This window comes from Erinaceus europaeus, chromosome 12 (genome assembly GCF_950295315.1).
Source record: "Erinaceus europaeus chromosome 12, mEriEur2.1, whole genome shotgun sequence".
Lineage (NCBI taxonomy): Eukaryota > Metazoa > Chordata > Mammalia > Eulipotyphla > Erinaceidae > Erinaceus > Erinaceus europaeus.
The window spans coordinates 88,801,319-88,872,509 of record NC_080173.1 but is presented as its reverse complement, the minus strand read 5'-3'; the positions used below and the strand labels follow the sequence as shown (position 1 = coordinate 88,872,509).

Below are 71,191 nucleotides of genomic sequence, written 5' to 3'. Positions count from 1 at the left end.
AAGAGAGGGACCTGCAGCTATGAAGATTTCCCCTTGTAGGTGGGGATGAATGACTTTGTGGATATATTCCACATTTTTTTCAGCCATTCATTTGTTGTTGGACACTTGGATTGCTTCCAAATGTTGGCTATTACAAATAGTACTACCAAAAAGTAGGTTGTAGGTAGATCTTTTCAGGTAGGTATTTTTGTTTTATCCAGAGCGCCTTTCAGCTCTTGCTTTTGATGGTATGGGGATTGAATTTGGAACATGCACAATTCTTGTGCATGGTCATGTGTGTGCTCAACCAGGTGCTCCACTGCCTGGTCCCAACTGATTTTCAAACTTGTTATCATATTGTTCTGCAAGTGACTTGAACAACCACATTTGTGTTCTCTTTGTTTCTCAGATTATAATATGCTGGAGACAGGACTGGTGATTTTTTTTTTTTAAATATTTATTTCCTTTTTGTTGCCCTTGTTGTTTCCATTGTTGTTATTGTTGTTGATGTTGTTCGTTGCTGGATAGGACAGAGAGAAATGGAGAGAGGAGGGGAGGACAGAGAGGGGGAGAGAAAAACAGACAACTGCAGGCCTACTTCACCACCTGTGAAGCAACTCCCCCTGCAGGTGGGGAGCCAGGGGCTCAAACTGGGACCCGTACACTGGTCCTTGTGCTTTGTGCCATATGTGCTTCACCTGCTGCGGCTACTGCCCGACTCCTAGGACTGGTGATTACTAATCCCTTAGAATCCTCTTGCCTTAATCAGTCCAGAATTCACTCTTGACATACTTTCATTCCTGAGCTGTTTCTAGACCTAAATGTGGCAGATTATCACAAGGAGTAAGTGATGGAAAGTGGAAAATCTCTGATTCTTTTGAGCAGAGATCAAAATACTAGTGAAATCAAGAAAATCAGCCAAAGTGAATTTGTAACTTTGACTTGTTTGTGGAATGAGAAGACAGATTGTCTTGATATATCCCTTAGGCTCTAGTTCAGGAACATTTACCAGTAATAAATCATTGAGTCAAATAGCAGAGGGAGCAATTAGTCACATCTCTCCATCAATGGGGATGAGACCACATTTTCTTCTTTACAATTAATGTGTTAGTGTCTATTTGTAAAGTTGGTGAGTTCATAAAAAGGTGTTTATAAAGTAAGAAAGCATAATATATAATCATCACTTAACTTAAAAGTGAAGGATATGAGCTAAGAGATGGCACAATGCAAAAATCCCTTCATGCCCGAGGCACCAAAGGACCCAGATTCAATCTTCAGTGCCACTGGAAACCAGAGTTAAGCAGTGTCGAGGTAAAAATAAAAGACATTTAATTATAAAACAACATGAAATGGAAAGTGTTTAATAAAGCACTAAAATTCCCATGAGCAGCAGAAAAAAGGAACGGGATACTTCCATCAAAACATTGGTGTGTGTGGGGGCCAGGCGGTAGCCCAGTGGGTTAAGTGCACATGGCGTGAAGAACAAGGACCAGGGTCACATCCCCGGCTCCCCACCTGGGGGGTGGTCGCTTCACAGGTGGTGAAGCAGGTCTTCAGGTGTCTATCTTTCTCTCTCCCTCTGTCGTCTCCTCCTTTCTTGATTTCTCTCTGTCTGGTCCAACAACAACAGCAATGGCAACAATAACAATAAGGGCAACAAAATGGGAAAAATGGCCTCCAGGAGCAGTGGATTCGCAGTACAGGCAATAACCCTGGAGGCAAACAGACAAACAAACAAACAAAAATATCAGTTTGATCATGTACTGCTCTCCTATGTACACAACCAGATCCAAATCTTGCCCCCACCCACTAAAGGATGCTTCCGTGCTATGGTTTCTTTCCTTCCTTCTCTCTTGCTCTTTCTATCTGAACAAGAAAAAAGAAAGGAGAGGCATGTGTGCGCATGTGTGTGTGTGTGTGTGTGTGTGTGTGTGTGTGTGTGTGTATGAGAGAGACAGTGAGAGAGAGAGAGAGAGAGAGAGAGGCACTATTAGTTTCTGTACTAAATAAGGCTGCTTCCTCAAGATTTAAACGAGAATCACAACTCACCTCAAAGTAGAGCTGTCCAACCAGTGTGACTTGGCACCAAAATAGCTACAGATGTGCCATGAAATTCCTTCCGTCTTGGGGTGCTGGATGGATGGGCAGGGAAGGCAAAAGTCTTTAGAGGTATTCTCTAGTGTGAGAAAGCTATTCAGGAGGCCAGGTGTTGGCACACCTGGTTGAGTGCACATGTTACAATGCACAAGGACCTGGGTTCAAGCCCCCAGTTGCCCCTGCAGAGAGAAAGCTTTGTGATTGGTGAAGCAGTATTGCAGGTGTCTCTCTGTCCCTATCCCTCTCTATCACCCCCCTTCCCTCTCCATTTCTGGTTGTCTCTATCCATATATAAGTACGGATAAGTAAATATAATTTAAAAAAAGAAAAAAAAAAGGAAGGAAGGAAGGAGAAAAGAGAGAGAGAAGGAAAGAAACCTGTTCAGGGGTCCACAGAGGGTGGCTGAGTTGACCATAATCTTTCAGGCAGGTGAGCATGGTGGTAGTATTTACAGAATAGAACTAAGAGAGTGTGATGCTATCAACTTTGAGCCAGGGTCTCCTGGAGGTATTGGGAGGGTTGCTATTCCAGGATGTCTGGAACATGCTGGAGTGTAGCAAGGAGTGCAGCCTCAGGGATGCCAGAATGCCAAGCAGGCTACCCTATTGGAAACAGCTTGGAATGATAGTTCCAAATCTTAGACTTTGAATATTCCAGGCACTTCTTTGTATTGATGACTTTAGTGTCTATCAGTCTAGCTGTAGGTAGGCTCCTTTAATACATAGACTTTTTGAAGATTATCAAATCATCACCTTTTGAAATATTTAATATGGAAAAAAAAAGAGTTCAAGGAAATTCCAAATTGATTCTCATCATCCCAGAATTTGCAACACTGTATTTCTTAGTGGGGAAAAAAAGAAAAAGGCTTTTAAAATAGAATTTCAACAGTTGTTGAAAAATGTCATGGTTTTGCTTTTTAATCTTCTTGTGAAAATTTTCCCCATGATAGTAAATGACATCTTGTCCTACAGTCTTGTTGATCATTATTAAAAAACTAAAAAAAAAAAAAAACTAAAAAAAAAGAAAAGCTTAGGGTGGAGGTATAGCATAACGTTTATGCAAAGAGACTTCTATGCCTTAGGCTCTCAAGTCCTAGGTTCAATCTACCACACCACCATAAGCCAGAGCTGGGCAGAGCTCTGGTAAAAAAAAAAAAAAAAAACCCTTTAAAAAGTTGAAGAAATAGTTTGACCACTAAAGCACTGGACTTTCATGCCTGAGGTTCCTGGTTTGATCCCAAGCACTCTGGCATCTCTTTCATCTTGTCCTACTCTCTGACTCATGTGAAACATCTCTCTGTCTCTGTCTTTCTCAGATGCAATCAATAAAATAAATATTAAAAAATAAAAATTTTGATAAGGATAAGGCATTTCATTATTTCAGGTATAAAGTCGCCTATAAAGAAGCTTTATTCATGAATCTAGTTGAACGTTTTCCCTAAATATTAAAGGAATTATTTGAAAGTTTTAGACAATTCATATTTAAATTTCATTAAATACTTAAAGCACTGATTATCTTCCTTAATAAGGTATATATTATATTTCTATTATAAAGAAATATTCTCCCCAAGTCTCTTATAGATATAACCAAATCACTTCTGTATTACAGTAGAATGGAATACATTATTTGTCTCAGTGTGTGAACATGAAAAATGGTGGGAAACATTCCCTAAAAGCACATTTTAACCCCCCCCCCCAAGAAAATAGTCCGTCTTTCTTATTGCATGCAAATGGAATGAGTAGTTTATTAGGACAGGATATGCTTTATAGAAGAATAGCATGGGAAAAGAAAAAAAAGAGAGAGAGAGAGTAAGACTATTTCTAGAACTCCAAGAAAATTAGAACAAAGAAAGGGCTGTATTTTTAAGTTATCTAAGGCACAGAGCTTAATTTTGCAGAACAGCAAAGAAAATGAAAAATACCAGTCTTCCCCCCCCAAAAAATATAGTATTTGTGCTTCCTTCCTATCATTTAACATGTTAAATATGAAAAGTGGTGCAAGGCAAGACAGAATGGCATGCCCAGCAGGACCAGGAAGAATTTATGAGCGAAGCCACATATTTTGGCTGCAGAGCACTGCCTTTATCCACCAGGCTGGATCTTCCTTTCAGATCATCTTCTCAAATTATCCATAGGAGATTTATTCACATACTCAATAGAAAAATATGTCTAATTATATCCAACAATTCTTAATATGAATGAGAATTATGCAGGGACGCAGGATTGCCAAGACTTTTTTTGCCAAACAATTCCTTTTGACTTAAGAAAGAAGAGGCAGCTGCATTGTTTCCATAACTATCCATATAAAAGAGCCCTTGGAATGAGGCTGACTCGTCCTGCTTTAAAAAGCTCCAAGGTAAGTGGGAACGGTACTAGTCTTTGAAAAGGGAGACTGGTCACACAGCCCAGTCGCTGCAGCTACTAGCTTTGGTTCTGCTCCTTCTGACAAGGCATGTTTTACATCTATGTCTTTGGCTGCCTTCTGTATACAAGAGCAAGTAGTTGCAAATGGGGTTGGTTTTATTGAGTTTTGGGGTTAACTAATCAAGTGCTTTTTTTCCCTTTCCTTTTCCAGAACTGCCTTGCTTCCAGACAACATCTTCTCACTTGCTAATAAGGTAAGAACTGGACTAACCAGTTCCTGGAGGAGAATGGGAGAGCCTCTGGAGTGGATGTGTGTCACTTAGCAACCTTAGAGAAAGTGCTTGTCTCAGGAAATACTTTAACAACTGTGCTTCTGGAAAGATGTGAGAGGGAAATTTTTTTTTTTTCCTTTAGAACAGTCCATGTAACTTCATTTGGGACTCAAGCACTGATGGTGTGATATCATAGCAAAACAACTATTTTTTAAATAGATTATAAGTTTGCTTCTGTAAGAAAAAAAAAAACCTGCACTGGTTCTGCTGCTGAATTGTTTGAATTTGATGAAAGATCATCCTATTAGAATCAGTCAATATGACAGCCAATTAAATAAGAAAGGAAGTACTTAAAAAGATGCTTCACTGAAGCTTCTTTTAAATCTTGTAAGAAGCTGCCTAACTCATGTTAAATGTTGTATAAAAATATTGAAATTTTTGCTTTGTAGATAATTAAGGTGTTATTCTGCTCTACTAATAGATAACTGAATTTCGAAAGAGAGGAATTGGCAGCTAGCTGGCTAAAATGAGTTCTGAGTAATGTGATCACGTAATAATTGCAGTGACGTTGTCAGACCTTTCATTTTACTGATAATTCTGGTGATCCACATAGAAGGGAGTCCATATTCCTCAAAAAAAAAAAAAGGAATGGCAAAGGAACCCCCTCATTTTAGAAGCATTAAGATAATATTTCATATAGTTTTAATCTTCAATTAGCATAATAACTCAAACTCATTAATTGGAATTAGTATGCAAAGAAACCATTTTAGAAAAACTTTACTAAACATATAACTAAAAAATTGAACAAAATTACAATCCTGTAAGTCATTAAATTTTATGAGCACTTTTGGCAGAACCTATAAAGGAGAAAATAAAGCTGTCTTGCACTATATGTCAAGAAGTGGAATTTTGTCCCATTATGATGAAATGACATCTTATATCTAAATTGGCAGCCTGAACTATTTAAAATTGTTCTCATGGTCATGACTTAATCCCCTCCCCACCCCCTCCCAATGTATCTTCACTATACCTCCTGGATCGGAAATGAAGAACGATGCTATTGTAACCCCTATTTTAAAGATGGAGACACTGAGGCTCAAAAAGGTCCAAGTGTCCCAAAAGGTCAAGTGCCTTACTTGTTTCGAATGCGAATCTTGAAGGATGAAAGGTACTGGGTGTGAAGTCCCAGTAACAGTGTTGGTTGTATAGTGATCCCATGTGCATTGAAGACCTTATGATTATATTTGTTTCAATAGCCATAAGCACACTGTACAGTGGAGTTTCCAACTGGGCCAATGAAGGGTCACCAATATAGAGTTGTGCTGATATGCAGAACAATCCAGAATCTCCAGTGACTGTGATATGCTTCATCTCCTTTAGGACCCCTGAACTCAGCAGCCATGAGTTCAGATCAGGAAATGGCCGTTTTTGGCGAAGCTGCTCCTTACCTCCGGAAATCTGAAAAGGAGCGTATTGAGGCCCAGAACAGGCCCTTTGACGCCAAGACGTCGGTCTTTGTGGTGGATGCTAAGGAGTCCTTCGTGAAAGGGACTATCCAGAGTCGAGAAGCCGGCAAGGTGACAGTGAAGACTGAAGCGGGAGCGGTAAGTAGAGTCTCAGGAAAGTTTTTTTCCCTTTTCTTTCCTCCCTCCCTTCCTTCCTTCCTTCTTCCCTCCCTCCCTCCCTTCCTTATTTCCTTCCTTCCTTTCTCTCTCTCTCATTCTTTCTTTTTAATTATCTTTATTTATTGGATAGAGACAGCCAAAAATTGAGAGGAGGGAGGAGATAGAGAGGGAGAGAGACAGAGAGACACTTGCAGCCCTACCTTACTGTTTGTGAAGTGACCCCCCTGGCAGGTGGGGACTGGGGAAACTGTTTTTTTTTTTTTTTTCCCTTAGGCCACTCAACTGACATGGTTATCTTCCTTGTTTATCAGACTGTAACAGTGAAAGATGATCAGATTTTCCCCATGAACCCTCCCAAATTTGACAAGATCGAAGACATGGCCATGATGACCCATCTGCATGAGCCCGGAGTGCTGTACAACCTCAAAGAGCGTTACGCAGCCTGGATGATCTACGTGAGTGTCCCTCTCCCAAGTGGTCTTTGCCATCATTAGCATTCTCACTGATGCCAGCCCACGGTCCTGAATGTAGACTGTGGGTCACAGGTAGTGATCCATTTCACTGTCACTAGATGTGTAGTTACTTCAAAGTTCCACTGTTGTTGTGAGGTCAAACACAGCAGTGGGCACTTTATCTTTTGCCTCCTCATACAAATCTGGTCAAGACCACTGTTCATGTGGTCTTGGACAGACATTGTAGAATTCACTGCTTTTGGGCTTTTGGCCAACCACATGCCTCTATTCCTCCTCCTAACTCCATTCCAGCTACAGCATAATCCAGAGAGGAATAGAAGAATTTATGTCTGAACACCTTAAAATAATGTTTATAAAGACCCAATTCCACTCTCTTGTACTCCTCCAAAATAAGAGCAAATTATATGTTTGTATGTTCTTGTCCCTTCTGTGAGGAATACCATCTCTTTAAGGAAACCTTTCCAACTTGCCCAGAATAGTTACTCATTTTCCTGCATCATTCATCCATATGTCTGTTTCCTATGGAAACCAGGAGTTCCTTAAGAAGATCACTTCATTTGTGTCTCATTCCTACAGCCTCCAGGTCTTGGAGCATAAAATAATTCTCTATCTGGATTTATTCTGTCATATTGATATGTCTTTGTGTATTGCTGATGTTCAGCTGGACAATTGTATATATATATATCTTGTGTTTAAGGTTAACACTCACTCTGACTGGCGGGTACCTGTTCTAAACACAAGAGTTTGGAAATCTTCCCTGTTTTGAATAATAAAGCATTCATATTATTTTGTTGTGTGTTTCCTGATAATTTAATATTATGTTACAAATATTTCCCCGGCATTGTTGTATATGTTATGTCACCTTTTAAAATTCCCATTTCATATTGTCTGAAGAAGATTTACCATTGTTTTTTCACCTAAGTGTTCCTATATTGCCGGGTACTTAGGTTGTATTCAAATATATGTTTTCATGATTTGAGTAATCTATTGCTGCAAAGGAAATGCATGCCTCTTTCTTAAAATACAGTAAAAGTTTTTGAATTTAGACACACACACACTCAACAAACTTTACAGCTCCTTCTATGTGGAAGTCACTGTGACAAAACACAAAGGGAAAAACAAGAGCATCTAACTCAGGGTCTCTCCCTTCATGAATTTTGTTATCTCAGTGCTGAACCCTTCAACTAGTTTTCATGCTATGTCCTGAAGAAATATAGAACACTTATTTAAAGTACTCCTTTTAACTAGCATCCATTTCAAAAGGAAATCGCATAAATAACAGGATTTGGGCATTTATTCTTTCTCATTCCCTCGCATAGACCTACTCGGGCCTCTTCTGCGTCACCGTCAACCCCTACAAGTGGCTGCCGGTGTATAACCCCGAGGTGGTGGGCGCCTACAGAGGGAAAAAGCGCCAGGAGGCCCCGCCCCACATCTTCTCCATCTCTGACAACGCCTATCAGTTCATGCTGACTGGTGAGTCAACTGGCTTATCTATATTTTTTTTCTTCCTTCCTTCTTTCCTGATTTTGTTGTTGTTGTTGTTGTTGTCATCATTGGAATTTACCAATCCAAGCCAATTCTTTCAGATAAGACAGAAACAGAAATAGAAAGACAACATAAAGCCAAATCTTACTTCAGTGCAGTGGGGGCCTGGCTTGAACCTGGGCCACATATAAGACAATGTCTGCTTCTCATCACTTTTGCACTTACAGTAAATATGTCAACAACTTAAACCATCCTTTAAACATAACTAAAGGCTCAAGTCAACATTGATACTAAGTTGGTGGAAGGACATTAAAATATATATATATATATATATATATATATATATATATATATATATATCAAAAATCTGGTACTATTTCAGCGCTGTATTAAATGCATGCATGCCTGTAGAGTTTGGGGAAGGCATGGGGAACAGGAGACAGGAGCCCCACCAAGCCATAGGATGGGTGAAAAATACTGATTTTGGTTGGAAAGAGAGTGTAGCAATACAAGACTTGCAGCAATGAGACTCCAGCAGTGTCAGATTAGAACCCTAGCATCACTCTATACCAGAGCTGGGTACAGCTGTGGTTCTCTTTTTCCTGAAAAAGAATAAATATTTTTTAAAAAGATGAATGCCAGATTCATCCTATTCTAAATTTAGTCACCACTTAAAAATATTTAAGAAATCTGTGTTTACTTTTTTTTTTTTTTTGTAGACCGAGAGAATCAGTCAATCTTGATCACGTAAGTCAATTTTATACTCTTTTTTCATGTCTGTGAGAACTGTCAGATTTGAAACCTTATCTGAGTTAGTGTCTATTAACAGTGGAGAATCTGGTGCAGGGAAGACTGTGAACACCAAGCGTGTCATCCAGTACTTTGCAACAATTGCAGTTACTGGGGAGAAGAAGAAAGAGGATGCTGCTTCTGGAAAAATGCATGTAAGTCCAATTGCAAAGTGGGCACTTTGTTTGTTTGTTTGTGGTTTTGGTTTTTTCCAAGGGGCTGCATCTCAGGTAAGAAATTCATGTGATTCCCTTGTGAGAACTGTCCTTGCCTCTACAGGGCACTCTGGAAGATCAAATCATCAGTGCCAACCCCCTACTGGAAGCCTTTGGCAACGCCAAGACCGTGAGGAATGACAACTCCTCTCGCTTTGTAAGTCTCTTGGTCACTATCATGGACACCGTTCACTGGTCAGAATTTACGGGATGTTTGTGAAAGCATTCTCTGAATCTTTTTGCTTCACATTATATTACATCATGATGCTTTTATTTTCCTCTGAGCATGTCATTACACACATCCAAGCCATATATATGAGTGCTTATATCTGAGTGCTTGCTTATCTGTTATGACCTAGAAGCACTCACATTTTTAAAGCAAATATCAGATTCTTTTACCTGCAAAACAGGAGATACAACTTTTTCTTTTCTTTTTTTAAATATTTATTTATTTCCTTTTGTTGCCCTTGTTTTATTGTTATAGTGATTGTTGTTGTTATTGATGTCGTTGTTGGAGAGGACAGAGAGAAATGGAGAGAGGCGGGGAGGACAGAGAGGGGGAGAGAAAGATAGACACTTGCAGACCTGCTTCACCGCTTGTGAAGCAACTCCCCAGCAGGTGGGCAGCTGGGGGCTTGAACCTGGATCCTTATGCCGGTTCTTGTGTTTTGCGCCACATGCACTTAACCCGCTGCACTACCGCCCGACTCCCATCACTTTTTCTATTTGGTATAAGTAGACTATGAATTTATTTTATAAAGCATCAGCATTTCAAGTGCTTTTGAGTTTCCCAGCAATTTGATATGATTTAAAAAAAAAAACAAATAAAAATGACATTAATGTTTCTTCTAAGGGCAAATTCATCAGAATCCACTTTGGTACTACAGGAAAACTGGCTTCTGCTGATATTGAAACATGTAAGTGCTCAAATACCCTTTATGTACTTTGTTTCTTATGACCTATAAGTTGACCAAAAGCAAAATTTCGTCTCACAAGATATATATATATATATGTATTCATTATTTGTTTCCATCCAGATCTGCTAGAGAAGTCTAGAGTTACTTTCCAGCTTAAAGCCGAAAGGAGCTATCACATATTTTATCAGATCACATCAAATAAAAAGCCAGAACTAATTGGTAAGAAATGCTGTAATTCCATTTCAACGTTATTGCATCTTCCAATGCATGTTCAATATATTATTTCAGGACTGAATTTTATCAAATTTACATGTCTTGCTTTTAAAGTAACTTTGTAAATTTGGTAAAAAAAAAAAAAAAAAAAAGCAAAAAAAAAAACCACACACAAAAAAAAACCTATGCCCTATTCAAGATAATTAGGTGATTTTCAATTCTGGATTTACATAATTAGTGTTGCAATTACAATGGTTATTGTTACATGCAGATAATTCTGACTACCTTTCCTCTTTCTGTGCATTTAGAAATGCTTCTGATTACCACCAACCCATATGATTACCCCTTCATCAGTCACGGAGAGATCAGCGTGGCCAGCATTGATGATCAAGAAGAACTGATGGCCACAGATGTAAGCTAAACACAAGAAAATAAGATTATATTGGGTCAGAGCAATGGTCCTAGATAATTATCGAGTTCTTAGTAAACTAAAAAAAAGAAAGAAAGAAAAAGGATTCAAAGATTATCATGGATAGTTTACTTGGAATCAATTGGAATGACTATGGTTATCTCTGTAACATTTTATGTCCCCTTAAATGTTTTTTAGAGATGTTACTACCTGAATTCACCTTAAACTATTTTTTGTAACTGACTTGCAGTAGAACCCTAGCACCTCTCAAAATAACAAGTTTCTTAGCTAACTATGCATCTTCTGTATATGAAGGTTACTTTATGAATTCTCAAAAGTATAATACACCTGTAATTCTAATGTTCTCTACTGGCCTTTGGTTGATCAAGTCCTTATATAGACCCCATGTCCTCCGTTAATATTAGCAATTTCCCCAATTTAAGTCGGGAAGGGGAACCACTAATAAAATGTCAATTCTATCTAACAGAAAACCTATTGATTATGTTTGCAGAGTGCTATTGACATTTTGGGCTTTACTAATGAAGAAAAGGTCTCTATTTACAAACTCACGGGGGGTGTGATGCACTATGGGAACATGAAATTCAAGCAAAAGCAGCGTGAGGAACAAGCAGAGCCAGATGGCACTGAAGGTATTGACTGAGTCATCCACCAAGTCATGTTGGTTTAGAAAAAAACAAAAACCAATTGCTCATTGGTGTATTGCACCAAAGTAAAGGACTCTGGGGTGGGGTGGGGTGGAGAAGAGTGCTCAGGTCCCGGAACAAGATGGTGGAGGAGGACCTAGGTGAGGGGTTAGAGTGTTATGTGGAAAACCGTGGAATGTTACACATGTACCAACTACTGTATTTTACTGCCGACCCTAAACCATTATTCTTCTCAGTAAAAAGAAATTGCTAACTTGTTACCCATACATTTCTCTGAGAAGACAAATGTATTTTTGAGAGTTGAGTTTCTTAAAAAAAAAAAAAAAGAGCTTTAAATTATATCTAGGTAGTATACTATGTGAAACATTGTGTGCTGAATAAATGTTCCCTGTAATATATGAAGTCCTTGAGGGCACCATACTTATAGCTAAGTGAAAAACAAAGCAAAAGCCAAGGACATCCAAACAGGTAATTTAAAAACATGCACAAAATGCCCATAGCTTAAAAATAATTTAGGAAGTGGATTGCTTTGGGTCATAGTAAAACCATGGTATCCTTTCTTCCTTTTAGTTGCTGACAAGGCGGCTTATCTCCAAGGTCTGAACTCTGCTGACCTGCTCAAAGCTCTCTGCTGCCCCAGGGTGAAGGTTGGCAATGAGTACGTCACCAAAGGCCAGACTGTAGAGCAGGTAGGTTCATGATTCAAATTCACTGCTAAAGGTGCAAGCACCTTTATAACAGTCTATTACAAACTCAGGAGATCTATTTATTATTATTATTATTATTATTATTATTTTGTTTTTACCAGAGCACTGCTCATCTCTGGTTGCTGGTGATGTAGGGTATTAAACCTGGGACTTTGGAGCCTCAGGCATGACAGTCTCTTTCTTTCATGAGAGTCTATCTACCCTCTGCCCTGTATCTTTGTTTTTTAAGGTGACCAATGCGGTGGGAGCTCTGGCCAAAGCCGTCTATGAGAAGATGTTCCTGTGGATGGTGGCCCGCATCAACCAGCAGCTGGACACCAATCAGTCCAGGCAGTATTTCATCGGGGTGCTGGACATCGCTGGCTTTGAGATCTTTGATGTGAGTTATGAACTGCTAGAGAATCAGTAAATGCAGACCTCTAGTCATTTGATTCATTTTGTTAAAATATTCAAACATTTTCCCCAAGAAGTACAAAATGAAACTTGTGTTAAAGAATGATCTTTGAAAGGATACAGAAAGAAATAAATGAGTACACACAGGAAAAGTTATTATTTCAAGAAGTCTGTAAGTCTCAAGGAATGATTCATGAAAAGTTAAAATAAAGTCAAACTCTATCTTTCTGATACATAATAGAAACATTTTTTTTTTCTTCACCTGAGCACTGCTCAGCTCTGCCTTACCCGAGTGCTGGGGATTGAATTTGGGATCTACAGTGCCTTGGGCGGCATGACAGTCTTTTTGCATAGTCACTGTGCTATCTCCCAGCCCCTTAGAAACATTTTTTTTTTTGCCTCCAGGGTTATTACTGGGGCTCAGTGCCTGAACTGACAATCTACTGCTCCTGGAGCCATTTTTTCCCTTTTTGTTGCCCTTGTTGTTTATCGGTGTTGTTACTATTATTATTGTTGTTGTTGTTGGGCAGGAAAGAGAGAAATCGAGAGAGGAGGGGGAGAGAAAGATAGACACCTGCAGACCTGCTTCACCACCTGTGAAGCGACTCCCCTGCAGGTGGGGAGCCGGGGGTTCGAACCGGTGTCCTTCCATCGGTCCTTGCGCTTAGCGCCTCATGTGCTTAAGCCGCTGCACTACCCACCGGCCCCCAGAAACATTTTCTTAAGTAACTTGCAAGGATATTCAAAAACTTTTAATTTAGCAGCTTTTTTTTTTTTTGTAAAATACATGATCTCATGCAGTTACATGGAAAACTAAGTTTTAAAAAGTTAAATTTCATTTGTTAAATCAGAAAGCAAATAGTAGTAGTTTCCCCTAAAGCTACAAATAATAAAAAGTAATTTCCTCTTTCTATTGTTTCCTATAGTACAACAGCCTGGAGCAGCTGTGCATCAACTTCACCAATGAGAAGCTGCAACAGTTCTTCAACCACCACATGTTTGTGCTGGAGCAGGAGGAGTACAAGAGGGAAGGCATCGAGTGGACCTTCATCGACTTCGGGATGGACCTGGCTGCCTGCATTGAGCTCATTGAGAAGGTCTGTTTTGCATTTCTAAAACCACTTTGTGATAACTAACGTTTTCATCTTGTTTTAATTCTACAGAGAAAAGAATTTTAAATAGAATTACAATTTTGTTTTGTGATCTGTTCTTCAGCCTATGGGCATCTTCTCCATCCTGGAGGAGGAGTGCATGTTCCCTAAGGCCACGGACACCTCCTTCAAGAACAAGCTCTATGAACAGCATATTGGAAAGTCTGCTAACTTCCAGAAGCCCAAGGTTGTCAAAGGCAAAGCTGAGGCCCATTTCGCTCTGATTCATTATGCTGGCACAGTGGACTACAACATTACTGGCTGGCTTGACAAGAACAAGGACCCCCTGAATGAGACCGTTGTGGGCCTGTACCAGAAGTCTTCACTGAAAACACTAGCAAACCTCTTCTCTGGGGCTCACGCTGCTGAACTAGGTAACACACACACACACACACACACACACACACGAACACTTTCTTTAGGTATTCCAAAATGCAATGCTAGATTAAGACTAGTAAACTCAAAGTCCTGACAGAAGGGTTGGTGGCCCCTAGTCACTGTTCTGTCAACTTTGGGGTAAGTAGGCTGCATCATAATTGCACATGTGTGGTTCACTCCAGCCTGAAGAGAAAACCTATTGCCAAGGTCAGGGAGGAACCATGAGGATCTCACATAGTGAAAAGCTCTGGCTTCCATAGTACTCCCGTGTTATCTTTCACATTTGTTGGACACTGGGGCTCTAGAAATATTTAAGGCAGGATCATAGCAAACTTCTGACCCTCAACACAAACTTCTCTTAGTGATTACTGAAGTTACCCTGTCTCTGCGTGTATTATAAACCAATCTCTGTGGTAAGGTGAATGCTCTTCACTTTATTATTCTCATAATAAATGACATAAAAATTATATAAAGTGGATACACACTTAGCTCACATTAATCTAGGTTCAAACAAAGGTGGCCCTAGTATGGTTTTTAAGAACTGTTTCACTTGATGACACAGGAATTTTGTAATTTTTATTTTATTTTTTTAACCAGAGGACTGGCTCAGCTCTGGCTTATGGTGGGGTGGGGGATTGAACATGGGACTTTGGAGCCTCAGGCATGAGAGCCTCTTTGCATAACCATTATGCTATTCCCCCCCCCCCAAAAAATAACACAGAAGTTTTCAAAAAGGCAGGGAACTGTCTCAACACATTCAATCACATTCGGATAATACTCTTTTAAATTTTCTTTTCTAGAGGCAAGTAGCGGTGGTGCTGCCAAGAAAGGATCTAAGAAGAAGGGATCTTCTTTTCAGACTGTGTCTGCCCTTTTCAGAGTAAGGAAAAAACTGTTTTTGACACTCTCCCAGTTACTTTGGGAATTGGATTTTAAAAGCACAGAATCTTCTTTTCACAAGATGTCTAGGAAGGGATTAACCCCTGTTTATCTAGCTTTGGAGAGAAACAACTTAATGATTCAAATATTATATTTTAGCTCATCTTTCACACCAAGCCCAACATAGAAGACCATTATAGGGAATGCTATAAACTTAATGCTCTACCATTCATAATCGGGTTGAGTCATGACAATAAGAGAAAAGTACATCCCCAGTAAGACATGAAAATCTAGCTTAAAAATTTCCCAACATAGTATTCTTGTTCTAAACCTGCTCACTTCTAAAATATGATTGGTAGGATTTTCCTCTTATATATCATCTTTATGCCCTACAATTTGATAGAACTGGAAAGGGAGAACTATGATTACAAGAAATAAAATCTTTTAAAATATTTTATTGGGGTGCTTACTGGTTTGCAGTATAGTCTTTAATACATAGCTACAACCTCTCATCTCCCATTGATTGGAGTGTAGGGGACACAACAGGATTCTAATGTTTTTTCTTTTTAATTTTTTAAAATATTTCTTCATTTATTTATTTATTTTCTCTTTTGTTGCCCTTGTTTTATTGTTGTAGCTATTATTGTTGTTCTTATTGATGTTGTTGTTGTTGGATAAGACAGAGAGAAATGGAGAGAAGAGGGGAAGACAGAGGGGGAGAGAAAGACAGACACCTGCAGACCTGCTTCACCGCCTGTGAAGCGACCCTCCCCTGCGATGGGGGGCCAGGGGCTCGAACCGGGATCCTTATGCCAGTCCTAGTGCTCTGCGCCATGTGCGCTTTACCCACGGCGCTACCGCCCAACTCCCTCTAACATTTTTCATCCTGACCCTCTTCCTCCATCCCCAGGATCCTTTGCTTTGGTGCAGGATGCAATACCCAGTCCAAGTTACTTTTTTTAAGTCCAACTATTTATAGTTTGGGTTTTTTTTTTTAGATTTTTAAAAATTAATTAACTACTTAGAGACAGAAAGAAATCAAGAGGGATGGGGGAAGATAGAGAGGAGAGACAGAAAGACACCTCCAGCACCACTTAACCATTTTTAAAGCTTTCCCCCTGCAGGTAGAGACCAGGGGGTTTGAACCTGGGACCTAGTGCACTGTAATGTGTACACTTAACCAGTGTGCCACCACCCCCACCCCTGCCCGCCCAAGTTTCACCTTCTGTTTTTCCTTACTATTCTTTGCTCTTAAGTTCTACAAGTGAGATCATTTGAGAAGAAAAACATTTTTGTGTGTATTCTAATTTAATGTGTTCTAATGGAGAACTGTGGAGATTAGCAGAAACAAGCAAAACCATATACTATGGGAATGAATCTCCCTATAAATATATGTGGTGACCAGGGACCAAGACAGAAAGAAGGGCAGCTCTGTATATACTGAACATAATAATATGTCAGATCGCTCTGTATGCATGTAACTTTTGAGATCCAAGAGGAGAGTTGCCAAGGAGGAAACTGTCTCTCAGGGGAAGCCTACGGAGGGGTTATCTTAAATGAAAATGACCTAAACGGGAATCATTCAACTCAGCCATTGATTCTACAGGCATCACTAAGTGCTCACCCCCACATCTAATGCCCTAGATAACAGAACTTTTCCTGATCTGACAGGAGAATTTGAACAAGTTGATGACCAACCTCAGGAGTACCCATCCTCATTTTGTGCGTTGTATCATCCCCAATGAAACAAAAACTCCCGGTAAGAAACTTTAGAGAGTTTGGGGCGCCCACATCCTGTACAGCAGGTGGCAGAGCATTTTTTGTTATCATACACAAGGATCCAAGTTTGAGTCCTGGGCTACCGTACCACATAGGAGTGTCTGCAGGGAAGAAACTTCAAGAGAAGTTAAGCATTTCCGCAATCTCCACTCCCCCAACCCCTGCTTATTTTTATGTCTCAAAGTTGGAGTACTCATTTATTCTTTTCTTCAAAATTTGTATTAGTGATTCAGTATTGATTTACAAAATTACATGTCAACAGGGTTTTAATTCCACATCGTTCCCACCACCAGAGTTCTGAATCCCTGATCCCTCTACTGTAAGCCACCACAAGTCTTCTAGGGTTGCAGACATGGGTTAACTGTCATCTCTACAACTCTCTGTCTGCACTGTATGTATGTGTCCCCTTTTCCTTCCAAGTTCAGTCCTCTTTTCCCCTCCAAGCCACTTATGACACTATTACCACATCCAAATGTTCCCCCCTTTTCCCTCCTCTCTCTCCGGGTCCTGATGGAGCTGGAGTTCAAAGCCCTTTTGTCCTCTTCCTACTATCACTTCTCCCCTACCGGGAATATGGATCAAAATTGTTTGTGGGGTGTAGAAGGAAGGAGTTCTGGCTTCTGTAGTTGCTTCTCTGCTGGACATGGGCATTGGCAGGTCAATCCATATGCTCGTCCTTTTTCTATCTTTCCCTAGTGGTCTCCCTCTCTCTCCGCTCTCTCTCTCTGTCTCTCTCTCTTTCTCGCTCTGTCACCTCTACCTAGAGGAAAGAAAAGAAAAAAAAATTGGCTACTACAAGCAGTGAAGTCATGTAGGCATTAAGCCTCAATGATAACCCCAGTGGCAAAATAGTTTTGGAGTGAAACTATACAGCTTAACTGCCACAGACAAACAAACAAACAAACACCCTGCAGTGAGATAAGTATGTGCTTTCTTAGGGGCCATGGAGCACGAACTGGTCCTGCACCAGCTGAGGTGTAACGGTGTGCTGGAAGGCATCCGCATCTGCAGGAAAGGCTTCCCGAGCAGAATCCTTTACGCAGACTTCAAACAGAGGTCAGACTCTCCTAACCGTCATGTGCCTTAAAATGTGGTATTAGTTGCAAGCAACACAATTATTTAAAAAACAGGAGCCTATATGCTAGTTTCAATTTGCCACAAAGTAGTAAAAAAAAAAAAAATCACAAGTCTCGAAGTATCTTTAGAATACAGAACACCGCATTTTTAGTGCTGCTCAGACTTGCTGTTGGTTTACACTGAGCTTCTGGCTTACTTCATGGGTGTTTACGTTAATGTCTACAATTCTTAGAGCTGCCATTTTGAGCACTGAGCATGTTTTCATAATCTCATAGTCTCTTCTAAAAGCTTTGTAAATGTAAATATCATCAGCGTCTTTGTCTACAAGATTTCCTCACTCTAGTACTCATTTCGGAGACTAAGAATCTTCAAGAGTGAGTGAATCTAGTTAGGATCCTATACTACATCTTCTTGGCCATCTACACCTTGATTGGAAGATTATTGATTCCTTTCTGAGGAACAAGATCTACTGAGGCAGGAATGAAAGTTATAATTGTGCAGGGAGGTAAAATGTAGTAAAAATAGATTGCCAATTACTAGATTGGTCTTCCAAGTAGACAGTGTCCCTTCTGTAAGCAAACAAACACAAGTACTATTCTTAACAATTCTGGTTTTAGTGGATTGTTTAATATTTATCGACTACGAGTGTAAACTTAAGTTAAATAAAACTATATTTACTTTAATAGGTACAAGGTATTAAATGCGAGTGCTATCCCGGAAGGTCAATACATTGATAGCAAGAAGGCTTCTGAGAAGCTCCTTGCATCGATTGACATTGACCACACCCAGTATAAGTTTGGTCACACCAAGGTAATGGTCTCTAGAGTCTGTCTATTGCTATTTCTGTCTCTCTGCAGATTAGACATTGTTTTCTGATTGACTTTGCTCTCACACAGGTCTTTTTCAAAGCTGGTCTTCTGGGGCTCCTAGAAGAGATGCGAGATGAGAAGTTGGCCCAGCTGATTACTCGAACCCAGGCCAGGTGCAGAGGGTTTTTAGCGAGAGTGGAATACCAGAAGATGGTGGAGAGGAGGTACGGGAACACAGTGCTTACTTAATTCACCTTTCTCTTCTTCAGTAACACATGTGAGCAGGGCTGGGTGGTGGAGCACCTGGTTGAGCACACATGTTACAATGTTCAAGGACCTGGGTTCAAGCCCCTGGTCCCCCAGTTACAGGGGGAAAGATTCACAAGTGGTGAAGCTGTGCTATAGGTGTCTCTGTCTCTGTCTGTCTGTCTCTCTCTCTCTGCCCCTCTCTCCCTCACTTTCCTCTCGATTTCTGGCTGTCTCTAGCCAATAAATAAATGAACAAATAAATAAATAACAAAAACACATTTTAGAAGGCCTTCAGTTAAGATTCAAATATAAAAGTCCTACACGGAACTCGGGGTATGCTTCTATCAGAACATTTAAGGCAGTGACAGTCACCAGAGAATACATGCTAGTTGAAAAAAAAGAAGTATACAATATGCAGTTCTTATCTAAGAAAAGAAAATAAATGCGTGACAACATTATTGTCTTAGCAATGAAGTTCTAATAGGAAGTTATTGGGCAGATTATTAACTAAGAGATAATGAATTTCATGGCAGATGATATTTTCTTAAGAGTGATATACAAGACGCAAAGACCCCTTCCACTTGATCATCTCCATTACCAGATCTATTGTGATTGGCAATATCAGACCCATTTTCCTGTGAATCATGTGTTTCTCTAAATTAAGACAGTGTTACCAAGGTGCCTAGTGTTCTGGTGATTTGAAAGTTGTAAGACTATTAGGCAAACAAAAACAAAGCCAAAGCATCGTTAGGCTAAGCACTTCAAATTTTAGGATATATGTAAATGAGACCAATAGTGAGGTGTGCACTTTAAATTTAATATTTACCTGTATATACATTTAAGCATGTGTGTAAATATGTAAATAATCTTTATTTCAGTCATCTACTGTTAGTCATTAACATTAATATTTAATACCAATAATAATGATGCTATTATTAATGTTTTCTATTATATTTCATTAATTTCACCTAAAATAATGTTTAGTGGTCTAGTAGGTTACCCAGTGGTGAAGAACATGTCTTTCATGTCTGAGATCCGGAATTCTGTTTCTGGCACAACATAGAATGGTGGAGCTATGCTCTGTTAGTTCTCTTGGAAGGGGTACAACTCCACACAATTCCCACCACCCAATCTCCATATTTCCCATCCCCTCCCCTGATAGCTTTCCCATTCTCTATCCCTCTGGGAGCATGGACCCAGGGTCATTGTGGGTTGCAGAAGGTGGAAGGCCTGGCTTCTGTAATTGCTTCCCCACTGAACATGGGCGTTGACTGGTCGGTCCATACTTCCAGTCTGCCTCTCTCTTTCCCTAGTAGGGTGGGTCTCTGGGGACGCGGAGCTCCAGAACACATTGGTGGGGTCTTCAGTCCAGGGAAGTCTGGCCGGCATCCTGATGGCATCTGGAACCTGGTGACTGAAAAGAGAGTTAACGTACAAAGCCAAAAAAATTATTGAGCAATCATAGACCCAAAGCTTGGAATAGTGGAGAGGAAGTGTTAGGGGGGTACTCACTGCAAACTATAGTGTACTTCTGCTTTCAGGTAAATATTTTTGCAGTAGTTTATGGATACGTGTGAACATATGCTCTCTCTCACAGAAACTAGTGTATATCTAGGTTTTGGGACTTTGTTAGAAAGTGAACCTCCTTGTATGGAATTAGAGAATACTATGAAAGGAAAGGTCTCACCCGGGTAATGAAGTTGAAGGGTAGTCATTCCACATATGAAGTCTCTGGACACAGTCTGAGGTGAAGCATGTTGAGGTGTCAATCGTTGTGTTGATTAGGTTGCGATTGGCAGATGCAATATTATTTGATATGGATTGGGAGAGGCATAAGGGAAAGTGAGTTCTTAATGAGTGCCTTTATCTCACACTTCACACACCTCAGGAATCTACATTCCCTTCAGCTGCTTTTCGTGGTGTTCAAGTAGGAAAGTTTGAGGAGTGCCTATGAAGAGCAGTGCTTCTCAAAGGGTGGCCCTTGGACCTGGCCATCAACATCTCTTGAAAAATCTGTTAACAAAATTTCAGGTCTCAACTTATATATGAATCTGAATTTCTGGAGATAAGGAAAAGAAGTCAGTCTTTGAATATTCTTAATGAATGCCAAAGTATGGGAAGCACTGATATAGAGAACTAAGTGATTAGCAATTTCTTCACCATCACCCCCAAATACGATTCATGTTTTTGGAAGAAAACAAGTGAAAATAAAAAGAGCACAGTGGAGCCAGAACCTCCACTCTCACCTCCAAAATGTTATCTCATTTCATCAACCACGATCTAATCGGCATCAATTGGATTTCAGGGAGTCTATCTTCTGTATCCAGTACAACATCCGCGCCTTCATGAATGTCAAGCACTGGCCCTGGATGAAACTCTTCTTTAAGATCAAGCCTCTGCTCAAGAGTGCAGAGACGGAGAAGGAGATGGCCATGATGAAGGAAGAATTCCAGAAAACCAAAGATGAACTGGCCAAGTCAGAGGCAAAAAGGAAGGAACTGGAGGAAAAAATGGTGTCACTGTTGAAAGAAAAAAATGACTTGCAGCTCCAAGTTCAGGCTGTAAGTAGAAATACAAACCTGGGTGCCAGTAATCAGGATCTCTGTGTGACAACTTTGGTCATCAGTGACAGGGAATTGGCTGTTCTATGTGGGAAACACTCACTGGAGGGGAAAAGTGATGCTAATAATACAGCTCATTTGTTAATTCATCAGTCACCTCTCCCCACTCCTCTCAGTTAGCCCCAGGGAAATGAAGTAGAATTTCTGATCTTCCATTATGCACAACTCCATTAAACTCTAGGCTTAGGACTCCTTTTATTTTTGATAAGAGTCCTTGAACAAGATTTGAACATGAAATTATCCTAAGTAAAATGTTAAGTGGTGGACTGGATAGCAAGGAGTTCGAGTTCGGGTTTTTTTTTTTTTTTTTTTTTTGTCCTCTGAAACTTTCTTGCATTTCCTAATGTCTGTGGTTCTGAAGTCAAAATATTTATAGCTGACAAATGGCTATGTTAAACATAGGATTTTATTGGATTTATTTCTTTATTTTTCTTGACATCAGGATTATCGCTGGGGCTTGGTGCCTGCACCACGAATCCACAGCTCCTGGCAGTCATTTTTTCTTTCTTTCTATTTTATTTTTACACAACAGAGAGAAATTATAAGAGAAGGGGTGACAGAGAGGGAGAGAAAGTAAGATAGATACCTGAAGGCCTGCCTGCCTCACTGCTGGTGAAACTTCCCCTTGCAGGTGGGGAGCATGATCTCAAACCTGGACCCTTACGCCTGGTGATATGTGTACTTAACTGGATGTTCTCACTTAATCATCCTATTTGTTTATTTATTTTTTACCAACATCAAAAAATCAGATTCTTTCCATCTTACTCCTAAGCCCGTAACCTGACACATCATACCTAGGTTGTTGAATTGGCACCTAAGTTCTCTGCCTGTCCCCAACTCCCTAGTCTTTCATCCGGTTTGTTCACTGTACATTTAGTCCTGGACCATTCATTTTAGAATCGCTTTTGTCAACTCTGAAATGTGATTTATAAGATAGTTTTTCATTTCACATGAATTGAATTGGTCTGCTTTAATTCACTCATCATAAAATGATATATCTTTCCTGGTGATTAAAACTGGCCACTTCTTGTCAAGTTTGGGGCCATGCAATAATAATATTTTTATTATTATAATGCCTTATTCGAGAATAAAGAAGGAAGAAAGTATTGATTTTTTTTATTATTATTCTATTTCCACTTTTCCAAGCTATCCTGAATTGTCTCCTACTATACCACTATATTCACTGCACAGAAGCAAAAGCATTTTATTCTTTTATGTATTTAAAGACTGATAAAGGACTCACTGTGAATATATATGCAAATTTATCTTTTACTTTCTGTCCTCCCACAACTTTCTCAAATGTAGACAAAGCATCTTTCTAGGACTTCTTGATTACTTTGTGATTCAATTTAAGTTGACAACATCACATTCAGGATCATACTAACAAAAACAACAACAACAACAACAGCAAGAAAAAATCAGCAATCACAGCTTGAATTTCTCTTGCTAGAATACCACCTCTCCCTGTTTCTTCTAAGTTAATCTCTGCAAAACTAAATCCAAGCTAGTAGCCACTACTCAATCAAAATGCCATTATAGTCATGAAACCATCTCTGGTACAACTTTTCTGAATTTGTATGTCTCTAACTGATTTCTGAATTAGTGGTGGTTTCTGGCAATAGGTCTTCACTGCAGAATATCCTCTTGTTAAGAACAGAGCAGTATCTTATATATCTTGCTTTGCACACAGCTGGTGGCTCAACAAAGTTTAAATCCAGAGAATTGACAGTAAGCCTTTCAATTATTACTGTGAAATATTTCACTCCCCCCCCCCATTTTTCTTTTGTTTCCAACTCAAGGAAGCTGAAGGCTTGGCAGATGCAGAGGAAAGATGTGACCAGTTAATCAAAACCAAAATCCAGCTGGAGGCCAAAATCAAAGAGGTGACTGAGAGAGCTGAGGATGAGGAAGAGATCAACGCTGAGCTGACAGCCAAGAAGAGGAAACTAGAGGATGAATGCTCAGAGCTCAAGAAAGACATTGATGACCTTGAGCTGACATTGGCCAAGGTGGAAAAGGAGAAGCATGCCACAGAGAACAAGGTATAAATGATCTTCTGCTGGACAAGAAAGAGGTTCTACCATCCATTAAGTTACTTCCCAGTAGAAATGATTTCTTTTGTAACTTTCAAGGTGAAAAACCTCACAGAAGAGATGGCAGGCCTGGATGAAACCATTGCCAAGCTGACCAAAGAGAAGAAAGCCCTCCAAGAGGCCCACCAGCAGACCCTGGATGACCTGCAGGCAGAGGAGGACAAAGTCAACACCCTGACCAAAGCTAAAATCAAGCTGGAGCAGCAAGTGGATGATGTAAGTCTAACACTATTTAAAATCCAATGCTTTATGTTGTAATTAAGAGAGCACAAGTTTTCTTCTAAATGTAATTAGTGATCCTTTTGAAGCAACATTCTTTATGTTTAGCTTGAAGGGTCCTTGGAGCAAGAAAAGAAATTACGCATGGACCTTGAAAGAGCTAAAAGGAAACTGGAGGGTGATCTCAAATTGGCCCAAGAGACCATAATGGACATTGAAAATGAAAAACAACAATTTGATGAAAGGCTCAAAAAGTAAGTATAAGAGAACTACTTGTGAATTTGCTTTCAGTGACAAATATGGACTCAGTTATTCTTTGCTATTATTTCTCAACAAGGAAAGAGTTTGAAATGAGCAATCTGCAAAGCAAAATTGAAGATGAACAGGCCCTTGGCATTCAACTGCAGAAGAAGATCAAAGAGTTGCAAGTAAGTATACATGTTCACCTATTAGAGACCTGCTGTTTACAAGTCTTTTGCACTTTATCGCCCCTTGCAGTGTCTGTCAGATCATGATACTACATCAGACTGTCACACACAGGCTCTTTGGAGCATCAGGCATGAGAGTCAGTCTCTCTCTCTCTCTCTCTGTCTCTCTGGTTTACCAGAGCACTGTTCAGCTCTGGTTTATGGTGGTGTCAGAGACAGAATGATCTCTTACCTGAACTGCTTCATCTCAATTCTTCTAATAATTTGATTTTTATAGTAAGCATTTTATCCCTTGAAAAGTAGCTACACTCCCTGCCTTCTCTATGACAGATAACACTGTAGTCACAAATGCTGAAAATCTACTTCCTTGGTTACATTATTGAAAGGCTGTGCTGACTCTGTTTCTTGTTTATCAATACTTCCATGACTGATATAAATACTTTTGAATAAATCTGGCAGTTCATGGGAGTTTTCTCTTACAGTTGATTGCTATCCTAACAATAAAGCCATTATGTCCAATGATTCTTTAAAAAGCTATAAGTAAGATCACATTTACGTTAGTCTTACTGAAAGAGATACTGTTATGACATAAGAAGCTAAGCCTGTGCTTCCCAACTCTCCCAGGCCCGCATTGAGGAGCTGGAGGAAGAGATTGAAGCAGAGCGGGCCTCCAGGGCCAAAGCAGAGAAGCAGCGCTCTGACCTCTCCCGGGAACTGGAGGAGATCAGTGAGAGGCTGGAAGAAGCTGGTGGGGCGACTTCGGCCCAGATTGAGATGAACAAGAAGCGGGAGGCCGAGTTCCAGAAGATGCGCAGGGACCTGGAGGAGGCCACCCTGCAGCACGAAGCCACAGCGGCAGCTCTTCGGAAGAAGCACGCGGACAGTGTGGCTGAGCTGGGGGAGCAGATTGACAACCTGCAGAGGGTCAAGCAGAAGCTGGAGAAGGAGAAGAGCGAAATGAAGATGGAGATCGATGACCTGGCCAGCAATGTAGACACCATCTCTAAAGCCAAGGTGCTACAGAGTTGGGGAAGGTTTTCTTAGCATTGTTCCTTTACTGTTACATTTGCATCAGATTCGATACAGGACACATTACATATTTTATGTCATTTGCTATGTGAGTTAATCCAGGAGGTAAGAATGAAAGATACTAAAGCTAGTACTATTTTTTCACTCAACATACAAAGAACTAAGCTAAGTACAAAGGCCCTCTCAGATTATCAAAAGTGACAGCTCTATCTTTAACCTTAGATTAAGTGTTTTTTCCAGGTATCCAGTTGATAAAATAAAATTTCATAGTTATCAAGAACCTTGTAAGGGGGGTTGGGCTGTAGTGCCACAAATTAAGCGCACATGGATCGAAGCACAAGAACCAGCATAAGCATCTCAGTTCGAGCCCCTGGCTCCCCATCTGGAGGGCAGTCGCTTCACGAGTGTTGAAGCAGGTCTACAGGTGTGTCTGTCTTTCCCTCCCCCCTCTGTCTTCCCCACCCCTCTCCATTTCTCTCTGTCCTATCCAACAACAATGACATCAATAACAACAATAACTACAACAACAATAAAACAAGGGCAAGAAAAGGGGGAAAAAGCAAATTAAAAAAAAAAGAAAGAACCTAGTAAGTAAAAGTTCCTTATACAGAAGGACAATGAAGTACTTGTTAACAATCCTTTTGAAAACATGCCATATAATCCTTACAAAGTCTTACATTTAGAACAGAATCTGGGGGAGGGCAGGCAGTGGCATACCTGGCTAAGCACACATAGGACCAATGCAAGGATCTGGTATCAAGCCGCTCACTCACCACCTGCAGGGGGGACACTTCACAGGAGGTGAAGCAGATCTGCAGGTGTCTTTCTTTCTCTCTCTTTTTCTATCTCCCCTTCTTTCTCAATTTCTCTCTGTCCTATCCAATAAAGTTGGAAAAAAAAATGGCTGCCGGCAGCAGTGGATTCATAGTAGAAGCCCCGAACCCCAACATAAACCTGGAGGCAAAAAAGGAAAAAAATAAACCAAACAGAATCTTTTAAGTTTTAGATTATACCAAACACAATCTTACCATTCATTTTTTAATATCTCAATGTATATATTTTTAACTTCAGTCAACAATCATAAAATAAAGAAAAAAATCACTTATATATCAGATTACACAAGAGAATTTGGTTTACAGTATGTCAGAATACTTTTGCTCTAAGGGAAATGGTAGCAGCATAATATTAAGAGTTCTACCCCCCACACACTTCTTTTCCTTTAGGGAAACCTAGAGAAAATGTGTCGAACTCTTGAGGACCAAGTGAGTGAACTGAAATCAAAGGAAGAAGAGCAACAGCGGCTGATCAATGACCTGACAACCCAGAGGGGACGCCTACAGACTGAATCCGGTAACTCTTTCATTCCCTGCTGCCTCAGAATAGGCCTGTGGTTAAAAACAACTGAGCTGGTGCTGTGAGAGCCTAATAAAAGCATCTGAGGGCATATGTGAATCACTGAACAGCTCAGATTCTCAACCTACTTGCAAGGTTACCTGGGGACAAAGACTTGGAGATAAAGACTTCAAAATTAAAAAAAAAATGGAGAGAAAGACTGCAAATGGACTAGAAAGGTCTTGAGGATCTGGCCATAGTAAGGGGGTGCCGAAGATTAGGGAATTACTCTGGGAACTATTTCCATTTCAAGTCAAACTTTTTTTTTTCCTGCCTAAAGTTAAGCTTTTTTTTTTTTTAATCTGGACCAGAGTGAAGAAAATGTCTGGATAAGATAATAGATAACCTAGTCTACTTTAAATTTAATGAAATTAGGAATATATAGAATCAGACATTTAGCTGCCTCCTTTGATAGTCATCAGAAGGGTTTGTTTATTTATTTACTTTTTTTTTTACCATAGTACATCACATAACCCTGAATTAGCGACTGAGAGATGAGAGAGAATATATATTATATTTAATCAGATTAATCTGCAAAATTCACTGTAAACCAAGAACTTTGACATTAAATGTGAAAATGTCGATAGAGATGAACCATATGTGCATTTGGTTTGGGATCATGTGAGTTAAAATTTAGTTCTGACAAAAGACTTGAATTTGTTTTTTCTTCACTTTAAAAGAGGAATGCCGTTTCTTTTTGCCTACTAGGTGAATTATCACGTCAGTTAGATGAAAAAGAAGCTCTGGTGTCTCAGTTATCAAGGGGCAAACAAGCATTTACTCAACAGATTGAAGAACTTAAGAGACAACTTGAGGAAGAGACAAAGGTAAGTATTATTATGACTTACTTTTCTCCCTGACTTGACCCTAAATGGTGCTTGCTAGACCAAATCTTAAGGTTCTTGAAACATAATAAGTAATCTTCAAATATTCAGTAAAATGAAGGTGTAACTATCATCACAGGCCAAGAACGCCCTGGCCCACGCCCTGCAGTCCTCCCGCCATGACTGTGACCTGCTGAGGGAACAGTATGAGGAGGAGCAGGAATCCAAGGCTGAGCTGCAGAGGGCGTTGTCCAAGGCCAACAGCGAGGTGGCCCAGTGGAGGACCAAGTACGAGACGGATGCCATCCAGCGCACAGAGGAGCTGGAGGAGGCCAAGTATGTGCACAGAGGAGGGAAAATGTGCAGACATTTTCATACATTGAATTGGAAAGATGCAACTCTTGAAGATTCAGTGAACTCACTAAATTGTCCATCAGTTAGATCCTATTTGGTGGGCACTATCAAATCCTGAAAATAAGATTTGAATAAAGTAAACATGGCCCCTACCCTGCTAGTCTACAATTTAGTTAAGGAAACAAACAAACAAGAAATTTTTTTAGAGATAATCTGGATTTATTGTTGCTTGTCAAGCATGCCAATCTCAAAGCTGCTTCAGGTTTTGTACTTTCTAGTTCCTATTGCCTAGAATATTCTCTATAATTCGCCAACCTCCTTCGAGTTCATTTTCTGAATTGTTTTAGATCTTGGTTCATATGTGTTCCTTTGGAAAGACCTTTCCTAAAATTTAGAATAATTATTCATTCTATTTTATTTTTCTTCATTGGACTTATATAGACAGTATGTTTTATATATTTTTCTCATTTGTAAGTTTCATGAAGCAAGGATTTTTTTTTTGTCTTGTTCACAGTTATATACTTATTGTATGGTTCACAAAAGAAGTTCAACAGCATATTTTGAGTGAATGAATCAATGAATGACAGGATATTTCTAGTATGAATTTATATGCTTTTCAGGGTGGAAGTCATATTTCTTTTTAAAGTTTTTTTGATTATTTTTATTTATTGGATAGAGACAGCAAGAAATTGAGAGGGTAGGGGAAGATAGAGAGGGAGAGAGACAGAGACACCTACATCCCTGCTTCATCACTTGCAAAGCTTTCTCCCTGCAGGTGGGGACTGAGGGCTCAACCCTGGGTCCTTGTGCATGTAACATGTGCGCTCAACCAACTGCACATGTTACAATGTTACAACCTGGCCTGGAAGTAATTCTTGATTCTTGTTTTGGTTCACTTCTGTCTGCACCCACATATGATCTTCAAGGAAGAAGCTGGCCCAGCGTCTGCAGGCTGCTGAGGAACACGTAGAGGCTGTGAACGCCAAATGTGCATCCCTCGAGAAGACAAAACAGAGACTGCAAAATGAGGTGGAGGACCTCATGCTGGATGTAGAGAGAACAAATGCAGCCTGCGCAGCCCTGGACAAAAAGCAAAGGAACTTCGACAAGGTGATTTCTGGAGCAACCACTGCTTCCTACCTCTTCCTTTAACCTTTATAGCAGATGACCTACGTCTTTTGTCTTCTCAGATTCTGGCAGAATGGAAACAGAAATATGAGGAAACCCATGCTGAGCTTGAGGCTTCCCAGAAGGAGTCCCGCTCTCTAGGCACAGAGTTATTCAAGATGAAGAACGCCTATGAGGAATCCTTGGATCACTTAGAAACTTTGAAGCGAGAGAACAAAAACCTGCAACGTAATTCCCTTTCACTTTTCATAATAGCCATGCAGGACATTTTTCTTATATCAGCTGACTGACCAAACTTCTACTTGTCTTTTCATACTGAACAACAGAGGAGATTTCCGACCTCACGGAGCAGATTGCAGAAGGAGGGAAACGTATCCATGAACTGGAGAAAATAAAGAAACAAGTGGAACAGGAAAAATCAGAACTTCAAGCTGCCTTAGAAGAAGCAGAGGTATAGGGCAATTTATATGATCTAAGTAGATAAATGTGGACAATCAACCTCATTCCCATAGATGACAAAATGATAAATAACACAAAATGACCAGGAGAGCTGTACAGAAAAAAAAAATTCAAATGTCTTTTCCCTATTAACTCCCACTTCTGTTCTCACTAAGGCATCTCTTGAACATGAAGAGGGGAAGATCCTACGCATCCAGCTCGAGCTGAACCAAGTCAAGTCCGAGATTGATAGGAAGATTGCCGAGAAGGACGAGGAAATAGACCAGCTGAAGAGGAATCACATTCGAGTCGTGGAGTCAATGCAGAGCACCCTGGATGCTGAGATCAGAAGCAGGAACGATGCCATCAGGATCAAGAAGAAGATGGAGGGAGACCTCAATGAGATGGAGATCCAGCTGAACCACTCCAACCGCATGGCTGCAGAGGCTCTGAGGAACTACAGGAATACCCAGGGCATCCTCAAGGTCAGGGGAGTCGGAGAGGACACAGGGAGGTTGGGGTAAGCACGGCATTGAGAACAGGATGTCTCAGTGAGAATTCATGCCCACAGGACACCCAGATCCACCTGGACGACGCTCTCCGGGGCCAGGAGGACCTGAAGGAGCAGCTGGCCATGGTGGAGCGCAGAGCCAACCTGCTGCAGGCTGAGATTGAGGAGCTGAGGGCCACCCTGGAGCAGACAGAGAGGAGCAGGAAGATCGCAGAACAGGAGCTGCTGGATGCCAGTGAGCGCGTGCAGCTGCTACATACCCAGGTGAGACTGAAAACAAAGAACACTTGCCTTTAATAAATGCTTCTGTGTCTCAGAAAATAGAAGCTTGAACTTTTTTTAAATGACAGCCAGTATATATACATATATATATAGAATCATTTTGCTGTTTTATTTTGAATAAATTCATTTCCTAAGATTATCTAAGACTGCCGTATTACTCATTTATTGACCCTCATTATTCATATTGATATTTTTATTGAGAGTGTGGAGAAATGGAATGTTGGCACATTTGTTCTCATTGTGAATGATCTTGTTAGTAATAAATAGTCAAAAATCATGGTGCCATTTGATGTTACTATGAACTGTGCATTTGCAAGTACTGGATAATCTGCAATATACATTTGACTTGCAAAATTTTATCTTTATTTTTTAAAATAGCTACCATTGAAATGATTTGCTAACATAACTAAATATTTTATAACTTAATTTTAAACAGAACACCAGTCTAATAAATACCAAAAAGAAGCTGGAAACAGACATTTCCCAAATCCAGGGAGAGATGGAGGACATTGTCCAGGAAGCCCGCAATGCAGAAGAGAAGGCCAAGAAGGCCATCACCGATGTGAGCAGAGGGTGATGCAGGGGGGTGGGGTGGGGGGGAAAGTCAACTTGAGGTGCTATTTCCACTCTCCCAACTGACTTGGTTTATTTGCTCACCAGGCAGCCATGATGGCTGAGGAGCTGAAGAAGGAGCAGGACACCAGCGCCCACCTGGAGCGGATGAAGAAGAACATGGAGCAGACGGTGAAGGACCTGCAGCTCCGACTGGACGAGGCTGAGCAGCTGGCCCTGAAGGGTGGGAAGAAGCAGATCCAGAAACTGGAGGCCAGAGTAAATATCTCAATATCTGTTTCCATTTGCTGCCCATGCCTTAGTGGATGAAAATTCTCAAGAGTCTACTTATTTTCAGGTGCGTGAACTGGAAGGAGAGGTTGAGAGTGAGCAAAAGCGTAACGTCGATGCTATCAAAGGTCTACGCAAACATGAGAGGAGAGTGAAGGAACTCACTTACCAAGTACAGCAATTATTATTATTATTATTTTATCTACAAAGCATGCTCTAGCATATCTATCTGTCTATCATCATTCTGTCTTTCTGAAACAGTCATATGCAATTTTACAACAGTAATGTGATATATATACATGTATATATATATTTTAAATAATCTTTCAGACTGAAGAAGATCGGAAAAATATCCTCAGGCTTCAGGATTTGGTAGACAAACTTCAGGCAAAAGTGAAATCTTACAAGAGACAAGCTGAGGAGGCTGTAAGTACTCTTAGAATAGATGTGTAAAGAGAATTCCTCTAAGACAATGCAATAAATAACTATTTACTTTCACTTGTGGTAAACGACTGACTCGTTTAAAGTAGACTGGACTGCTGTGTAATTATCGCTTATTATTTATAGTATTAATTGCTTTACTTTAAGATATACTTTCAGCTTTCATAGGAACCATAAAAATTTTAAAGTAGAAATGAGACTGATCATATACTTTAGTTGCTGTTTGAACAAACTGTAATGAGGAGATATTTTAAACATTTCAAATACTTAAATGTTAACAAACTTACTTTTTCTAAATGGTTTTGGTTAAATTGGAAATAAATAATGAGTCATTATTCATTAGAAGTGAAATTTCAAGAAAAATACAACCTCTACAAACCTATAGCATAATTCAAATCTGTCCTTAAAGGATAATTAATTGATTTCAATGTGCTTCTAAAATTAGAAGAAAAAAAGTGAATAAACTGACCCTTTACTGATAAAATCATAAATAACAAATATAATAAAAATAACAAGTACTTTTAAAGATAAAAGTAGACTTTGAGGAAATAAACTATTTTTTAATTTCATAATTTCAGTACTAGCTAATAATTTCTGGAGAATGAATTGTACCTATAGCTTGTTTCATAAAGGAAAAAAGAGAAAGAAAATGTAAATTTATAGCTTAGGAATGAGAAAAAAAATAAACTTTCCAAGTGGAAGGATTTTTAACGTAAAATATAAACTAATAAAATGGAAATCTTAAAAAGAATTGATAATTTTTATACTGGAATATAATTACTAAGTTGGATTAAGAAGCTATTCAGAAAACTTTAAAAAATGGACTCAGGTCCAGATAGATATCTCAAAATTTAAAGGAACATATAATCCCCAAGCTCTTTCAGCCATTTCAGCACATGAGGAATGATGGGAAGCCATTCCAAATCATGCTAAGAAGCTCGCATAATCCTCATACCAAAGCCTGTCCAAGAAAGTACAGAGGAAATAAAAAACTAAGAGAAGGTTCACTCAGGAGTATAGTTACATGAAAGATGATTTATTTAGTCTCTGAAACCATACAACATAAGGATTATTCAGTATTAGGGAATGCCAGTTGAACCACTGCATCAAAAGCAAGAGGCAAAAACTGATTGTCTTGAAATGTTAGATAATAAAATTAAACATTTATCTTACTCTTAAAAACTATTAAGAAATTTATCCTTAGTAAATATTTAATGGGGAGTCGGGCAGTAGTGCAGCAGTTTAAGCGCACATGGCACAAAGTACAAGGACCAGTGTAAGGATCCCAGTTCCAGCCCCCAGCTCCCCACCTGCAAGGGAGTTGCTTCACAGAAGGTCTGCAGGTGTCTGTCTTTCTCTACTCCCTCTATCCTCCCCTTCTCTATCTACCAACGACGACAACAATAATAACCACAACAATAAAATAAGAACAACAAAAGGGAATAAATAAATAAATATTAAACAAAATTTTATAAAAATAAATAGTTAATGGAGTGATTAATCATTAACTATGGCAAGAATTAACAAGTATGACTACAGTATTCTTGTCTTTTCTCTTTATTCTACTTGTGCATATCTTTGAATATGCTCTGGTTGCAAAAATAGGGATGATTATTTATGAGACACTAAGCCCTAAAAAGTCATAACATTGATTTTAATGATAAGCAAAACCCACGAGATAGTTAAGATAATGTTTCTAGTTGAGAATCTTAAATTCTCCATAGAGGTCAACTCCATTCTTCGTTAAGCCTACCAGACCTAGAAGGATGCATAGCATGGGTGCCTTAACAATTCTCTTTTTATTCCTAGGAGGAACAGTCCAACACAAACCTATCTAAATTCCGCAAGATCCAGCATGAGCTGGAGGAGGCCGAGGAACGGGCTGACATTGCTGAGTCCCAGGTCAACAAGCTGCGGGTGAAGAGCCGGGAGGTTCACACCAAAATCATCAGTGAAGAGTGACCTTATACTGACACCAGAAAATGACTGAAGAGAACACAAAATGTGAAGTCTTTGGTTGTTTGTGTAGTAATCACCTATTCTACCCCCCTCCCCCCACACACCGTAACGGAAATAAAGAAGATAGGGGACTTTGAAAACAATATCTAGACTGGTTTCTGCTTTTTCTCTCCTCAAGAGATGTCAGAGGTTAATGACTCACAAGGCTCTATCAAACAATTACATTTAACCTGTCGTAAAGAAGTTGCTATGTTTTGCTTTATTTTACATCCACAGTAATGCTTTAAGAATCCATAGTAGTTATTTATCAGGAAAGCCTGCTCTGATGAATAGCACTCTGGAAGACACTTTATTTCTCTCTTGCTTTTCCCTAATATTGGAGTGTAGCAGGACCTTAGAAAGCTGCTATCACACCATAATAGGAACCTAATTTCCAAGGTCTATGCAAAGAGTTTTCACAGAGGGGATTTAGGCTGGATTATAACACATTATTAATTCACTTTGCTCAGTAATTGATAGCAATAACTTAAATCCAAAGTATTATTAACTCATGATGACTTTCATCATTAATTCTAATGTACTGTACGTCCACAATATGTGCATTGGGTGATAGGTATGACATAAAAAAAATGAATTGTCACTCTTCTCTGTATGAAAGTGATATAGTGGTTATAAAGTCTGAAGACCAAGAGAATACCACTATTCTATATATTATGATGCAATAAATAAACTATTTAGTAGCATATGTTTCCAGACTTTATGGCCTTCTGCACAGTCATAGATAACAGTTTTATGACTACCTACATAATCATGCAAAGAACCAAAATAAGTGATTGAAATTGTGAATAAACTATGAATCAGACAATAGATTATTTTAATATATGTTTGACACACATCTAATAAGCATGCACTTGGTGCAGAAACTGGATATAGCAGCGATATTACTTAATATTAAGTAAGATTAATATCAGCAATACTAGGGAAGTTTTCCTATACGAAAATAAAAAAAGATCTTTCAAACTGGCGATTTCGTGGAGATGCACAGTGAAAAATATAGCTTTCCTGGATAGCATAAAGAAAAAACAAAAATGGTAACTACATGGGACTCAAGAGTATATTGACTTAAGTGGCACCCAAGAGAGACTAATTAGACAGGTAAAATCTGCTCAATGGATAATTAGGATTCACAGGGCCACACTGGTCTTAGGGCATGAAATCACTCCTCTCTCACTTTGTTTACTGCAAATCTTTATATTCCTCATAACTTAGCAGTGATGGCCAAAAACAACACCTTACCTTTTGCTTATTGAACAGTCTACTCAGAGCAGGTCATAAAGCTACCTTTTAATTTTTTAAAATTTCTTTATTTATTGGATAGAGACAGCCAAAAATCAAGAGGAGGAGGGAGTGACAGAGAGGGAGACAGAGAGACACCGGCAGCACTGCTTCACCACTCCTAAAGCTTTCACCCTGCAGGTGGGGACCGGGGGCTCGAACCCAGGTCACTGTGCATTGTAACACATGCGCTCAGCCAGGTGTGCCACTACCTGGCCCCTAAAGCTATCCTCAACATTCCCATCCAATCCTGCTAAAAGAATTATCAAAATAGTCCCCCTCCTGAAAATCACTGCATACATTTTTCAGATGCTTGATACATAAGAAAAATGGATGTGTGAGAAAGGAAAATGTGCCTGTGATGACAAAGTAGATTAAGAGTTGGCTAAGCGAGCCCCTCTCAGATGTTTGTCTCCTGCAGAGCCACTCCCATAGTTTCAATCTACTCCGGGTGGAAGTGTTAGCACCAACCATGCTCATTTGCCAATCACATGACCCGGGTCTGGAGTGCTGTGTGATTTGCCAACTCTGTCCTATTGTTTGGATCACAGTTGCTGTTTTAGTAAAATGAGGACTGTGGAATAGATGGTGTACTAGAGTAATAAGTCACCATTACAGACCGTGTTTTCAAATATTTACTTTCATAAGCTCGCCTATTTCATCAAATTGATTGTAATATAGCCATAAATAACCCAGATATGGGTGCAAGACAGGTATATATAAAGCAAATTAATTGGGCTCAGTCACAGACAGCACAAAGAGATACAAAGTGACCAAGACAATAAAACAAATAATTTTCTAAAAAAAAAAAAATTAAAAACCAGACTGGAAAGCAATGTGCAGGTATTGTTTGTATAGAAAATGTGAACTATCAACCATGAATAATTGATAAAGAAGTCAGAGATGTTGCATATTTAGACAGTAAAATGTCCTGTTGGCATCCAAAAACTTTCCTATGTTGAGCGTTATGGAGCAATTTCACAAGCAGCTTGCACTCTTTTTTTTTTTTTTTTTTTTTAAATGAAAAAGAAGCCACAATAATCAGCTAAGAAAGACAGTTCAGTTCTGGAGTAAGTTTGAAATGGGTATGGAAATATTTGACAAAAAGTGTCCGAGGCAACTGACTAGAGAACACAAAAGTCATCTATCTTTGGCTGTTCTTCATGAAGCACATTTTAAAATTAAATTTCCAAGCATTCTGAAAAAGCACAATAAGATTGAAAAAGAAAAGAAACCCATGCCTTCTCAAGAGAAAGTAACAATCTTTTTATAACTCTTCTCTGACAAACAGCAGAAAACCACCCCCCCATACACACACATTTGTATAGTATTTACAATTGTGCAGGCTGTTGAAAAGACTTCAACTGGGCAACTTGGTGAAATGCAAGAACAGCAGGCAACAAAGTCCAAGGATTCCAGAACATAGCTGACTTTGAAGCAACACCTTACATTATTCCAAAGACAGATCACTTTCAGATTGCATACAACTCAAATTATTTATAGTAGATTGGTTCATATACTTCACCCAATGTGAGAAGAAATATTTCTAATTATATCCAACCATCTTTAATATGAAGGGAATTATACTCGGAGACATTCATTGCCAAAAACCATGTTTTGCCAAATATGCTTTAAGAAAGAGGAGGAGGCTACGTGTTTTCCATATTTGACTCTATAAAAGTAACTCTGGAGTGAGTTATGACTTGTCTTTCCTCATAGAGCTTCAAGGTAAGTGTGTGTAAGGACAAGGCTGTGTCTGAAGGACAGTAAGGGATGTCTGGCTGCCCACACACATGCCACAACATCCTGGCTCCCACTGTCCCTGGCAGTCCTTCCAGGGTAGCACCAACTTACTCTGTAACAATTGTAATTAGATGTTTTATTTGTGCTTCCAGTCATTTCCTATTTCTCAGTTAAAAAACATACTGGTATTGAGGACTGTTAACATTTAATCAGAAGAAAAATTTTTTTCTCTCTCCCCTCCACAGTTCAGACCACCTCAAGGTTGCATCTTTAAGGTAAGATACTGACTTTTTTCTTATTTTTCACATGGTCCAAAAACAACAACAACAACAACAACAAATCTTCCTCAGTGGTTTGGAGGATGCTACAGGGGCTATGAAATAAAAGCATGCCAATTTCATGGCTGATGATGCTTCCCTAGAAAAATTGTGAGGGGGGATTTCAGAAACTGATGTGCATTAATTTATATCCTTTGCAACACATAAAGATGAGTACCTAGCATGCTTGAGAGCTTTATACACAGTCATTTTTCTGTTTCTAGCACTGTAGTCTGTCTTTTAAATAATTGAGTTACAACAGGCAGTAAGACATTGCAGAATACTGTTAAACATTTATAGGTAAAATGTAAATTTCTACACTAAAGCTTTTCTTCATCACTATAAATATACTTTTAAAAAAGGTTTGAGACACTGTCTAAATAGATAAATAGAACAGATGAACTCTTTGCCTTGGAAAAGTGGTTTAAGTTTGCCTGTTGTCTCACAGTCTATGAAGTAGAAATTTTAAAATGTTATAAAAAGATAGTATTTTCAATATTGAAGAGCATTTTAATTATGCTACCCAGGTCTCTATTGTTTTAATGATGAAATGTAGAACTGCTTATCCAAGAGTTTTGTGTTTTCTCAAAAATATCTGGAAAATACATTTTTATTATCACCAAATGGGTTACTATGATAGTTTTGACAGTACTAATAGATACTGAAGTAGCAATTAAAGTATTTAAAAGGGTCTGTGAAATTTTTATTAGAGCTTTAGTAATAAGGTGAGAATACACAGTTAATTATATTTTATGATAAGTTTTTGATAAACACTAAAGATAGGTGAAGGAACCAAGTTTGTCAACATTATAACATAAGAACAAGAGAAAGTGCTACATAATAGATTTTTTTAAAGAATATTTTATAACAGAATTCCCCATGCTTTCACTTTCCTTTATTCAATAATATTTGCAGTGCTCAAATCTGTACTGAGAAGGTCTTCACCACATCTAAAGAAGTTCATAAGGTATATTCATTTTACTAATTCACAAAACCAACTCTGAATCCCATCATCTTTTCTTTTTAATCTTTATTTATTAGATATAAACAGCCAGAAATCAAGAGAGAAGGGGATGAGAGAGAGAGAGGAGAGAGAGAGAGAGAGAGAGAGAGAGAGAGAGAGACAGAGAGATACCTGCAGCACTGCTTCACCACTTGTGAAGCTTTCCCCCTGCGGGTGGAGACTGGGGCTTTAACCTGGGTCCTTGTGCACTGTAACATGTACACTCAACCAGGTGCACCACCACCTAGAAAACTTCCATTATCTTTTCTAAGAGGTGTGAAGGATGTCACAGAAAGGAAAGTGTCCTCTGCTTGTGAGGTGCCTAAAATTAAATTTGAAAGTGACAATTACGAATAAATGTTCAGCTTTGTGTTACAGTGATACAGAAACCAATGATAGCCAGTGGCTCAAAAGATAATTACACATAACAAATGAAAAAGAGAGAGGGGCTACAGTCTCATACAGTAGGTGAGCCAAAAACACCAGATTCTTTCCAAATGCATGATTAAGTATCTGTCAGCACTGGCATAGAAAGCAGAGAGACTGACATTTCACCTCAGCCAACCCAGAGAGGTGGCTATCCCCAAAGCAATGCTAAGAGCTCAACTGGGGTGGGAATAAAAGCCTTTTTTTTAGAATGCACATTTTATTTCAGTGTTTGTTTTTAATTTTTAAGTGATGCAACCAAGAGAAATTGAGGCAAGGGGAAGACAGAGAGGGAGAGAGGAAGAGAGAACTGTAGCATTGCTTCATGACTCAGGAAGCACTCCACCTGCAAGTGAAAATGGGGGATTTGAATCCAGCTCTTTGTGCATGGTTAACATGTGTGCTTAACTGGGTGCTTCATAACCTAGCTCCATTTATTGTTGAGGCTTGCTGCCTGTACAAGGAGCCACCACTCCAGGTTTGACTCCTCTTCTCTCCTCTCCTCTCCTCTCCTCTCCTCTCCTCTCCTCTCCTCTCCTCTCCTCTCCTCTCCTCTCCTCTCCTCTCCTCTCCTCTCCTCTCCTCTCCTCTCCTCTCCTCTCCTCCTCTCTTCTCTTCTCTTTTCTCTTACCTTCCTTCCCCTTCCCTTCCTTTCCCTTCCCTCCCCTCCCCTTCCCTTTCCTTTTCATTTTTCTTTCCTTTTCTCTCCTCTCCTCTCCTGATCTTTCACTTGATAGGACAGAGAGTATTGAGAGAGAGAGAGAGAGAGGGAGAGATAGAAAGGTAGGCACTTGTAGCATTGTTTTACAGCTCCTGAAGCTTCCTTCCTGTAGGTGGTGACCAGGGCTTGAACCCAGATTGGTAAATTGTGTACTTGACTGAATGCATCACTTTTAAGTCTCCAGACATTTTTTTTTTAAAGCATGATGGCCCAATATAATTTGTTTTCTTCTACCAGGCAGAGACTTTGGGCTGCCATCATAATCTGCAGCCATGAGTTCTGACGCTGAGATGGCTGTGTTTGGGGAGGCTGCTCCTTACCTCCGGAAATCTGAAAAGGAGCGCATTGAGGCCCAGAACAAGCCCTTTGACGCCAAATCATCGGTCTTCGTGGCGGATGCTAAGGAGTCTTTTGTGAAAGCCACAGTGCAGAGTCGAGAAGGGGGGAAGGTGACAGCAAAGACTGAAGGTGGAGCTGTGAGTAAAACATCTAGTGGGGATCAGACTGCCACCTTTGGGGTCTTGCTGGCATATTTTTTTCAACCTGGCTTCTCTGGTTTGACTTGACAGACTGTCACTGTAAAAGATGACCAAGTCTATCCCATGAACCCTCCCAAATATGACAAGATCGAGGACATGGCCATGATGACCCATCTGCACGAGCCCGCCGTGCTGTACAACCTCAAAGAGCGTTACGCAGCCTGGATGATCTATGTGAGTTCCCGTTCATGTTTCTCTCACGCAGGTACTTAACATCTTTTGAAAAGGACTCAATTAATAGTCCCCTTCTTTGTTTTGGTACAGACCTACTCGGGTTTGTTCTGTGTCACTGTCAACCCCTACAAGTGGTTGCCTGTGTATAATGCAGAGGTGGTGAGCGCCTACAGAGGCAAAAAGCGCCAGGAGGCCCCGCCCCACATCTTCTCCATCTCTGACAACGCCTATCAGTTCATGCTGACTGGTGAGTGATGCAGATGCTTTTAATATGAATAATCTTACTGACACTAATTATGAAATGTTAAAGCTCATATGACCTCTGATTTGTTGTTGTTGTTATCTTTATTTTATTGGATAGACAGAAATCAAAGAGAAGGAGAGAGAGAGAGGAAGAGAGAAAGACACTTGAAAGCACTGCTTCACCACTTGCTAAGCTTTCCCCCTGCAGATGGGGACCAGGGGCTCAAACCCGGGTCCTTGTGCATCATTAACGTGTGTGCTCAACCAGGTGTGGCCACTACCCAGTTCCCCACCCTAGAGTGACCTCTGAAAATCGTTGAATCCAACTTTTTGGTATGAAGTGAGTAAAATCAGGCTAGGGCCCAGCTCTTTTGATTCTACCTCTAGGAATTCACAAGACTATACTTGCTTCACCTCTACTAACTTTCATCTGTTTTGATCTGCTTAAAGATGAAACCATGATTAAATGGGTTGAGGAATAGTTCACCCAGCAGGTTCCAGGAACAGTCCAAGTTCAAACTCTGGTGTCACATGGGAGGTATTGTGTACTGTGGGAAGATCTAGTACTATGGTATCTCTCTGTCTCTCTCTGAAAGAAAATGAATGTAAAAGGAGCAGTGAAATTGTGCATGTGTAAAGAACTGGAACCACCAAAATGGTGACATATTTTATATGTTTAAATAACAAGAGAAAGGTTTGCTAACCATTGAATCATACTATCCTAATGGAAGTAGAGAATATGTGTTCAATTCTTTTAGTCTTTAAGTCTTGTTTATTATAAAATAGGTCCTCTTTGAGGTATTTCTGTCTCTTTAAACTCATAAAATCTGAGGCGTTACTGCTCTTAAAATGAATATGTCATGTTGGGGCTTCATGAATATAAACAGAAGTTTTTACTCTCCCCCAAACACAAAGATGATTCTATTCCTATAAAGATCCCCCCACCCCGGTTCTTCTTTGCCTCAATAGCACACTTGGGTAAGACAAACCACAGTTAAGAGTTTCAGTGCATGGCAATGAAAGTGAAATTTTTTTTTCTTTAGCCAAAGCGATTTATTCAGAGATGAAATCTCAACCTTGGATTGATAACTTTTTTTTTTTTCCAATACATATAGCTTTAAAATTTTCCCAGCACCAGAATAACTTGATTGAGGAAATGCTAACTTAGAGGATTTTCTTTTTATAATAACTGAATTTCTTAGTATCTTATTTATTTATTTATTGGATAAAGACAGCCAGAAACCAAGAGGGAAGGGAGTGATAGAAAGAGAGACAGAAAGATGCCTGTAACACTGTTTCACCACTCATGAAGCTTCCCCCTTGTAGGTGGGGACTGGGGGCTTGAACCCAGGTTCTTGAGCATTGTAACATGTGCACTCAACCAGGTGCCCCACTTATAGGATTTTTATTGTCACAAGGATATACTTCTATATTCCTCCAAGAAATTATCAGTACATTTTGTCCTTCACCAAACCATTACTACAGTCCAAAATCCTTAGTTTCTTATGCACTTCTTAGTTATATGAATCACTCAGCAGACAACACAACTTTAAAATGTACAGATAACAAATAAGAAATATATGTGGGTTTAGAAAGTACCTGGTTGAATGTGCATGTTACAGTGTGCAAGGGTCTAGGTTCAAGTCCCCAGTTCCCACCTGTAGGTATAAAGCTTTGCAAGTGGTGAAGCCGGTCTGCAGGTATCTCTCTGTCTCTCTCCCTATCTCCCCTCTCCCTGCTCAATTTCTTTCCATCCTTATCAAATACATACATATATACATACATACATAAATCAAAGTATTGTTCTTTAAACCAAAAAGACTTACTTTCTTAGGGACTTAAAGAATTTAAGATATGACAACTTACTATGCTTTTCTTCACCGTGTTAAGGTGTTTAAGAATACCCTACATAGCTTTACAATATCTTCATAATTTCAGTTTAAAAGTGACATGCTCAATGCCCTTAGTGTCTTCCTAGATAGGTTTGTTTGCATAACTGATATAAATCCTGACTGCCTGCTGCTTTTTTCCCCCCCCCTAGATCGGGAGAATCAGTCTATCCTAATCACGTATGTATTACTATTTTGGGACATATCCAACCTTTATTCTCACTAGAAAAGCGACAAGTGCTCAGAATACAAAATAACAATGCCTCCAATTGATTTATTTGCTAGTCCAATCTTGAAAGTCTCACACAAATTTCCTAGGAGTAGGGAAGGTTAAAATGTCTTCTCTGTGCATAACCGGAATCCAGTACACTGCAATGAAGACCACCGGGTTTCTGAAGGTAGAGGGGGTTATGGGAATATTGCTAGTAGTTCATTTTTAAGGTCTGAGGAATGTGTCTATTCCTTCAAAGGAATCTAGGTAATTAATGTCTTTAGTCTAAGGAAATTGAAGAAAGGAGGTATTGTTTCATAGAATTTTTTTTAACCAATTATTTCACTTATCATAGTTGGTGAATGACTGCTTTCTGGATTCCTCAGGCACAAGTCTTAGTACTGAGAAAAAATGTGGTACATTTTATGTACTCACAAAATATCTTATCACACAAGAAAGGAATGAACTTCTCCAATTCCTGTCAGTGCAAAATAACAGACATTATATGAACTATACATAGACTTAAGAGAAAAGTCTAGGAGACTGACAAAAATATGCAAAGGCAGAGCCACAAGGTAGTGAGTGAAGGCTGATAGTGCATGTGGTTTCACTTGCTGCAGCTTAATTTTTCTCACATACATTTGGTCACTGATAGCGGAGAATCTGGTGCAGGGAAGACTGTGAACACCAAGCGTGTCATCCAGTACTTTGCAACAATTGCAGTTACTGGGGAGAAGAAGAAAGAGGAAACCTCTGGCAAAATGCAGGTGGGTTTGATAATCTGTGTCAAAATCAAGACTATCAGGGTTCTCAGGATGTCTGAAGTCCCAAATGTGAGACGTGTCCTTATCTTTGCAGGGGACTCTGGAAGATCAAATCATCAGTGCCAACCCCCTACTGGAAGCCTTTGGCAATGCCAAGACTGTGAGGAATGACAACTCTTCTCGTTTTGTAAGTCCCTAGATCACAGAAAGGTATTCTCAGAGCTTAAATGCCAGGGAAAACATATCTGAGTGATTATTTCAATCTCATCTTTCGTGTGTGCTTCAAGTTTTATAAATTACAACATCTTTTTAATTTTCTTGCAAGGGTAAATTCATCAGGATTCACTTTGGTACCACGGGGAAACTGGCTTCTGCTGATATTGAGACATGTGAGTAACAGGACCTCATAAGCAAAAGCCAAGAATGACAATCAGTGGCTTGGAGGAACATTTTGCAGCTACCGCTGAACTTGCAGTCTGTAAAACAACAGCTATTGCCAAACATGCCCATGGCACATGCCTGTCTTATCCATAACTCACAGTGTGGTTTATCCACTTTGTTACAAGCTAGTGATTCAGCAGGAACTGTCAGGTTCTATTGATCTTGTCTGAAATATTCCAGTCCCAGGACAAATTTAAAAAATTTCTAAGGAAAAAAACATAACACTAGAGACTGAGCCTATGTGATCTCTTCATTGCTTTGTTAATTTTGCTGATAGTAGTACATCTATTTTAAAGAGTAGTACATCTATTTTAAAGTGATAAGGGATTGCCAAAAATTAACTATATTCCAATGTCAAGATATTCTGTATGGAGAATAAGTATGTCTGGGCCAGGCATCCATTAGTTTCCTTCTGTATACCATGATTAAAACAACAGTAATGGTTATGATACCTCATGGAAAAATTCATTTAAAATGTCAAGGGGCCAAAGAAATTTCGCCAATGATCCCAACTTCCTAAATGACTAAGGGAACTTTATAACTCCTCCCTCCCACCCCAATTCAATGTCCATTTCTCAATTGCAGATCTTCTAGAGAAGTCTAGGGTTACTTTCCAGCTAAAGGCAGAAAGAAGCTACCATATTTTTTATCAGATCATGTCGAACAAGAAGCCAGAACTAATTGGTAAGCAAGAGTTTCAGCTGAGGATTTCGCAGTTGATTTTGTTAATATCTGCCCATGTAAAACACAAACTCTGAATTCTTTGTATCCAGAAATGCTCCTGATCACGACCAACCCTTATGACTATGCCTTTGTCAGTCAAGGAGAGATCACGGTTCCCAGCATTGATGACCAAGAAGAGCTGATAGCCACAGATGTAAGTTACACACACAAGTCTCTGAAAATATACTGTGTATGTGAATGGCAATCATGACCCCTCTATAGGTATATTATTAGGGTAGTATCAATTCTCTAAAATAAGGTCATGGCTTCCATCTTAACTTTTTATTACTGACTGAACATTGATTTACAAAATTTTAAGATTTCAGCAGTACAGCCATGTGTGTGTGTGTGTGTGTGTGTGTGTTTAAACAACTCACTGAACCTACCACCAAACTTCCTGTGCTCTCCCATCTGTAACTTTCACTAGCTATCCCTTCTGACAACTACCATAGTTTTCTAAGAGACAGTGAGTGGAAGCAAGATGAGCCAACTAATTGTTATATCTCACCTCTTATTTCACCTAGGACAATAACCTTCAGTTCCATCTGTTTGTCTTAAACAACACAATGTCATCTTATTGACCAAACAGTATTCCACTCAATAATATCCCATAACCTCTTTAGGTATTTGTCAATGGGCTTTTAAGTTGATTTCACCTATTTTTCTGCCCTCACCTCTCCTGGTAGAGTGCCATTGACATCCTGGGCTTCACTTCTGAGGAAAGAGGGTCCATCTATAAGCTCACGGGGGCTGTGATGCATTATGGGAACATGAAATTCAAGCAAAAGCAACGAGAGGAACAAGCTGAGCCAGATGGCACTGAAGGTACCAAATGGAAATTCCATCTAGGGGGCCAGACAGCGGCAAACCTGGTTAAACAGACACATTTGACATGTGCAAGGATCCAGGTTTGAGCCCCCACTTCCTACTTGTAGGGGGGAAGCTTCACGAGTGGTGAAGCAAGTACTGCAAGTGTCTTGCTGTTTCTCTGTCTCTCTCCCTCGACACCTACCCTCTCCCTCAATTTCTCTCTCTCATCAATTAAAAGGGTGAAGGAAGGGAAAAATGACCACCAGGAGTGATGGATTCGCCATGCAGGCCACAAGACCCAGCGATAACCTTTGAGGAAAAAAAAAAAACACAAAACAAGCACTGGGGAGATAACATAATGGTTATGCAAAAGCCTTTCAAGCCTGAGGCTCTAAGGTCCCAGCACCACCATAAGCCAGAACTGAACTGTTCTAGGAAAACAAAACAAAACACAACACAATACAACAAAAACATGCACACAGTAAAAACAAGCAACTCCACCACTCCATCTAGGCTTAATGATCCCAAAGGTCAAACCAGCCCTTTCCAAACTCATGAATTCTTTATAGCTGCACTTCCTGATGGGCATGTACAAATGAGCCACACAGAGACTTTCTATGAATCTATATTCACTTATTACTCCCCCTCTTAATTGTGTAGGCCATATTGAATATGTAAATTATGTTTCTGCAGTTGCTGATAAGGCGGCCTATCTCCAAAGTCTGAACTCTGCTGACCTGCTCAAAGCCCTCTGTTACCCCAGGGTGAAGGTCGGCAATGAGTACGTCACCAAAGGCCAGACTGTGCAGCAGGTAAGAACCACATACATTTCAGGTTTTTAATAATCCCAACACATTTCCTTTAATAACACCAACAAACAATCCTCTGTCCATGAAGGTGTACAATGCTGTGGGAGCTCTGGCCAAAGCCGTCTATGAGAAGATGTTCCTGTGGATGGTGACCCGTATCAACCAGCAGCTGGACACCAAGCAGCCCAGGCAGTATTTCATCGGGGTGCTGGACATTGCTGGCTTTGAGATCTTTGATGTGAGTTGGCAGAAACTTATAAATCTTGCTGTTACAGTCAATAGTAAAATAGCTTATAAGACAGCTGCAGGTCAAGCTAAATTGACACAGAACAGAAGACTAGAAGTCTATGAAAGAGCATGAATTTTGGAGTGAGAAAGACCAAACACTAACTCCACCCCTGTCAATTCCTAACGGTGTGAACTAGGATAATGGGAACAGTATCTGATCAACCATTAGGTGAATTCAGTAAGAGGTCTAGATAAATAAAATACTTAGGACTCCAGATAACACACTAACTACTGTGGTCCTTGCCCATGTGCACTCTACTGGGCTGCATTGTCATTCTTTTATTATTATTATTTTTTTTATTAATGTCAAGATACAGACCACAAAATGTGGAAAACTTAGCTGTAGTTATACAAGACAATCAAAGAGAGAAAAAGCTAGGACACTTCTGATCAGCAGAAACAAATGTTTTCTATTGCTTTTGGAAGCCTCGCTCAGAATTGGTTTTATCACCGTCTCTGAGATCCTTCCAACAAGTGTGGTGACAGTTCCTCTCCCACAGCAGCAGAAAAAGACAAAAGAAGGAGAAAGGAACTTGCTATATAGGCAGGCAGGATGAAGCCTTGAGGGAAGGTAGGCTAGTGAACTGTAAAATGCCCCTTTCAGAGAGAATTAAAAAAAAAAAAGAGGAATGTTAATTTGCACTACATGTCTGCTCAGTTCAACAGCCTGGAGCAGCTGTGCATCAACTTCACCAATGAGAAGCTGCAACAGTTCTTCAACCACCACATGTTTGTGCTGGAGCAGGAGGAGTACAAGAAGGAAGGCATCGAGTGGACCTTCATCGACTTCGGGATGGACCTGGCTGCCTGCATCGAGCTCATTGAGAAGGTCTGCTGGTTGTTATTATTTTTTAATACCTCAGATTATACTATCACACAGTATTTAACATGAAATAATAAAATCTGAATATATGCTGCAGTAGACTTTGACATGTAGGCAAATTCAGGAAATTTATTATTATTATTATTTTTTTTTTGCCAACTCTAAGTTATTCTGGTTAAAAGGAAAATAGACTGGGGAGTCGGGCGGTAGCACAGCGGGTTAAGTGCAGGTGGCACAAAGCGCAAGGACGTAAGCATCCCGGTTTGAGCCCCTGGCTCTCCACCTGCAGGGGAGTCGCTTCACAATCAGTGAAGCAAGTCTGCTTGTGTCTATCTTTCTCTCCCCCTTTCTGTCTTCCCCTCCTCTCTCCATTTCTCTCTGTCCTATCTAACAACAACGACGACAACAATAATAAGTACAACAACAACAAAACCAAGGGCAACAAAAAAAGGGGAATAAATAAATATTTTTAAAAAACCTTAAAAAAAATAAAAGAAAAATTGAATGAAGGTGGAGGTAGATAGCATAATGGTTATGTAAAAATATTCTCATGCCTGAGGCTCCAAAGTTCCAGGTTCAATCCCCCGCACCACCATAAGCCAGAGCTGAGCAGTGCTCTGGTAAAATAAAATAAATACATAGAAAACAGACTGAATAGTTTCTATTATTTCAGAACTCTTTGTTTCCATCAAGGAAAATATTGTTCTTTATAAGAACATGATATTATATTAAATTTGCTAGGACAGTTTTTACTTAAATATTTCATCATAAAATCCATAATAAAATCCACAGCTACTGGCAACTGAAATATAACTTATAGTACTTTAGAGCAGAAGTCCTCAAATTTCAGTTGTGCCAAATATGCACCACAAGAGTTCAAGTAAATGTGCACATTCCCCTAATCTCTTTGTTTCGAGTAAGTGTGGGAAGGATCCTTGGGACTTAGATTTTTGCCAATGACTGTGGTACAACTAGTTTGTTGCAAGTCACACTATGGCCTTCAGGCATCTGAGACAGAGATGTGAACTCCAGGAGATCACCTTCTTTGTTTATCCCACTAGCCTCCACATCCCACAGTGTGACCCTACACTTGGATAGAACTAGACATCATGAAGCATTCACTGAAATAACAATTCTGACTGAAAGAATGAGTTCTCATTAAGTGTAAGGAATTTATGTAGGCGTTTACTCAGGCTCACAATGTGACAGGGTAATTTGACAAGTGGACAAAATCAAATAACATTTATTTCTTTTCTTCCTGTCAGCCTATGGGCATCTTCTCCATCCTGGAGGAGGAGTGCATGTTCCCTAAGGCTACAGACACCTCCTTCAAGAATAAACTCTATGAACAGCATCTTGGAAAGTCTGCTAACTTCCAGAAGCCCAAGGTTGTCAAAGGCAAAGCTGAGGCCCATTTTGCGCTGATTCATTATGCTGGCACTGTGGACTACAACATTGCTGGCTGGCTGGACAAGAATAAGGACCCCCTGAATGAGACCGTGGTGGGGCTCTACCAGAAGTCTGCACTGAAGACTCTGGCATATCTCTTTTCTGGGGCAGCAGCAGCTGCTGAAGCAGGTAATTATCAGTAGAATTCATATTTTGTTCAATGTATACAACATACCCCAAAGAAAGTCTGTGCTATAATGCTTATGTTTTCTCTTTCCCCTTAGAATCAGGAGGTGGAAAGAAAGCTTCTAAGAAGAAGGGTTCTTCTTTCCAAACTGTGTCTGCTCTATTCAGGGTACAGATGTATTTTTCTGTCTTCTACTTAGACACAGGGAATGAAATTTTATTTGCTTGGGGAAAGGGAATTGACCTTGCAGGGATTCTGGAAACTGGGGTGACAGGAAGAGAGGCCAGCTTATAGTGACAGCACTGGACTTTGGGGGGAGGTTTAGTGCAGTTTGGAAGAGATACATCTGTATAGAACAGGACAAGGATTAGGAAGATGAAAAATATGATTGGCAGAAGTCAGCTTTAGATGGTGAAATACAATTTGGGGGCAAGGAAATGAAGGCATTGATACTTAGAAGTGCCCACTGGGATGAGGTTAAGTAAAACATGAGGTCTGACATGAGATTTGAGAGCCTCCAATGATATAGGTGTTTAGATACTGAAAGCTGATGATAGAAAAATAATGGTAGGGGCCAGGCACACATGATTAAGCACTCACATTACAATGTTAAAGGACCCAGGCTCAAGCCCCTTGTTCTCCCACCTGCAGGGGGAAAGCTTCACGAGTGGTGGAGCAGGGCTGCAGGTCTCTCTCTCTTTCTCTCCAACTCTCCCCTTAATTTCTCTCTGTCACTATCCAATAATAAGTAAGTGAAAATATGGAAAATAAAGAGGAGAATTGGAGCTAAGCTAAAAGAAGGAAATAAAAAATCAAGTGTGATAAGAAATAGCTTTTTAATTTAAATCATTTTTCTTTTGAAACTCCAATTTCTGGTTATTTTGGGGGGGGGACTACTAAAGGTTGGAAAAAATTCTCCCACTTGAGAACATGACAATTTTTAGCCAATTCCAGAAAAAAAAAAATACTAGAAGTTTACTTTCTGTGAAACCAGTGGGAGGTTACAACTCTGTAACTATGACCAGGAATAAGAATGTGACAGGAAAGCAGAAAAAGGTAAAGGCTGGGAGGCCAGGCAGTAGTGCACCTGGTTAAGTGCACACATTACAGTGTGCAAGAACCCAGGTTCAAGCCCCGGGTCCCACCTGCAGAGGGAAAGCTTTACGAGTGGTGAAGCAGGGCTGCTCTGTCTCTTTCCTTCTTGATCTCCCCCCTCCCCTCTCAATTTCTGTCTCTATCCCAATAATAAATAAATAAAAATATGTTTTTTTTTTAAAAAAGGTAAAGGCTGAGCAGTGAGGATATGAGAAATCTAGGTGAAGGTACTGATCTAGTAGTAAAAACAGAACATGTAAAGTGATCTAAGGCAAAAGCATAGAGGTGAAGTATTTCCATGTATGGAAACAGGAAATTCAACAGCAATGAACAAGTATCTCAGTCACCAGTTAATCACAGATGTTTATAATGCAAACACACAGGGCACAGCAAGGCGTGCTAGAAAGGTGGACATTCCAGAGAGAACTTTACCAATTAAAATTTAGATACAACTCATTAGAATTGAACCAGTAGTATGGATCACTGTGATTATGGTTCTGTATACATGTAGCAAAACAGTAATTCCTAAAAGCACATTTTCCTATGGTTCCACAGGAGAATTTAAATAAGCTGATGACCAACCTGAGGAGCACTCACCCTCACTTTGTACGGTGCCTCATCCCCAATGAAACCAAAACTCCTGGTAAGACCAGCTACATAAGAAAGCCTCTAACACATCTGCTTTAGACCATGATGTAAGGCTATGTATTTTTTTCAATTTAGGGGCCATGGAGCACGAACTGGTCCTGCACCAGCTGAGGTGTAATGGTGTGCTGGAAGGCATCCGCATCTGCAGGAAAGGCTTCCCAAGCAGAATCCTTTACGCAGACTTCAAACAGAGGTCAGACTTTCTCTCTGTGGGCTGCTTTAAGAAGTTCTTCGGGGGGGGGGTGGGGCAAGTGGCAGCATAGAGGGTTAAGCACACATAGTATGAAGTGCAAGGACCCCTGCAAGGATCCTGGTTTGAGCCCCCGGGTCTCCATCTGCGTGCACCGGGGGGGGGGGGGGGGGGGGGAGGTTGCTTCACAAGCAGTGAAGCACATCTGTAGGTGTCTTTCTCCTTTTCTGTCTTCCCCTCCTCTCTCAATTCCTCTCTGTCCTACCCAACAACAACAACAGCAACAACAACAACAATGGGAAAAAAGATGGCTGTCAGGAGCAGTAGATTTGCAGTGTAGGTGCCAGTAGCTCTGGTGGAAAAAATAAAACGTTCTTATTATTTGCACTCATTTTCAGATGAGATTGGGCGTGTTCAGGGTGTTATGGCCACAGACTCACTCTCATTTGCAATGAAAGAATCTTGTATACCTTCTGTTAAAATCAAAGAGAACCAATGTAGCAGCTACTGCACTGACATACTATTTCTATAGTAAATTGGGAATTTTTGTTGTTGTTGTTGGTGGTGGTGGTATGACAACAGATGTGTAAGTTCTCTTTTTGTCTTAAACAGATACAAGGTATTAAACGCTAGTGCCATCCCTGAAGGACAGTTCATTGATAGCAAGAAGGCTTCTGAGAAGCTCCTTGCATCTATTGACATTGATCACACCCAGTATAAGTTTGGTCACACCAAGGTAATTGGCTGTAAATCACAATGGTGTCATTCAGTCCCTTTGAAGTGTATGTAAAGTTTCTAATCATCAGCTTTGCCCACACACAGGTCTTTTTCAAAGCTGGTCTTCTGGGGCTCCTAGAAGAGATGCGAGATGACAAGTTGGCCCAGCTGATTACTCGAACCCAGGCCATGTGCAGAGGGTTTTTAGCAAGAGTGGAATACCAGAAGATGGTGGAGAGGAGGTACTAGTAGAGATGATCTACCTTAATCTCATCAGCCCGGTACTTCTCTTTTTAAATCTTTATTTATTGATTGGATAGGCACAGCCAGAAATTGAAAGGGAAGGGGGTTGGTTATAGAAAGGGAGAGAAACAGAGAGACATCTGCAGCCCTGCTTCACCATTTGTGAAGCTTGCCCCCTGCTGGTAGGGACCGGGGACTCGAACCTGGCTCTTTGTGCACTGTAACATGTGTGCTCAACCACCCGACCTCCAGCCCAGGCCTTTTAATTTTGTTCTGCTCTGACTTTGAACGATTCTCTTCCTAACACAGAGAATCCATCTTCTGCATCCAGTACAATGTCCGCGCCTTCATGAATGTGAAGCACTGGCCCTGGATGAAGCTGTATTTCAAGATCAAGCCGCTTCTGAAGAGTGCAGAGACAGAAAAGGAGATGGCCAACATGAAGGAAGAGTTTGAAAAGACAAAAGAAAGTCTCGCAAAGGCTGAAGCCAAAAGAAAAGAGCTTGAAGAAAAAATGGTTGCTCTGATGCAAGAGAAAAATGACCTGCAACTCCAGGTTCAATCTGTGAGTGTCAGAACCATTTCTTGCAATCTGACGCTAATGCTTCAGTTAATTAATTACCTGACAGTGGTCTAGAGTTTAACTTAATAAAGTATTCACTATCAATATTTCCTAATTCACAGCTAATTAGAATGTACATATATATATATATATATATATATATATATATATATATATTTCTCTAAAGTTTTACAGTAGGATTTCTTGCTATATATAAAGGAAAAAAAATAAAAGTATATATTTTTAAATTTTCTTTATTTTTACTAACAGAATGTGGGCAAGAAATAACATTTTGGTTCTTTAACATTCTTCCTGATGAAAATGTGAATAAAAGCAGTGAAATAAGGACAATATTGACAGCAAGTAGATATGAGACTTTGTGATGCAAACACATCAACTTGAAAAAAGGATTCTGAATTTTTTTATTTGTAGTTCACTAGAAAACTCCCTTTCAACTCTCTCCTTAGAAGTGCTTTTGTGCCTAAAAGAATAGGATCCTTTCAAGGATGTCATTCTTTTTAATATGAAAAAAAAGGTAAATAGAGTTGATGTTCTTGATTTGTTGTCCCAGTAAATCCAGAGGCTTGGTAATAACTGTTTGATCAAATGTCATCACCTAATTCATTTTTTTATGACAGAAATGACATGAGAATTCCAGTTTGAGTCCTGAAGTTAACAACATAAATGCTAGTTATATTTTAGTTCTCTAAATTCAGGAGCTGAGTATACACTGACCCCATTAGGCATACAAATTTGTACATATATACCTATCAAATGTAAAGAAAAATTAGTTGTAAATAACTAGATTGGTACTGTGATTTTCTTGTAGTTTATACAGATCAGAATTCCAAGTTCAGGAGAGACGTACCATTCCTGAAAGAACCAACTTTGATGCCAGCATAATCCCTCTCATTCTGGGATAATATGTGTTCTTTTCAACGTTACAGTAGCAACTAAATAGGAAATATTTAGGGAGTCAGGTGGTAGTGCAGCTGGCTAAGCACACGTGGCACAAAGCGCAAGGACTGGCATCAGGATCCCGGTTGGAGCCCTGGCTCCCCACCTGCATGGGAGTCGCTTCACAGGCGGTGAAGCAGGTCTGCAGGTGTTTCTATTGATAGTCCGGTGGTAGCGCAGTGGGTTCAGCGTAGGTGGCGCAAAGTACAAGGACCGGCATCAGGAAATATTTCATTGAGTTTCAAGCACTAAGAATACAACTTTGAGCAAACGTTATGGTTTCTGTATTTCTATCAAGTATCCTGACTCTTATTTCTTATGAGAAACATGCTTGTTATTTCTTTTCATCTAGTTAGTTTTTTCTAAGTGCTCCTCTGAATTCACACTCTGACATGCCTTTCCCTAAGCAACCCATTCTGATAATTACTCCTCCCACGTAGAGTCTGAGAGATACCTAGGCATTTGGTTTCTGATATACAGAATTGTTAGAGATAAATGTTAACTAAACCAACACAATAAATATAGATTATTTTTCAAGAGAGGAAAAAAAAAAACCTCCTCAATCATCTTTGAGTCCCTAAGGAAGTCTGGAAGTTATACTGACAAAGGAAGATGAGTGAATAAACATTAATACAAGTTTTATTGAATTTTTATAAGAATGTGTGAGTTTTCATTAAGTGAATAAAGTCCTAAAGAAGTCACCAGGGTAGGAAACTTTTATAGCTTTTATCAAAGAGTAAAACTGTGAAGAAATGCTAGATTAAAAGAGGTTAGAGCTGGAATATTAATCGTGAAAAAGTATTAGAAGGATAAAGAAAAAAAGAAAAGAAAAGAAAGGAGGGGTGAGGGTAGATAGTACAATGGTTATGACTCTCAAGCCTGAGGTGCCAGAGTCCCAGTTTCAGTCCCCCTGCAGTAAGCCAGAACTGAGCAGTGCTCTGGAAAAAAGGAGGAAAAAAAGAAAAGAAAAAGAAAGAAAGATAAAGGGTAGATTTACAAGTTTTGTATATACATCTTTCTTACTCTCTAGTTCCCCATCTCTTGTGATAAGAATGCCTTCTTTCTACTGTAGAAAGGATACTTCTCACATATGAAAATTATAACTTGTTTCCAGGGAAGAAAGGTGGAAGAAGAGAAGAGGGCAGAATGCTCTTCCAACATCTCAAACTCCTCCAATTTAAGATACTCAATAAGTCAGGGTGTTATACATCGGAGTAGTTTGTCCTGAACACAACAGCATCAAATACAATTTATACTTTTATTAGTTGTCTGTGACTTGATTCATTTTTTTCAAATCTTCAGCACTAAATAATTTCTAAATTATGACAAATGAATAAAAATTAAGACTTTAAAACACAGATTACTTTACTGGTTTCAACATTTTAATAATATCTGAATTGTGTCCAGAAAACTAAAACGTGTCTATTGCCCCTTCCCAGGAAGCTGATGCCTTGGCAGATGCAGAGGAAAGATGTGACCAGTTAATCAAAACCAAAATCCAGCTGGAGGCCAAAATCAAAGAGGTGACTGAGAGAGCTGAGGATGAGGAAGAGATCAACGCTGAGCTGACAGCCAAGAAGAGGAAACTGGAGGATGAATGCTCAGAGCTCAAGAAAGACATTGATGACCTTGAGCTGACATTGGCCAAGGTGGAAAAGGAGAAGCATGCCACAGAGAACAAGGTATAAATGATCTTCTGCTGGACAAGAAAGAGGTTCTACCATCCAATAAGTTACTTCCCAGTAGAAATGATTTCTTTTGTAATTTTCAAGGTGAAAAACCTCACAGAAGAGATGGCAGGCCTGGATGAAACCATTGCCAAGCTGACCAAAGAGAAGAAAGCCCTCCAGGAGGCCCACCAGCAGACCCTGGATGACCTACAGGCAGAGGAGGACAAAGTCAACACCCTGACCAAAGCGAAAATCAAGCTGGAGCAGCAAGTGGATGATGTAAGTCTAACACTATTTAAAATCCAATGCTTTATGTTGTAATTAAGAGAGCACAAGTCAGCCGTCTTATGATATGAGGACTATTTTTCAAGAGCTTTCAGTGAATACATAGTATAGGATATCATCTTTGCTATAAAGACTAAGATGGACACACAAGAAACAAAAGAGAAAAAAGCATAAGAAAAGTTAACTATGAGTAACAGACAATATGGTTTAAAAATAGGGTGGGGGGGGGAGTTCATGGAATCACCTACAGAAACTGCACAAAATGGTCTTTAGTTGGACTCAAAGATGTGGAAGAGAGAACGAGATTTAAATGGAGCATAGCAAGAGCAAAGAAGAAATAATGATCTTCAAGACTCTTCTTTTCCAGAACCAAAGGGTATATTGAACGGGTAATGTGGAAAAGAGACCTGGTTTCATACATGACGTGGTAGCAAATAGAGGATCCACTGTCAACCTGTAAAGGAGGAGTTGACAGAAGTTATGGTACAGAAATGTTTATGTGGTGTTCATCCCTTATGGGGAAGCACTGTTTATATGGGTTGATGTAGAAGCCACTATGTCTCCCTAACAGTTTTATGTACAAATATAGTAATGAGACGGAACTTTGAAATGATGGATTCTTGAACTAGATAAATAGCTGGAAGAAATAAATGGGTGGGACCAAGTTTCCTAATGCACAGAAAAGATCAAAATAATTCGCTGACTTAGATATGAATTAAATGTATACAATTTCAACTTGGGATAAAAGTTGGTAATACTTCAGGAGTTGTATTCATGGATTATTGACTTTTAGCTTGAAGGATCTTTGGAACAAGAAAAGAAAATCCGGATGGATCTAGAAAGAGCAAAGAGGAAACTGGAGGGAGACCTAAAATTGGCCCAAGAATCCACAATGGATGTAGAAAATGATAAGCAGCAACTTGATGAAAAGCTTAAAAAGTAAGGAGAAAGGACAAAGCTTCCATGGGGTGGGAATTACCATTAACATTTCTATTCTTATGACGAACACAAATACTTCTCTTATAGAAAAGAGTTTGAAATGAGCAATCTGCAAAGCAAGATTGAAGATGAACAAGCCCTCGGGATGCAGCTACAGAAAAAGATCAAGGAGTTGCAGGTACATCATAAACTTCAGCTTCTCTGAGCACCACAGGAATCAAAGTTGCCACGAATTCACATGGATGTTGTCACTTGTCATTCACAGGCCCGCATTGAGGAGCTGGAGGAAGAGATTGAAGCAGAGCGGGCCTCCAGGGCCAAAGCAGAGAAGCAGCGCTCCGACCTCTCCCGGGAACTGGAGGAGATCAGTGAGAGGCTGGAAGAAGCCGGTGGGGCGACTTCGGCCCAGATTGAGATGAACAAGAAGCGGGAGGCCGAGTTCCAGAAGATGCGCAGGGACCTGGAGGAGGCCACCTTGCAGCACGAAGCCACAGCGGCCACCCTGAGGAAGAAGCACGCGGACAGTGTGGCTGAGCTGGGGGAGCAGATTGACAACCTGCAGAGGGTCAAGCAGAAGCTGGAGAAAGAGAAGAGCGAAATGAAGATGGAGATCGATGACCTTGCTAGTAACATGGAGACTGTCTCCAAAGCCAAGGTACAATCTTGGTTGAAATCTTAAAGAGAGTTCTTTAAGAGAGGTCAAATGAGCCTACCAAAAAATTATTAGTTAGGTGGCAGGAGGAAATTGTTCAGAACAAGGCAGAAGGTTGCCTTATAAGGCCGGGACAAAATGCTCACTGTGGGTGACCAGCAGCATATCCAAAATAAAGAATTTTACCTCGTTCAGATATTTAGGGGAAAAAATGCAATTCAGGGGGCAAAAAGTGGCACATCCAGTTGAAGGCACATATTACCAAGTGCAAAGATCTGGGTTCAAGTACTTAGTCTCCACCTGCAGGTGCAAATGTCTCTTACTCCCTATCTCCCACTTCCCTTTTGATTTTTCTCTCTATCCAATAAGTAAGTAAATAGAAATTTTATAAATTCATTTAAACACATTTAGATTTTCAGAACACCTCACCGTGATTAGACCTGTTCCCTCCTTAAGCACAAATTTGCTTCTCAAAATAAATTTCATAAACTTAATCAAGAATCATTATTCTGTCACAGATAAGCCAATTGAGGCAAAGAACTGAGTTCATAAATTTAACTAATTTACAAATTAGAAACTGGATATTCGGAATATTCATACTATTCTTTCCATCAACATCTAAGGCCTCAGTTGTGTCTGCCCATCAAGATGATTTATTCTCAAAACAAAAGAGTAAGGGTTCTAATGAGTAAGTAAAATAAAAAGAAGGTTCTAATGGAACGTATATGAAATCTTCTAATGGAATGCTTGAATTTGGATGGCTTACATACTTGTTTGAGAACAAGCGTCTACCACATTTGCATCTCACAGGGGAACCTTGAAAAGATGTGCCGCACCTTGGAAGATCAAGTGAGTGAACTCAAGACAAAGGAAGAAGAGCAGCAGCGCCTGATCAATGACCTGACGGCTCAGAGAGCACGCCTGCAGACGGAATCAGGTGGGCCATTTCTCGATGTTGATCTTGAATGACAAATTGGCCGTGGGTGCTCAATTTGCCGAAGAACTCTGCACCAAGCTACTTGTAAGCATATCTCATCTCCCTAAAAGACACTCTATCTTGGACACTGTATGATAACTTGCATGCACTGTCTTCCTTTTCTTCCTTCATTCATACTGTTTCAAACAAAGAGATCAGGCTTGTCTCTTTGCTAACCTTCTGAAATGAATTTGACTTTAATCAACAAGCTATCAAATTAGAAGCATAGCCTCTCAAGTTATTATCTTCACTTTTTCAAAATGGTCCCATGAGTCATTCGCTCCTTTACATCCTTAACAGTCTATAGAATATTACTCCCATTTTAAAGATTATGTTAGTGATAAGTTGACTTGCCCAAGAATGATTCTCTGTCAGTCTTCTTGAAGACTTGGCAATTTTAAGTAATTTTTACAGTGAAGTATGACAATAGAACCTCAAACCAGCCAAAGAGCATTCAAGTGAGAATTGGATAGTTTTGCTGATCCAAATTAGAGTCTCTAAACTTACTCCTCCCATTATTTTTTCCTGAGGAGGCAGAGCACCACACATACCCAGTTTCACTACCCCAGTCCCAGAACATCTGCCTCAAAGTTTCTCAACTTCTTGTTGTGTCCTTGATATACTCATTAGAGTTGTTGTGGGTGTTGGTGGTTAGTTGTCTATCAAGTTTTGGTTACTCCTTCTTCTTAATGTAGAAGTGTACTTTTCAAAAGAAGGCTGATTTTTTTTTTTTTAAATCTTGGCTTATTAGGTGAATATTCACGCCAGCTTGATGAGAAAGACTCACTAGTCTCTCAACTCTCAAGGGGCAAACAAGCATTCACACAACAAATAGAGGAACTGAAAAGGCAGCTTGAAGAGGAGATAAAGGTAAATCCTAATTTCTTGTTGCTTGTCGGGCTGAGCTTCACTGACAGGAGACAGATGACCAGGGACTCATGGCTGGGTTGTACGCAGTATCTCTTTATTCATGCAGGAGGCAGTGCAATCTAGACCAAGCTAAGCTAAACTAACAACCAACCAAAGCGAACAATGTTGTCTTTAATATATACCTGCCAAGTAGGGTGGGAACAGGATGTGACATAGAGAGGGTGGAGAGAAAAGTGACTGGTGAAAATCAGAGTGTGACAAGGAGAGGATCAGGGTGTGACAAGGAGAGGGGGCAGAGCAGGTGAACCACTAAACCACTAATGCCCTGAAGGGAGTGTGGTGCTTTATGTAAATGTAAAAGTGATTTATGTAAATAGATGGCAGTGGTTATGTAAATAGAATACAGTGGTTATGTAAATAGAATGCATACCAACAGTTGCTGTGATCATTATTCCCCTCCTTTGAAGGTGTGTTGTGCTTACTTCTATAGATTTCTTTCTTATGGCACATAGAAGCTTTGGGACTTTAAAGATATACAATTAAGTTGTCAACTTCTATATTCTTAGGCCAAGAGTGCCCTGGCCCACGCCCTGCAGTCCTCCCGCCATGACTGTGACCTGCTGAGGGAACAGTATGAGGAGGAACAGGAAGCCAAGGCTGAGCTGCAGAGGGCGATGTCCAAGGCCAACAGCGAGGTGGCCCAGTGGAGGACCAAGTACGAGACGGATGCCATCCAGCGCACAGAGGAGCTGGAGGAGGCCAAGTATGTTTTAGACTTAGAATGGAAACATCTGTATTAACAAAGTGCAGCTGTTGTAAGACTATGTGGGTAATTATCCATTCTTCCCCAAACAAGTAGGAAACTGAGGAAAAAATAACATAGACATAAGCAAGTAAAATAAGCTGTATTGTCTATGGAAAAGAATAAAGATAGCGCTAAGAAAGAGAAATTCGCATGATTGTTTCTAACGGGGGGAGTTTGCGACATCATTCTATGTATGTAAATACAAATAGGATAAGCTTAACTGCACCCTTCTGTGCTTCACCTCCCTCTTAGCCACAAACAGAAATATTAGTTCAAAGTAGGAGGTATATAAGAGAAAATTAATCAGACTCAATTTAAATGGTATCTCCTTTGTGATGTGAACGTGCGGCTATTTGTAGCTAACAAAGAAATATATTGTTAAAGACTTTAAAATTAGACATATAATTTTGTAGTAAGAAAGAATGCAATCAAAAAGGCTGAGTTGTAATAAGGAGAATATGGAGAGGAAGGGACCTTCTTTGATAACAAAGTTTAATGAAAGAATTCATCATTTATTCTGTGACTAGTGTACAATGATGTAATTGGAATTATAATGTGTTAGTGGGTACCTTAGAAAAAATACCAAGTTGAACACTCAAAACAAAATTTATAATCATTTGGAAAAGCATATTTTTTTAAACTAAGAATTAATGAAGACATAGGAAAATAAGGGATACTATTAGAATCAAAGTATACTCCATTTAAATTCAATTTAAACAACTTTAAGTGCTTAATATGTGTGAAAATCAACAAAAATATAAAAGTTACTGAGATACAGACTCTGTTATGAAGATCAAAATCCAACATAAATAAGACAAGAACAATGATAATAAAGGCTGGTTTATTATTCTACAAAGAGGAAGAACAGTCACTTTAAAACTAAGATGGCTTTCATAATCATGGATAGCCAAAAGTCAGTATATAAAGTGTGACAATATTGGGGACTGGGTGGTAGCATAGGGGGTTAAGCGCAATAATAACTATGGCAACAAAATGGGAAAAATGGCCTCCAGCAGCAGTGGATTCATAGTGCAGGCATCGAGCCCCAGAGATAACCCTGGAAGCAAAATAACAACAACAACAACAATAATAATATAATATGTGACAATATTGAAATTTGGGTTGCTTTTAGTACTTTTAGCATGATTGAATGAGTTGTTATAGGGCTGAAGCTACAAAACAAGCTTGATAAATCAAAGTATTAAGGAGTCTGACTGAGGAGACAATTATCCTGTAACCATTAAAATACACATTTTTCTTTTTCTTTCTTTTCTTCTTCTTCTACTTCTCCTTCTCCTTCTCCTTCTCCTGCTTCTGCTTCTCCTTCTCCTTCTCCTTCTCCTGCTTCTGCTTCTCCTCCTTCTCCTTCTCCTTCTCCTTCTCCTTCTCCTTCTCCTTCTCCTTCTCCTTCTCCTTCTTCTTCTTCTTTTTTTATCATTACCATCAGGGTTGTTGCTGGGGCTTGGTGCCTGCATAAGGAATCTACCACTCTGGGTGGCCAACTTTTCTTCCTTTCTCTCTCTCTCTCTCTCTTTCTTTCTTTCTTTCTTTCTTCCCTCCTTCCTTCCTGCCTTTCTTTCTTTCTTTCTTTTTCTTTCTTTCTCTGTTTCCTTCTTCCTTTTCTTTCTTCTTTTTCTTCTTCTTCTTCTCCTTCTTCTTCTCCTCCTCCTCCTCCTCCTCCTCCTTCTTCTTCTTCTTCTTTTGATAGGGCAGAGAGGAATTGAAAGTGGAGGGGAAGATAAAGAGGGAGAGAGAGAGAGAGAGAGAGAGACCTGCAGTACTTGCTTCACTGCTTCTGAAGCTTCCTCCCTACAGGTGGGGAGCAGGGGGTTGTGCATGGTAGGTAACATGTGCACTTAACTAGGTATGCCTCTGCCCAGCCCCTTTCAAGTACTCAATTTTGATGATGGTCATTCACTTCTGTCGTCCTTGATTCACTTCTCAGGAAGAAGCTGGCCCAGCGTCTGCAGGACGCGGAGGAACACGTGGAAGCGGTGAACGCCAAATGTGCATCTCTTGAGAAGACAAAGCAGCGGCTCCAGAATGAGGTGGAGGACCTCATGATTGATGTGGAGAGGACAAATGCAGCCTGTGCAGCCTTGGACAAAAAGCAAAGGAACTTTGATAAGGTATTTTAGTCTTAATCCTGCATCGGCATTCACATATGTCTATAGGTAGTCTTCTACTTTGAGTTTGCCTTAATCAAAGTGAGAAATATTCTCAGAGAATCCTAGCCCATTGTTAGGTGTGTGTGTGTGTGTGTGTATGTGTGTGTGTGTTGGGTGAGGAGGAGTCTCCTTTGGTTTCTACTCTTCCCCATTCATACCCATTGCTGTCCCAAATCATGTCAACTTTGAAAGGTGCCCTTCCAGATGATATTCATTTCATCAAACTTCCTGAACTGAATTCATTTCTTGATGATGTCTTGCATTCAGGTCCTGGCAGAATGGAAACAAAAATATGAAGAAACTCACGCTGAACTTGAAGCTTCCCAAAAGGAGTCCCGTTCCCTTAGCACAGAACTGTTCAAGATTAAGAATGCTTATGAGGAATCGTTAGATCATCTTGAAACCCTCAAGCGGGAAAATAAGAATTTGCAACGTGAGTGCACTGTATTTTTTTCTTTAACAAAAGGTTTTTTTTTTCTTTTTAAGAATTCCCTCTCTGACCTAGTAGGGGTTGTATTCTTATATGGAAAACAGAAATGTTATGCATGTACAAACTATTGTATTTACTGTCAAATGTAAAACATTAATTCCCCAATAAAGAAAATAAAAAAAAAGGAATTCTCTCTCTGAGAGAATTTTCACATTTTCATTTGCCAACAGAGGAGATTTCCGACCTCACTGAGCAGATTGCAGAAGGAGGGAAACGTATTCATGAACTGGAAAAAATAAAGAAGCAAATTGAACAAGAGAAGTCCGAGCTTCAGGCTGCCTTAGAAGAGGCAGAGGTAAAAACTTTACTGTGTACTCTTAAAAACTAAAAATAAATGGGAGAGGAATTAGTCTTCTGCAGTGAGAATTAGTGAGTCCAAAGAAAGCTAGAAACTAACTCAGACTAACTGAATGCACAAACTTCTGTTCCTGATTAACATTAACACTTGTTCTCACTAAGGCATCTCTTGAACATGAAGAGGGGAAGATCCTACGCATCCAGCTTGAGCTGAACCAAGTCAAGTCTGAGATTGACAGGAAGATTGCCGAGAAGGACGAAGAAATTGACCAGCTGAAGAGGAACCACATTCGAGTCGTGGAGTCAATGCAGAGCACCCTGGATGCTGAGATCAGAAGCAGGAACGATGCCATCAGGATCAAGAAGAAGATGGAGGGAGACCTCAATGAGATGGAGATCCAGCTGAACCACTCCAACCGCATGGCTGCAGAGGCTCTGAGGAACTACAGGAATACCCAGGGCATCCTCAAGGTCAGGGGAGTCGGAGAGGACACAGGGAGGTTGGGGTAAGCACGGCATTGAGAACAGGATGTCTCAGTGAGAATTCATGCCCACAGGACACCCAGATCCACCTGGACGACGCTCTCCGGGGCCAGGAGGACCTGAAGGAGCAGCTGGCCATGGTGGAACGCAGAGCCAACCTGCTGCAGGCTGAGATTGAGGAGCTGAGAGCCACCCTGGAGCAGACAGAGAGGAGCAGGAAGATCGCAGAACAGGAGCTGCTGGATGCCAGTGAGCGCGTGCAGCTGCTACATACCCAGGTGAGATTGAAAACAATAGGATTTTACAAAATACACAAGATTGGAAATACAACTCTGGCTCCAATCTTACTACTAATGAAATTTCGTGATCATATTCAAGGAGTAACAAAGTTTGAAACATTTATTTATTTATTTTCCCTTTTGTTACCCTTGTTGTTTTTCATTGTTGTTCTAGTTATTATTGTTGTTGTTATTGATGCCGTCGTTGTTGGATAGGACACAGATAAATGGAGAGAGGAGGGGAAGACAGAGAGGGAGAGGGAAAGATAGACACCTGCAGAACTCCCCTGCAGGTGGGGAGCTGGGGGCTCGAACCAGGATCCTTACTCTGGTCCTTGTGCTTTGTGCCATGTGCTCTTAACCCACTGTGCTACCTCCAGACGCCTGAATTGTTTATTTTTTAAATTGTTTTAAATCCACTAATTCTTGAATTGAGAAAGAGAGAGATTGAAATGTGATAGGGAGATAGAGGGCAGAAAGAAAGAGATACCCACAGCACTGCTTCACCACTCATGAAGCTTTTTCCCTGCAGGACTTAAACTTGGGTTCTTGTGCACTGTAATGTGTGCACTTAACCAGCAACAGCACCCTGCCCTAACATTTAATAATTTTTTATTAAAAATACTTTTGTTTATGTGAACTATGACCCAGAGTTGGCTATCTTTTATCATGTACATTGTCCACTCAGATAACTTTCAGAGCATGATTGTATGAATAATTTTATGACTTCATTGGAAATTCAAGAAGACTAATTTTGCTCTCCTGGAATTCATTTTTTTCTAAATTTGATGTCTTCACCAGAACACCAGCCTGATCAACACCAAGAAGAAGCTGGAGACAGACATTTCCCAAATCCAGGGAGAGATGGAGGACGTTGTCCAGGAAGCCCGCAATGCAGAAGAGAAGGCCAAGAAGGCCATCACCGATGTGAGCAGAGGGTGATACGGGGGGTAGTCAACTTGAGGTGCTATTTCCACTCTCCCAACTGACTTGGTTTATTTGCTCACCAGGCAGCCATGATGGCTGAGGAGCTGAAGAAGGAGCAGGACACCAGCGCCCACCTGGAGCGGATGAAGAAGAACCTGGAGCAGACGGTGAAGGACCTGCAGCTCCGACTGGATGAGGCTGAGCAGCTGGCCCTGAAGGGTGGAAGAAAGCAGATTCAGAAACTGGAGGCCAGGGTGGGTCTTCTAATCAGTATATGTGCTATTTCATATCAATCCAATGCACCATTTTGGATACCTAGCCCTGCTAAGTGACGTGGGCATAAACAGATGAAAAGCAACTTTGTTTTGTTTTGTTTTGCTGCTAGAGTTGAGGGGAGGGGAGGTTAAGACATCAAAATCTAAAAGTAAAGGAAAGTAAGAGTAAGACGTGTCAGCTGAAGAGGTAGCAATTTATTCGGTAAATAGCTTTTAGGCAATGTCTTTTTAAAATGTCCATCTTTTTGAAGGTGCGTGAACTTGAAGGAGAAGTTGAAGGTGAACAGAAGCGCAATGTTGAAACCGTCAAGGCTCTGCGAAAACATGAGAGAAGAGTAAAGGAACTTACTTACCAAGTAAGAAAATGATCTGTCTTCTTCTGCAAGGGATTGAAAACAAAATGAGGGCCAGGCGGTGGGGCACCTGGTTAAGTGCTCATAGTAAAGTGCTCAAGGACCCAGGTTCAAGCCCCTGGTCCCCACCTGTGGGGGTAAAGCTTCACAAGTGGTGAAGCAAGGTTGCAGGTATCTCTCTCTATCTCCCTTTCTATTTCCCCCTCTCCTCTCAATGTCTCTCTGTCTCTATCTAATACAAATGAATAAATAAAATTATTGAACAGAAAAATGTGCCTTCAAATGTAATGGTATTTATCATTTCAAGAAATCGACTCTCTCAACTATTATTGCAGACTGAGGAAGACCGTAAGAATGTACTCAGGCTCCAAGACCTGGTAGATAAACTTCAAGCAAAGGTGAAAGCTTACAAGAGACAAGCAGAGGAAGCGGTGAGTTTAACACTTCTTGGAGCCAGTAGGCAGCCCACCATCTTAGATATGTCCAAGCCAAACAAATCAAGTGATGAAACAAAAGAAATATAAGATGAGGAGGGAATCAAAGGAAAATAATTCAATTAGTGTCTCCCATATGAGAAGAAACCAACTGATGAGTTGAGGTAAAGAATAAAGAGAGAGTAATAGAAACGAAGCTGAAGAGTCAGGCAAGAGACAAATCACAGTCTTCTGAATCCATGATCATTAAGAAGCCTGAATGTTATTCTAAGTACAGTGGGATGTTGGGAAATCACAAGAAAAGTTTTTAGCTGGGTCAGTTATGCCTGAATTTATATATATTTTAAAAGAATATTCAGTGATCAGAGAGATATTTTAGCACTTGAGTACAGGACTTTCATATCCAAGACTCCAGAGCAGTGCTATGCTTTCTCTTCTTTCCTATTTCTTAAAAATGTAATACAGAGGATGTGTGTATGTGTGTGTGGGTAGATAGCATAGTGTTTATGCAGAGAGACTTTCTCTTGCCTGAGGCTCCAAAGTCCCAGGTTCAGTCTCCCACACCACCATAAGCCAGAGCTGAGCAGTGCTCAATCTGGTTACTATGTAGAGATGTATTATCAGATAATGTAGGTAGGTGTAGGAAGAAATTTTAGGAGACTTTTTGGGTGGCCCCAAGGCTTGGGTTACAGTGGTTGAGGAGCTGGGAAAATGAAGACATTTAATGTATATGTTGGAAGTAGAAATGTCAAGGAATGCTCATAGATAACACTTTGGGAAAGAAATCAAGGGTGACTTATCCAGACTCATAATGTTCTGAATAGCCAGGTGTGTGGTACAACATGTACTAAAGTTGTGACTAAGGGTGGAACAAATTGCAAGGCAACAAGGTTAGTAGTTGAAATGCCTTAACATACCTAAGTATGTTAACATACCAACAATAGTAGTTGAACTTAACATACCAACAATAACTTAACAAAATAACAAATATAACAACAACAACTTAACAACAACTTAACAGCAATAACTTAACAAAATAACAAAAACTTAACATACCAACAAAAACAAACATAGTTGAACTTAACATACCAACAATAGTAGTTGAAATGCCTTAACATACCTAAGTGAGGATGTGGTGTAAACACCTGAATAGCAAGTTAGAACTCAGAAGGTCTTGATTACATTGAAACCACTAGATTGGGGTCCTGCATCTTGTCTCATTTCCCTAGACCGTAGTTTATCTGAAATAATAATAAAATAGTGATTTCTTTTTAACAATTTTTACTTTATTTATTTATTATTGGATAGCGACAGAGAGAAATTGAGATTGGAGGGGGAGAAAGAGTGGAGAAGAGACAGAGAGACACCTGCAGCCCTGCTTCACCACTTATGAAACTTTCCCTCTGCAGGCAGGGATCAAGGGCTTGAACCCGGGTCCTTGCCCATAGTAATGTGCGCACTTAACCAGGTGTGCCACCATCTGGCCCGCAAATACTGATTTCTAAAGTATTGAAATATGTACCTAAAAATCACAAATTAGTTCCTCTGTTGTTTTCACCCCGACCTCTAAGGTGAAAGGTGAGAGAGAGGAAAAAAGCTTCACTTCTCTAGCACCTACTTCTTTTATCCATTATAAGAAGTAGAACGGGTTTTTTTTTTTTTACTTTATCATTGAATGATTCAAAGTTTTATTAACGTTCTCAATGTAAAAGCCATATTTTAGATGTCTAATGAACCTTAAGAAAGAATGATTAGCAGCAACTGTGTCAGAGCGGGCCTTCTCAAATTCACAGTTATCTATTCAAATGTAATCAGAAACTACTCAGACTATTTTGAGGCATGATTAAATCCGTGTTTAATTTCTAAACTGCACTGAATAGCAATGATATGTGTTTGAGGCTATTAGTTTACTATACTAGGAATTTTGCGGTACTTGCATCTTTAAAAGGCATTGGTTCTATTCTATGGATTCTGAAGCCCAAAGGAGGCTGGACAAGCCTGGACCTCCTCACTGCACTGGAGGAAGTTGTCTCTGTTTCACTCTGCCTGAAAAGGTCCAGAACAGTGAAGCCCCAGTAACCACAAGGAAATGAGGGAGCAAGAGAGAGAGAAAGAGAAAGGGGGGAGGGAGACAGAGAGAGAGAAAGAGAAAAAGAGAAACTTGTATTTAGTAGTTAGCTTTATGATATAAATACGCTATATAAGGAGAACACTTAAATCATCTTGGAGACAACTGTCATCTGACCCTCCTTGTCACCCACCACTAGTTCAAGACATGTGAAAGGAGTTGATACAAAAAGTAACATTCTAGAACACTTCCTTCCATGCTTTTTAAAGATTGATCAGAATGAATCATTTTTAAGTAAAAAAAGAGATTCAAGACTCACTGATCTAAGAAACTAGAAATTCTGAACTTTTTTTTTTCTCCTTCCATATTCGCAGGAGGAACAATCCAATGTCAACCTTGCCAAATTCCGCAAGATCCAGCACGAGCTGGAAGAGGCCGAGGAACGGGCTGACATTGCTGAGTCCCAGGTTAACAAGCTGCGGGTGAAGAGCCGGGAGGTTCACACCAAAGTCATCAGTGAAGAGTGATCCATCCAAATGGTGAAAAGTGACCAAAGGAATGCACAAAATGTGAACATCTTTGTCACTCTGTTTTGTATCTACAGTTATTGCAGTTAAAAAATTTATCTGCAAAGAATTTGTGAGTCTCTTTTTTTCTCCCCACTATGACAATTTATCCTTTTATTTTTTTTTTCTAAAGAGAGAGAGACACACACATTTTGCTTCTGCCTTACCGAGAAGAAATTAGTTACCACGTCACATGATAGGAAACGTCAGGCCAGTCATCATAGTGAGTGCTCTGAACCACATGAGCCCTTGAGGGGTACAGGGGAAGCCTAGAGACAGACCTTAGGCACACACACACACACACACACACACAACACTGAACAGTTGATAAAACCCATTTGGAGAAATTACTAGGAAAGCAGAAGTCTGTCAATGAAATGATTTATTTTCCTCATCAATGTATAAGGAAATTCCTGATCCCAAGGCCGGGTGAAAATAAAACAAAGTGCTACCTCCTTTTTAAATTAAAATGTAAACATTTGAATTAGACAAATCAGATATTCCAAGCATCAGACTTTCCACTACAAGTAAATATATGAATTTTTACACTGGGATTAGAATCCCTTGAGAGGTGATTATGTCCTATAGCTTTTCTGGTCTTTTTTTAAAAACTAGAGATTTTAGTATTTTTTCTACCTACAATAAATTTTTAGTTATGTCTTCCTATATCATCACATTCAGAATGGTGAACAGGAACTAAAATATTATCAGTAATTTTTTCTTCTGTCTTCTTGAAGGCTTTTATGTCTTTTACTAGACTTTGTATTAACACTTGGGATATCCATTGAAGAATAATGGATTTTGAAAAATGATTTCCCTACTCATTATTTTATCTTTAGGTTGCTGCACTGTGCCTTTCAGTGCTCTGTTGCAATTATCACTACCATCATCATTAGAATTGGGACTACTATTATTGATTTACATTGCTGAGGGCCATGTGGGTTTTATATTTAGCCCATTTTTAATAAACGAGGAACAAGTATAATAGTAAGAATATTATTTATTGAGAATCTAACAAAGGTTACCTATGAACAGCCTGCAACCTATTTTAAATGAATAATACAAAATTAAATGTTTAAAATTTTACTATCTAGTTGGTGAAATCATTCAGCTAACATTTCCGAACTAACCCTCTGGGAAAGATTTTGGATAGGTATGCACCTCTCCTCTTTTTTTTTTTTTTCTTTTCTATTGATCCTTGGAGACAACTGCTCATTCTAATACTCTATCCTGAGCCACTCCACACTTAAAAATAACCAGAAAGAGCAGTTAAGTCTGTGTTATATCACCTTATTTTCTACCGAAGGTGACAATTTAATAGTCTAAATTCACATTGCTTTATGGACTACTGACTTGATGAAAGAAATAAATAGATACACGGACAGACATTAAGCAAAGATTCAGAAAAGGAAGGTTGAATCTGATAATAGTAACCAATCTTTGTTATATTCTCATTTGATACTGACCAGCCTGGGGGAAAAAAAAAGAGTTTTTATGCCCCTTGGTACATTCCTTGTACCTCCTCTTGGCTAATATTGAAATCTGTCTCTCCATAACAGAACTTTCCGGGACATTCTCTTATGAAGTGACCACTAGTCTCTAATGCTTTGAAAACTCCTTAAGTTCTTAGCTATAAATGGCATTCCTCCTCAATTCCCTTTACTTAAAAAATTTTTTAATTGTGGGAGTCAGGCTTTACACAGCGGGTCAAGCGCAGGTGGCGCTAAGCACAAGGAAAAGTGTTAGGATCCCGGTTCGAGCCCCCGGCTCCCCACCTGCAGGGAGTCGCTTCACAAGCGGTGAAACAGGACTGCAGGTGTCTATCTTTCTTTCCCCTTCTTCGTCTTCCCCTCCTCTCTCCATTTCTCTCTGTCCTATCCAACAACATCGAGATCAACAACAACTACAACAATAAAACAACAAGGGCAACTAAAGGGAATAAATAAAAAAAATTTTTAATTGTGTTTATTTATTTAGATAGAGACAGCCAGAAGAGAGGGAAAGGAGTGATAGAGAGGGAGAGAGAGACAGAGAGACACCTGAAGCCCTGCTAACCTGAATGAATAGTTCATACTCCACACTTCAGAAAAAAAAAATTTCACTATAAACATCTAATCACTAGCTTTCCAAGGGCCTTCAGTGCTTGAGTTAAATACAGGAGTCAACCCAATCAATTATTATATTTCTATTTCAAACCATTTCACATATTTTCCAGTTCCCATTCATCCTCTATGATGCCCCAAAGTGATCAAGCTATATTCATCCTTTCTCTGTGGAGGTTTTTCCTCCAATTTACAATTCCTCCTCTTTGTGAGTCTATCCTAATAATCCTTCTAGGACATTCACCCCAAGAAGTTTTCTCTAATAGGAGGGACAATCTCCTATTAAAAATTACACAATTTTTTCTACTGTTCCACTACTGCTGTGGATCTTATTTCTCCCATTGAGTTATTCCATCCTCTCAAAGGATTTCATTCCTTATCCCCTATTTTCAGTCATTACTATTTTTGTTCCAGCACCAGGCAGTTTTGATTACGATGACCTTATAATATAGTTTGATGCCGGGAGCTGGCCCCGGCAAAAGTAATTCAGAGTCCCTGAAGGAAAGGGGGAGTTGGCAAGATGAATGAAGAAGTGAAGAAGCTTTAGGTGCAGGAGAGAAGCGTCTCTGCCGTCTCTCTGAAGAGCTTTATTTTTAAACACTTTTTGCCCGGATATAGTTGACATCATGTAAGATTGTCTTCATTAACGTCAAGGATACAGATGACATTATGTATAATTGTTTCCATCAACATCAAAAGTAACCTTAAACAACATTATTATTATTATAGGTATGCTTTCCTTAGAAAGTTCCCTAGGTCTGGAGCATCCTGATCTCCCCTTGAAAGTTTCTTAAGTCTGGAGTAGGCTAAATCTTCCCTTGAAAGTTTCCTTGGTCTGGGGTAGTCTAAATTTTCCCTTGAAAGTTCCCTTGAAATGACCATCTGTGTTTTGACCATCTCCCTGTTCTGACCTTCTGCATGAATAAACTTTTTTCCCTGGAGCTAAATCTAATAGCTTTTCTTCTTAACCCATTCTTGGATGGGTCTAACTAGATCATAGTAGGCTGTCCACCTAAAGAAATCTTCTGCTATAAAGTAAGCACACACCATGGGGGTTCTCTGTGGTTAAACTTTGCATATGTGAAAGTTCACTAACTTTTAGCTATATGAAAGTTTGCTAAGTTCTACCCATATATCTGAACATCAGCTATTTAACTACACATCCTCTATATTCATCATGGAAGCAGGGAGTTTGTGGGTGAGGGTAAGCAATAGGGCCTCTTTATAATTAGGTGAAGACTACAGTCTGTCACTCATACTACAAGCCACCCATAATTCTGGCTTTTGGTCTGAGTCCAGCTAATAGAGAAGCTATAATGGTGACAAATAGCTCTTTTTCTGAAAGCCTCCCAATGGGTACAGCAGCTTCAGCTCTTAGGCCATTTTTAGTCTTCTCACACTCACTGCCATAACTGTTGTCACAATGTATTTCCCCTAGGGTTCTCCTTTTATTATCCCCAGGTATTATTTGTGAATATCCAATAGAGCCAATAGGTCTTTAAATGATCCATGTAAGGAAAATAGCTTCAGTTTAGTCCAGCACTCCCCACTTTGCAGTTAGCCCTAACCTGCTGGTGCTATGTCATATAGCAGGCCTGACTTGCCTCTGCCATTGTCCTTAGGTATTATTTGTGTATTTTCAGTAGCTACTAAATCTTCAAATTATCAATGTAAGGAAAAATAGCTTCAGTTTAGTCCAGGACTCCCCGCTTTGCAGTTAGCCCTAGCCTGCTGGGGCTGTGCCATACAGCAGGCCTGACTTTGCTCCCGCCAGTTTGACATCTGGGAGTGTTATGCCTCCATTTCTGTTTCTTTTT

General features: G+C 39.8%; 2 protein-coding genes across 3 annotated transcripts; both read left to right on the top strand.

Moving 5' to 3' along the window:
• Positions 1–4,446: 4,446 nt before the first annotated feature.
• LOC103113208 (myosin-2) lies at positions 4,447–33,632 on the top strand. Its single transcript, XM_007522733.2, has 40 exons — positions 4,447–4,525; positions 4,651–4,693; positions 6,092–6,315; positions 6,648–6,791; positions 8,129–8,285; positions 9,017–9,044; positions 9,127–9,241; positions 9,366–9,458; positions 10,155–10,218; positions 10,339–10,437; positions 10,740–10,843; positions 11,352–11,490; positions 12,076–12,194; positions 12,442–12,591; positions 13,532–13,702; positions 13,821–14,130; positions 14,935–15,014; positions 16,685–16,772; positions 17,731–17,848; positions 18,556–18,679; positions 18,766–18,902; positions 21,233–21,488; positions 23,348–23,590; positions 23,681–23,857; positions 23,969–24,114; positions 24,198–24,288; positions 24,913–25,302; positions 26,541–26,667; positions 27,418–27,536; positions 27,673–27,869; positions 28,814–28,997; positions 29,078–29,243; positions 29,342–29,466; positions 29,630–29,938; positions 30,025–30,228; positions 30,683–30,808; positions 30,907–31,077; positions 31,157–31,261; positions 31,420–31,515; positions 33,340–33,632. Exons 3-40 carry the CDS (start codon positions 6,112–6,114, stop codon positions 33,490–33,492), a joined length of 5,829 nt encoding a protein of 1,942 aa, XP_007522795.2. The 5' UTR covers positions 4,447–4,525; positions 4,651–4,693; positions 6,092–6,111; the 3' UTR covers positions 33,493–33,632.
• Positions 33,633–36,678: 3,046 nt separating this feature from the next.
• MYH1 (myosin heavy chain 1) lies at positions 36,679–67,342 on the top strand. Of its 2 annotated transcripts, none has more exons than XM_007522718.2 (39): positions 36,679–36,842; positions 39,276–39,510; positions 39,604–39,747; positions 39,838–39,994; positions 42,032–42,059; positions 42,746–42,857; positions 42,949–43,041; positions 43,180–43,243; positions 43,881–43,979; positions 44,069–44,172; positions 44,705–44,843; positions 45,522–45,640; positions 45,726–45,875; positions 46,584–46,754; positions 48,014–48,326; positions 48,422–48,492; positions 49,975–50,062; positions 50,143–50,260; positions 50,870–50,993; positions 51,080–51,216; positions 51,527–51,782; positions 54,176–54,418; positions 54,509–54,685; positions 55,485–55,630; positions 55,718–55,808; positions 55,896–56,285; positions 57,093–57,219; positions 58,010–58,128; positions 58,695–58,891; positions 60,879–61,062; positions 61,369–61,534; positions 61,762–61,886; positions 62,051–62,359; positions 62,446–62,649; positions 63,451–63,576; positions 63,660–63,830; positions 64,103–64,207; positions 64,540–64,635; positions 67,081–67,342. In XM_007522718.2, the coding sequence occupies exons 2-39, from the start codon at positions 39,307–39,309 to the stop codon at positions 67,231–67,233; spliced, it is 5,820 nt and encodes a 1,939-aa protein (XP_007522780.1). In that variant the 5' UTR covers positions 36,679–36,842; positions 39,276–39,306; the 3' UTR covers positions 67,234–67,342. The 2 variants fall into 2 exon arrangements, with proteins under 2 accessions (XP_007522780.1, XP_060060411.1); XM_060204428.1 differs by having other exon boundaries at positions 36,772–36,842; positions 39,273–39,510.
• The last annotated feature ends 3,849 nt before the right edge of the window (positions 67,343–71,191 follow it).

Coding starts and splice junctions, on each gene's coding strand:
- LOC103113208 (XM_007522733.2), top strand. CDS start 6,112: ATGAGTTCAGATCAGGAAATGGCCGTTTTTGGCGAAGCTGCTCCTTAC. Junction 10,438..10,739: donor TAAAAAGCCAGAACTAATTG/GTAAGAAATGCT, acceptor CTGTGCATTTAG/AAATGCTTCTGATTACCACC. Junction 16,773..17,730: donor CAATGAAACAAAAACTCCCG/GTAAGAAACTTT, acceptor GTGCTTTCTTAG/GGGCCATGGAGCACGAACTG.
- MYH1 (XM_007522718.2), top strand. CDS start 39,307: ATGAGTTCTGACGCTGAGATGGCTGTGTTTGGGGAGGCTGCTCCTTAC. Junction 45,876..46,583: donor CTGGCTTTGAGATCTTTGAT/GTGAGTTGGCAG, acceptor ATGTCTGCTCAG/TTCAACAGCCTGGAGCAGCT. Junction 55,809..55,895: donor AAAAGATCAAGGAGTTGCAG/GTACATCATAAA, acceptor TGTCATTCACAG/GCCCGCATTGAGGAGCTGGA.